Raw genomic sequence first — 64219 nt, 5'->3', positions numbered from 1 at the left:
TGTTTTCACTGTGACTATGAGTGGACTGAGCGCACAGAGCAGCGGCTGGTATTTGTGTGTCAGTGGAGACCTGCAGATGCCAGTACTTGTAACTGTTGATAAGCAACCAACCACCAGTAAGTACTAAGTATTTATAAATACTAAACATACATTTATGAATTATAAATATTTCTACAGTAAAATCATTTGTACATTTTTTAACAAGCTGTTCAACCATCTTATCACCGGCATTTGCAGACGTACCACCCACCACAGTTCAGCATAGAGAAAGGTCAGAGACCTTTGCATTTGTATGCAACTACTGTACATTGTTGGACTGTTTTAACTAGTCCATTTATCTGTGTGCGTTAAATGTATGTTGCAGTGTTTCAGTTGACCTAAAGCACTTCATCGTCCCTCTGGGTTTGCTGATCTTCATTGAAGGATTTAGTCTAATGATTTTAGACTATAATGTGGGGCTGTTTGTTTGTTTGTTTGTTTTTTAATTCATTTGCATTGTGTGCTTCAAATTTCAGTCCTCCTGATCACTTAAAAATTTTCAGTGTCCGTCTGGCTGTGTTGATCTTCGTTGTAATGGTGACCTCGTTCACCTTGTTTATGTTCAAAAGACACAGTAAGTATGGTGAACTGATGAAACCAATATGTGTAAAAACAAATATGGTTATTCTGAAGTATTTAATTTGAAATGAGGACCACAGTGCGTTATTGTTTTTAAGCACGGAGAAGTCAGTTAAAAATGTTTTTACTGTCTGTCTTTTAGAGCCGACCAACAAAGAATCATCAGCCACAACAACTGTAAAATATGAGGTAAAATATGACCGCATTAAACCATAAAAGTAATGAATGTAATCATTGTCATTTGTGTTACTACAGTTCTGTACTGTACCTTTATTGTTATTTTAAGCGGATACAGTAATTAGAGCTCAACCAAGCATGTCTTTGATCACAAAACTATAATGTTTTATTGTAAAGACAGTCATGTGGGTGTGGATCTAATTTAATCTAATTTAAAATGTTGCAGTGTTACTGTAAAGTACATTTGTTTTTCAACTTCAACACAGGCTGAAGAGGAAGCAACATACAGTAACACTGAGCACATGGCAAAAACATCAAGGGAGGTAAACATATAAAGCGCTGATACACTGTCTCTAAAGTGGTGGGGCGTTGGTTCCTTCTGAATAAACCACAAGTGACTTGCAAACGTGTGAAATTTATAAAAAACACTTTTTTAAAAGTAATTTCCAGCACAGAGTTTTTATTTTAAAGTGTCATTTCCTGCTGTAGAGTGACTCAGTGACTAAAGCAGGCTACTTTAGAGACAGCAAACTAGCTCGATGACACGGCCAAACCCAAGACCAGTTGGGAACCACTGTAACACATGATAGGCATGCCAAAACACAAAGACAACTTTTAATCAAAATTCATCAGAAACATATCATATGTGTCTCTTCTTCTTTACACAGAGGTCTCATGTGGAGAGTGAAGTGGAACAATAAAGTTCTGTCGTTAAAGCCTCAAACAAAGGGTAAATATTAAGATACCTGAACCAAGTCTGACACTTGTCACGTAATGTGGTTCAGTATTTTTTGCACCAGTTTTCCTTTACTCTTCCTTCCTCACTTGAATTTCCCCTTGTTCTCCAACAGGTTGATGAAAGATGTCTCAACAGCAAGTTGTTTTTCTTTGTGCCATGCATTTGTATCCAGCTGCAAGACATTACAAGGATTGTTTGACAAGGGCATAGATGGACAAATCTTTAAGCTTATCTGCAGTACATTTGTATTGGGTTTACTGCTCTACATAATAGGCATAAATTCACAATAATATATCCTGATTTCTATTTTCAGAATGTTTATAAAGCCATGCTGTAGCCTATTGTATTTTATCTCTGTTTTTTAATGTATATACTCTTAATTCCTTTGAAAGTCACTGAACATTTATATTGCATGTTAACAGAATATGAAGTGGTCTTAAATGTCACTGAATAAAGACAAATTTGCATCATAGAGCACAAAATTATTTTATTCCACCAGCTTTGTGAAGCTGCAGACATTATCAATGCATTGTCATGAGAGGGAGGAAGATGTTGATAAAACCTTATTTTTGTTATGATTGGTGAGAGACAGACCACATTTTGTACATTAGACTACATAACTTCTCTTATTGTGGCTACTGCTACATGTCAGTATTGGATAGCTGCTCTTGTCTTTTGAAACTTTGGGTCCATTCTAGTGGTGGTGTAGTGGTGCAGGAATGAGTCCTAAAACCCGGAAACGAGTCAACATTTTAGCACTGCCCGTTCCCTTGTTTTGAAGTCAATTGATTGTTTTAATGGGTTTTTGGTTAGATGTCTGACATGAGGTCTGTGGTTAATGCAAGCTTAAAATGCTTGAAGCCCTTACTACTTAGCTGTTTCCAGGACTGTACTCTTCTGGTCAGATGTTGCACCTGGAATCTGCTGGAGCCACTCTCCTAGTTTGTGGGTCACAGCCCCGAGTGCTCCGATTACCACTGGCACCACTCTTGTCTTTGCTCCCCACATCTTTTCTAGCTCCTCTTCCAGTCCTTGGTATTTTCAAGCTTCTCATGTTCCTTCTTCCCGATGTTAGTGTCGCTCGGGATTGCTACATCTATCACCACTGCCTTCTTCTGTTGATTGTCAATCAACACGATGTGCGGTTGGTTAGCCATCACCAGTTTGTCAGTCTGGATCTGGAAGTCCCACAGGATCTTAGCTCGGCCATTCTCAACCACCTTAGAAGGTGTCATTCGTTCTGACCTTGGGACTTCTAGCCCAAACTCTGTGCAGATGTTCCTGTACACTATGCCAGGCACTTGGCTTAAGGCGTTCCATGTACGCTGGTCCTGCCTGCATCTTACACCCTGCTACTATGTGCTGAACTGTCTCAGGAGCATCTTTGCACAGCCTGCACTTGGGGTCCTGTCCGCTGTGGTAGACCCCTGCTTCTGTTGATCTTGTAAGTGCCTGTTTTTGTGCTGCCAATATTAGTGCTTCTGTGCTGTGTTACAGTTCAGCCTTTTCCATATATTGAGCCTTATGTGTGTAGGTATTTGTTGTTGTTATTTACTGGAAAGCAGCAAGCTGCTCAGAAAAAGCTGATTAAAGCTATTTCAAGAGAGATCTAAAGTCAGGTATGATAGGCTACGCAGTCATTATTTTGTGCTTTAAAGTATTACCCCACAAAACAAATAAATGCACAATATATGGCTCCTTACAGTGGCACAGCTATTTGGCTTTTTAGTGTAATAGTGGCAGAAACCGGCTTCCATACTTTCTTGCAATTGTGCACACTAAAGTCTTTTTGCACCCCCAATAATCCTTTATTGAGCTTAGCAAATACAAACAAACTTCAAGTCCGATAGCTCAGGTAACATCTGTCTGAGGTTAAGCCAGGAAGTTAATTACATATGAAATGAAGTAAATCTGACAAAAATACTACTACTATTACCACCACTAATAATAATAATAATAATAAAAATAATGATAAATAATTAAATAAAATGAAAAAATAAAACTATATATAAATAACAAAAGAAAAAAAACAGGGCTATCTCAAATTAATTTGAAAAAATATATAAATGAAAACAGTTTAAGAGCTTTCTTTTTCCTTCATTTCATAATGAAGGAAAAAAAAAGCTCAAACCAAACAAACTAATAATAATAATAATAATAATAATCAATACAATTAAAAAATAATATGTATATATATAAATAACCTAAAAGAAAAAAACGGAGATATCTCAAATTAATTTTAAAAAGCAAAACAGTTTAAGAGCTGTCTTGTATTTTACGTCATTATGAAATCAAAGAAATCCAACAAAATAATAATAATGATAATAAATAAATACAATTAAAAAATAAAAATCTATATAAATAACAAAAAGAAACAGGGCTATCTCAAGTTAATTAAAAAAACTATTAATGAAAATAATTTCAGAGCTTTCTTGTATTTTCCCTCATTATGAAATGCAGGAAATCTAACAAAATAATAATAGTAATAATAATAATAATAATAATGAATACGTTAATAAATAAATAAAATTAAAAAATAAAAATCTATATAAATAACACAAAAGAAAAAAACAGGGATATCTCAAATTAATTCTAAAAAATCTATTAATGAAAACAGTTTAAGAGCTTTTTTGTATTTTCCTTCATTATGAAATGAAGGAAATAGGGAAAAAAATAATAAAGATGTATAATAATAATAATAATAATAATAATAATAATGAATAATTAAATAAAATTGAAAAAATAAAAGATATATAAATGACACAAAAGAAAAAAAACAGGGCTATCTCAAATTAATTTGAAAAAAGTCTATTAATGAAAACAGTTTAAGAGCTTTCTTGTATTTATCAAGTTTCAGTAACCTACTACAGAGTTTGAACTCATTCTTCCAGTGGTTCAGACAGGGTTTAGTCTTAAAGTATTTTCATTCAATAATGAAAAACTTCCCCAGTAATAAAACAATATTAAGAACAAAGTCCACATCCTTGTTTTTAATGCCAACACTCCGCAGTCTAGGGTGACATATCAATTTTTTATTTTTTATTTTTTTAGAAACTTTATTTGCAAAAGTCAACATATAAATAACATTTAGAGCCAGGAGTAAATAACAAAAAAACAAGGCATACATATGAAACAATAATTAAAAAACAAAAATCATCCTAACCTGTGACGCAACACGCCTTGACGGGGCGCCATTTTTACTCAGGCACGTACGCGGCCGCCTGGGGTCCTGAGCCGGGATGTGATAGCCCTAAATTTCCTTGCAGTGCAGTCTCCTTCAGCTCGCCCTTCTACCGGTGACGCCAGCTCGGGCCGTACGGTGTGAGGAACATCTCTGATAAAGTCACTTTAGTTTACCGCTAACCCCATCTTCTACTGGTAAGGCAGCCATTTAATACGCCAGACACTGTTATACAGCTCCGTAACCAAGGAAAAGTTGTGTTAAAGCTTGCTATACGCACACCGGTACTCTGCATGCTAGCAAAGTTAGCTTAGCTAGCTGCACTCGGCATGCTGCGTCTGACACATGTCAGGTTAAAGCGGGGGAGTTTGGCTTTGTATCACACGTCTCATGCTGCTGAGAAAGCGGCGGCAGGTCTGCAAAGCTACTCTAAGAAAACACTCACAGCCTGCTACTTTGAAGCTAGAGATAATTTTGTTAGCGTCCACACGGCCTAGTTAGTTGGCAGCAGTGAGGTAGCTGGCTGACAATGCGAGTGAACTGGTTAATTAACCCATCCCCGGTAATTGGCCCGGGCATGTGCCTTGCCACGCCTAGCCGTGCTTGCCAATTCACGTGAAGGAGTCGTTTAATGAGAGCCAGGCCTGAACCAGGCACACTAGTGCGGCAAAATGGCTCCTCTCTGAGTCAGTAACCTTGCCTGTCGGCTGTCACACACTTGTAACGTTATGGCTGTGACTACCTGCAACCCAGGAATGTTGTCGCTGTGCCAGGCACGTTGAATTAAAAGTGAAACCAACTATGTGAAAGTGTACATATCAGCACGTACGCCCTCAACTTGGTAACATAAAACTCATCCCATGTTAGTGTTGCACAATGTGTTATATAGACTGAGCTGATGCATACAGTGAATACAGGTCAGTCTGTACAGCAAGGAAGACCCATGTATCTGATCATCAACAGGATAGTTGTGAGACATTGGTTAAATGCACACTATGCAAAGCATGACAGAAAGAACAGATAGTGTAGCATAGCACAGCTTGTCTACTTGTGCTTTAAGATGTGCCTGAAAACATGCTCAAATTGTTTGCGCTCAAATAATTCTGACAATGTGGCAATTGGCATTTGTATACTGACCTTACAATCCAATACTAGGATATGGACATGCACACTACCTTTATTATGAGACAGCAATTCCTACTCTTAAGTCCAAAATTGTTTTCCCTACCCATTTACCTGATAACTCACCACTAACAATTTCACACACAGACCTTGAATTTGCAGCTATGAAATCAGCGTGTGTAACGCTCCTTGTTGCAAAGTGGAGATGAGTTGCTAATGATGATCATGGAATTCTGGAGACGTTATGATTTCAAATCAAGTTTATTTACTGTAGCACATCTAAAACACATAGCTGACCAAAGTGCTGTACAAATTAAAATGACACACAAATATATAGCAGTATAAAATGTACACAAATATTAAACAGAATAAAACCAGTACAGTTAAAAAACATTGTTCGGACGATCTAAGAGGTCGGGAGGTGAAGTAGGAGCAGAGAAGTTCAGCAATATACTATACAGTTTAGTCTACATAACTACATTTAAGCTGGTGGGAATATATTTCAAGTCAAAAGAATAATTTAAAGATTTTGTTTTGCTTTGTTCCACAGATACAATGGCCGTGCCTCCCTGCTACGCTGACCTGGGCAAGTCTGCCAAGGACATCTTCAACAAAGGCTATGGTACGGTTTCTTACACTTTGACTAAGTGTTGAGATGTTTAAATGTATGTACTGTCAAGTGTAGTTGATATCGTAGACAAGCTTTGAAATCATTTGAATGCATTGTTTTCCTCAGGATTTGGCTTGGTGAAGCTCGATGTCAAGACGAAGTCAGCCAGTGGAGTGGTAAGGTCATTTCTATATGGATTAAGAGTGTAATAACTGTATAGTAACTAAAATGATGAAACAGCATATTAAAGTCACATAGGATAATGTAGATTTTCCATATGAAAGTTAAGTCACAGCAATTTATGTCTGTGGCACTTCCTGGCTCTGCTTTAAAAATACTTTTTCAGCATTTCCAAAGCGGTGTAAAAACGCAACTTTTCCAGGCAGGAAGGACAGAACTCGCATTTCGATTGTTATACTTTGAGTCTGAGTGTTTTGTCCTGTTTGACTTTGAAATTTGGGATGTGCTACCTTCTTACACTTTATTTTGAACTTGATCATTGGTTCTCACACCGCATTGAAAAAGAAGAATCCCATTGTTGAAGTGCAGCCTCCTTTTCGTCAGCCATAAAGGTAGCAAGCCACCAGAAAGAAGAAGTCCAGCCACAGTAAATGTGCCACTCTTCGTTTTTAACAATATCACATCTGTGTAAATTACAAGGTCTTCAAGTAATTTTTGAGAGATCACAGAGAGATCAAAGAATGACTGACTGCCAAATGTGATGAGAGCCCTGAATGAGTTTCTTTTCATTCATAGTTGTTTTTAACACTTGTAACTTGTCTTTAAACATTTCTCGTAATTGTCATTTCTCTAAAATTGTCCCTTGCAGGAATTCAAAACAGCTGGTTCCTCTAACACCGACACCAGCAAAGTTGCAGGCAGCCTGGAAACTAAATACAAGAGGGCAGAGTACGGCCTGACCTTCACTGAGAAGTGGAACACCGACAACACCTTGGGAACAGAAATCACTGTTGAAGATCAGGTGAGGAAAATATTCAAAGATTTTCTCCACTTGTTGCATATCAACAGGTGTCTAAAATAAATGCCAATCCAGTGGGCATTGCGGGGTATTCATTTCCTTTAATATCAAATGGTTTCTGTTATTGTTTGTCACAGATTGCCAAGGGACTGAAGCTGACTTTTGACACAACCTTCTCACCAAACACTGGGTAAGATACTGGTCATATAATCAATAATGAATTAAAGCTCAAGGTTGTTTCCTGTGAATTTTACTTTAAGTCACTGGTCAACAGACTTCTGCTCTGCCTGCTACTCCTCTGCATGAGTCACTTTTGCAACCTGATCTGTGCCGTACATGCTTCTGACAGTGTAGTTGCCTGCCATGTGACTCCAGTCCCAATATGGAACAAGTGTGTAGTAACACATCACAGCGGTTGGCTGTCGGGTTTTGCCCATTTGTGTGCTTCAATATGTTTTGCAGTTTGTTGTCCTCTGGAAGCAATGAACAAAAAACAAGTTATACTAGGGAGCCTAGCTGCTCTGGCGATCCCTGATGTGTTTACTTTCTATGAGGTGTAAATCACATGAGCGTGGCACACACCCAGAGGAAGCACGTCCTCTTGTGTTCAAGGCTACAGTGTCATGATCAGACTGGGAAGTAAACACCAGCACACTTTGGCAAACTGGACTTTTGTGTCAGCAGTGACTCAAGGCTTCTGATTCAGAGCTGTTGAAATGGTGACATGGCTTATTTCTTTGAGTGTTCCAGCAGTGTGGCCTTTGGAGAAAATCATTTTCATATCTCGTTTGCTACCTGAGCTGGCAGCTGGCAGAGGGTATACGTTTAGAAGTATCTCTGGGGGATCATAAATATATGACAGTGGTTCCCAGAGTAGGTTTTGCAACACCCTGAGGTGCCTTGAGGACAAGGCAAGGGTGCCATAAGACTTGTTTATTTCTATTTTAATGTGCTTTTTGAAAATTAGTTTTTCACCACAGTAAGAAAGAAGCAACATTTACATAAACTTATTATGTTGTGTCTCTAAACACATCAAAACAGACGACATAAGCAGTGAATATTAAAAATTAGCCTTGACAAACATTTCCTATAAAGTGTGCCGTGGTTTGAAATAAGTTTGGAAAGCTGGGCGGACACTGTACGAATTTTAGCCCCAACTGTTTAAGACCTGTCTAAACAATCAACCTGGCTCTGGAATGAACTGATGGATATCTGGCATGTCAGAAGTTTGAGAATTCCCACATGTGCTGTCAAAATATCTGTTACAAACTGTATTTGGCTTGTTTTAATTGTACAGTAATTTACATGCTGTGTTTGGAGACTGCTGTGCAAAACAGACAGACCATATTGCCTGCATCTTCTAGCGATCTGCGGCTCCATATTCTTTTTTTAGAATTGCACAAAATATTGCTGCCTTTTCTCTCGTTTTGTCAACATTGTTGAGAATGCACCCACCCGGTTTAAATACAATGTGTTGGCATCGTCACCGACCCACTGTGCTTCTCATCCACAGCAAGAAGAGCGGCAAAGTTAAGACCGCCTACAAGCGCGAGTACGTCAACCTGGGCTGCGATGTCGACTTCGACTTCGCCGGCCCCACCATCCACGGAGCTGCTGTTGTCGGCTACGAGGGGTGGCTCGCCGGTTACCAGATGAGCTTCGACACTGCCAAATCCAAGATGACCCAGAACAACTTCGCCATTGGCTACAAGACAGGAGACTTCCAGTTGCACACCAATGTGTAAGTAGAATATCTTTTACAGGAAGGCTGGATTATTATCATCTGTCAGCATGTACAGTTGCAATCAAATTTATTCAACCCCCATTGCATATTAGGCCTATTGACAAAATATACAATTTCTCAGCTGTTTGCAATAAACAAATTACACAAGAACTGTTTAAGTAGTTCAATGAAACTAATATTACAAGGGTTTTGATCCAAATTCAACACAAAATGCTACTTTTAATGACTACTGCAGTCTCAAAATTATTCAACCCCTTCATGACAAGCATCTTCAGTACTTAGTAGAGCACCCTTTTGCTGTTATGACCTGCTGCAAACGTGATGCATAGCCAGACACCAGCTTCAGACAGCGTTCCTGAGGAATCTTAGCCCATTCCTCATGGGCAATGGCCTCCAGTTCAGTAATGTTCTTGGGTGTGCATTTTGCAACCGCCTTCTTCAAATCCCACCAGAGATTTTCTATAGGGTTCAAGTCAGGCGACTGTGATGGCCACTCTAGAATCTTCCATTTCTTCTTCTGAAACCAAGCCAAGCCTTGGTGGACTTTGAGGTATGCTTGGGATCATTATCCTGTTGGAAGGTCCAATGACGCCCAATCTTCAGCTTCCTCACAGACGACATGACGTTTTTACCTAAGATTTCCTGATACTTGACCGAATCCATCGTGCCCTCCACACGCTGCAGGTTTCCAGTGCCAGAGGCAGCAAAGCAGCCCCAGAGCATCACTGAGCCACCGCCATGCTTCACTGTAGGCAGGGTGTTCTTTCCACATATGCTTCATTCTTCTTCCTCCAGACATGCAGCTGTTCCATAGGCCCGAAAAGTTCCAGTTTTGTTTCATCACTCCACAGAACAGAATTCCAAAACTTCTGTGGCTTATTTATATGGTTTTGAGCATATTGGAGCCGACTTTTCTTGTGCTTTTGGGTCAGTAGTGGTGTACGTCTTGGAGTCCCGGCGTGGAGCCCTTCGGTGTTTAGTATGCGCCTTATTGTACAAACTGAAACCTCAGTGCCTGCTGCCACCAAGTCTTGCTGCAGGTGTTTTGCAGTCGCTCAAGGGTTTTTGACCACTTGCCTCCTCAGGAATCTGCTGGCAGCCGCTGATAGTTTCCTCTTTCTGCCACGTCCAGGTAGTGTAGCCACTGTTCCTTTAACTTTGAACTTGCGAACTATGCTACAAACTGTATCTCTAGGAACATTCAGAGCTTTTGCTATTGTTTTGTATCCTTTTCCTTGTTTGTGCAAGGCAATGATTTCTTCTCTGAACTTTTTGGACAATTCTTTTGACTTAGCCATATTTCTAACATGCAATCAAACATCACTCTCAACAAAACCCTAGCCAGTCCAGGTATTTATGTGTTCTGTCTCAAGCACACCTGAACTAATGAAGCCCTTGATTAGTTGCACCAGGTGTGCTTGACAGGGGGTTGAATAATTTTGAGACTGCAGTAGTGATTAAAAGTAGCATTTTGTGTTGAATTTGGATAAAAACCATGGTAATATTAGTTTTATTAAACTATTTAAACTGTTCTTGTCTACTTTGTTTATTGCAAACAGCTGAAAAATTGTACATTTTGCCAATAAGCCTAATATGCAATGGGGGTTGAATGATTTTGATTGCAACTGTAGTACTCTGCAGTAGGATGAAACCTTCAGTTTATTTGATCTAGTGTCTGTTGTGTCAATATGATTATGGGCTCTTTTATTACTATACAAAATGCAGAGCTTTAACAACCTGAAGAGAGAAATAAAATGCAACAAAGCAGCTTCTTCCTGTCCAACATGAAGTTTGTTTACTTGTGCCAAACACCAGCAGAGTAATACAACTGAGAAAAGGCACACATTTAGTCTGTGTGCTCAGAGTGGCTTAAATTTGAATAATGACAGTCTGTCGTTCATTATGTGTAATTAAGCTGCATGGAAACATGGTCATATTAATTAAACTATGGCAACAAGATGTTTAACGTTCATTTCAAGCCAGAGCTGCAGCTCTAACAGTAAAATGTGCTGTGCTACAGAGAGTTGTGTAATTCATCCAGTACAGTCATCTTGTATCACTGCCAATTTACAACTGGGGTGGAAAAACTCATCTGTTGTTTCACTCCACAAAATGCCAACAATGGAAGCATTTTTTCCCACACTAAAGCTTGCTGATCAGTCCCAGTTGGTTTTGGAGCTGCTGATTCCTGGTTTAAAATGCAATACATCAAACCAACAACACTACAGAGGCCGTCGTTTCTCCTAGGTCTGCTTGGCTAATTTGTCTATCAATCAAATCTTTCCAAGGAAAGCAGTTTTTCCTATTGGGAGGTGTTCCCTCACAGAGTCATAACAACACACTACTAACCAGGGGTGGGTGATATGGCCTTTTAAATAATATCACGACATTTCAGAGATTTTTCCGATAACAATATTCTTGACAATATGACAAATTAGTTAATATAGATAAGTGATATAGTTTTACAGTTTGCCTTCAAATATTCAGTAAAAACTAAACAAAAATGATCTCATTTCTTTAGTATGTGAACAACAACAGTAACTCACTGAGATTCAGATTCTGTATACAATATTAATAGTTCAACAAAATAAAATCTGCCACAAATTACACTTTTAAACAGCTCCCAAATACAAAAAACGTATCCTGGGATCTATATATATGAATCAACAGGTGATTTCCTTCAGTTTTAGCAAAATCCCAAATGACTGAGTTGGATTTTTTCCCCCTACTTGATCCTTTTATGCTCTGCCATTTCTCATTAAATCATCACGCTGTAACCTGTGACAAGCTGTTATACCACAACTATCGCACATTCACGTATGTAGTTTTGTAGTTTTTTTTTTTTTGTAGAGCCACGAGCGTCACGTAGGTTTACATTACCAAAGGTTTATGACAAAATCACTTCACGACACTGACCCCCGTGTGCATAAGGTGAGAGAGGAGAAGGAGAGACACTGTGCTGCTGCCAGAGGAGCCACCGAATGAGTTCCCTCTGAGCGGTAACTCGCTAAAAGAGTCTGGGGGTGTTCATAAAACGTTCAGGATGACAGAGTTTACTCCACACTACTGAAGCTGCTCCTCTTTCTGGAATCACCACAGAGCCATGTTTACCGTTGCCATGGGTAACCGTATGATGTCAATATGTCAACAAGCCAAAATATCGCGATTATCACAATTTGAATTTTTCATGATATTAAAAATTATACTGGTATTATCATGGATGAGATGATATGACACACCCCTACTGCTAACAAAATACAGGAAAGTGAAAGTTGATGAGTTCCTACAAGCTCCAACACTTAAGTTAGAAATTCCAACTTTGTCTGCTGTAGCATGAAATCTGTTATGCTTATGCTCTTTAAAGCAATGATGGTGCTGAGTTCGGAGGCTCCATCTACCAGAAGGTGAGCGACAAGCTGGAGACGGCAGTCAACCTGGCCTGGACCGCCGGCAGCAACAGCACGCGCTTCGGTATTGCAGCCAAATACCAGCTGGACAAGGATGCCTCCGTCAGTGTAAGTAGAGCAGCAGAGGCTTTCAGAACGGGCGGATGATGCAAAAGAAAATGTGACAATTAAACTGTCACTAACTGACTTTTATGTTTGTTTTTCTCCGCAGGCTAAAGTGAACAACAATAGCCTTGTTGGTGTCGGGTACACCCAGACTCTTAGACCAGGTAAGGTGGTTTCCAACAGGTTCATGGACAGCTGAGGGATGTTTCCAAAGTGTTTTATTGATCGAGTTCCTTAAATAAACGCCTCTATTTTTAGTACGCTTAAGGCCACACTGGAGTCCTTGCACACTGCACTTCATTTTTGAGCAAATGCACTCTCAGTGACCTAGAATACATTCATTTATAGCAACACTTAACAGCCTGTGTTCTCCTTTCAAGCCTCATTCTCAGATGTTTCACAACTAGGGTTGTAATGGTACACAAAAATCTCAGTTCGGTACGTACCTCGGTACACAAGTCACGGTTCGTTTTTTTTTCAGTACAGTAATGAAAAAAATAGACAACTATTAAATATCTTTTACTTATTGGTAACCTTATTAAAACATACCACCACAGCAGTTAACTCTTTTTACACAATGTGTGAATGAAACAAATATATATAAAATCCTGCTTTTTCACATTGTTTGAACGAAAATAGAAATATAAAAGTGAAAAATAAAATCCTGCTGTTTTTTTAACACATTTTTTGAATGAAAAATATAAATATACATTTCTGCTTTAACAGTTTTACTCAATTAAAATAAAAAGTATAGTGCAGCTGGTCAGCTTTAAAGCCTGCTCAGATTCAGTTTTACTAGGAACTTACTTAGCTTTCCCACTTTGTTAAAGTGCAGTAAACAAAACATGCTTATATCTAAAGTGCAGCTTAAACAATTTTACTCAACTCCAATGGCGTTGGTTATTTCTTTAGCGCGATGGTCAGGGAAACGCTCTTTCTTTTTAAACGACGACGATATCGTAGTTTGCACCAGATTGCTTTTTCTAGTCGTGCCGGTTAACGTTCAAACTCGGGTGGTGTCGCTTTAGATGCGTTAGCATGTTAGACGTGTTTCCAAGTACATACCCGACCGCTGTTCTGCAGTGTCGGCACACTGCTTTTGTCTTGTCAACTTGTTTATTTCCATCTTCGTATTTTACCCTGAAACCAAAGTGTTCCCAAACGGAGGACTTAAGGTTTGCGGGTGGGTCTTCAGGTTCGTCAGGCTCACTTGCCATGTTGTCAAAATGCTAGAATGTGCTGCACAAAGTGAAGGCGGAGATTTACGGTCGGACTTGGTCCGTCACTCAATTATGTCCGTCGGGGAACTAGATATTTTAAATGGTTCGGCTTGCAAAAACGGAATTAAAATAAAACAAACAAAAATAAAATATCCTGCGCCAAATAATTTGGTACAGGGTCGTGCCGAACCGAAAGTCGCGTACCGAATGGTTCGACACAAATACATGTACCGTTACGGCCCTATTCACAACCCATGTTTTAGGAAAGTAATTTTGCGTTTGCACCTGTAATAGCTAACGTTGGTTCCTCTCGCCTATGCAGGTGTGAAACTCACCCTGTCTGGCCTTGTCGATGGCAAGAACATCAACGCAGGAGGCCACAAGCTGGGTCTGGGCTTGGAACTGGAAGCCTAAGCTCTCAACATACTGCAAGGGACTCGGGAATATCAGAAGAATCTGGCCTTAAGTGTATGTCCAACTCAAACCAGCAAGGGGATATCTTTGGAGAGATCGGTTCAAAGGCTACGACAACAAACTCTAACTTGTTGAGTACCACTTCAAGTTGGTGCTTCTGTCATTGGTATACTTTACCTTTTGTCGCTTTATACTTTGTAGTCGCATCTATTCAAGAGACAGTTGGTGGCATTTTATTTATAAATCATGTCATTGTTTCTGTCCAGCACTGCCATAATAATGAAATCCAATACAATCCCTTTGCCTGTCATCAAGTCTGTGGCTTTATTGTGGTAATCCCCAAACGGTCAACATCAGTTGACGACTTTGTGTGGTGAGCGCCGTCATACCTTCTCTCTGATTTTACAATCACGACTATCTGATATTCCTTTGTCATCTACACAGTTTTAATTTCCAAACCTTGTTAAGTACACTAGTCTTCTTCTGCTATTATTTAAATACTGCTGCACCCTTCCTGTTTATGCACTTGAGGACAAACTGAAGCTCTGATGTTTTGTTTCGCGTCGGCCATCTGGGTTTGTGATGTTCTGTTGAAGCTGCACGTGTGACCTTCCCTTAAACTGGGCAGTTTTTGGGTTGCTTTAAGTCCGGTCTGTAAGTTTGAAAGAAACCCGTACACATGGCCGACCAAGCAGAATTAGTTTTTGTTCATCCTGTACTAACAGACAACTTTGGGGGCACGTTATTAATGTTCACAGTAATGCCAAACTATCATCGTCTGGAAGAGGTGTAACTCAAAGTTGCACTTGTGCTTCCCTGTGCTGGGCACTGACAAAGCCCACAGGAAGTCTTGGAGGTCCTTGTGTGTGTGTGTGTATACATTTTCAATAAAGTCTCTGAACTCCACAAATGCATTTTTTCTATGTTATATAAGAATGCCACTAACAGCAACTCATTAACAAGCTTATTTAGGTAATTTTAACCCTTTAGAGACCTGTGTCAGAGTGAGATGTGATGGGTCATAGTTAATGTGAATTTATGAATTATGCTGCTTTTATATGCAATCAGGCAGATGGAAAACTGTGGGCGGCACAAATGACAAAATGGTAGAAAGGTGAAATGAAACCTGCATGACGGTATGTTTTGATGGTGATGCTAAATTTGTTTAAAAGTGCAAAAAAAATTAAGGGAACATTTAATCGTCAGTCTAACACCAAGTTAGTTAAACTTCAGGGATATCTATGTGTCCATTTAGGAAGCACAAGTGATTGTGAATCAGTTTCATCTGCTTTGGTGCAAATGAAAGTGACAACAGGTGCAATGGAGAGGTAAAAGCAAGACAACCCCTAAAAAGGGAATGGTTTTACATGTGGTGGCCACAGACAGTTGCTCTCTCCTTATCCTTCCTGACTGATTCTTCTCTAGTTTTGTGTTCTGCTAGTGTCACTACTGGTAGCATGAGGCGGTACCTGCAGTCCACTCAGGTTGCACAGGTAGTCCAGCTCCTCCAGGATGGCACATCCATATGTGTGCTTGCAAGAAGGTTTGCTGTGTCTCCCAGCACAGTCTCAAGAGCATAGAGGAGATACCAGGAGAGCTGGGCAGGGCCGTAGAAGGGCATCAACCTGGCAGCAGGACAAGTATCTGCTCCTTGTGTGAGGAGGAACAAGAGGAGCACTGCCAGAGCCCCACAAAATGACCTCCAGCAGGCTACTGGCGTGCATGTTTCTGACAGTCTGGTCAGAAACATGCACGCCAGTAGCCTGCTGGAAGTCTCCATGAGGGTGGCATGAGGGCCTGATGTCCTCTAGTGGGACCTGTGCTCACAGCCCAGCATTGTGCAGCTCCACTGGCATTCGCAAGAGAACACCAGAATTGGCAGTTCTGCAATTGGCACCCCGTTCTCTTCACAAATGAGAGCAGGTTCAGGCTATGCACATGTGACAGGTGTGAAAGAGACTGGAGACAGTGTGGTGAACGTTATGCTGCCTGTAACATCACCCAGCATGACCGGTTTGGTGGTGGGTCAGTGATGGTCTGGAGAGGCATATCCTTGGAGGGTAGCACAGACCTCCATGTCATAGCCAACGGTACCCTGACTGCTGTTAGGTACTGTGATGAAATCCTCAGAGCGACTGTTAGACGTTATGCTGGTGCAGTGGGCCCTGGGTTCCTCCTGGTGCAGGACAATGTCTGGCCTCATGTGGCCAGAGAGTGTAGTGCAGTTCCTGGATGATGCAGGCGTTGATACCATGGACTGGCCCTCTTGTTCCCCTGACCTAAATCCAGTTGAGCACCTATGGGATGTAATGTATCAGTGCATCTGACGCCACCAAGTACCACCACAGACTGATCCAGGTCTGGAAGGAGATTCCCCAGGACAACATCCGCTAACTCATCAGGAGCATGCCCAGATGTTGACAGGAGTGCATACAGGCAGGCAGGGGCCATACACACTACTCATTATGAGTTGTCATGATGTCAAGTTGGATCAGCCTGTGATTTCAATTTTTCGCTTTGTTGGTGTGATTTTGAATCTACACTCAGTGGGTTGATGATTTTGGTTTCCACTGACTGTCAATTTTTCAAGTAATATCTGGTAGTTGTCGAGATCGCCCATGTTTTCTCGTCGTGTGAGGGAGCTACGTAACATCCAGTTGTAAATTCCATTGCGGAGCATGGCAAAAATTTAAGATATCTCAACTTTGTCAGCAGTTTTGTCTACCGTTACCTGTCGGCCTTTCCCAATTTTACCATCCTGCTCTTGTCCATTAAAGTTATATCCAGTTTACCATTTACCACATCCCTAATTCAATTTGAATGCAGCTTTACATTTATCAGCTTATCTGACATGTTTACAGTAACTAGCTTGCAGCCTCATAAAATGTGTCTGCAATTTTAACATTTTGTGTTGTACAGTTGATTTCAAAGTTATTTGACATTTATGCACGCCAAAAGAAAATCTTGCAAGCTTTTTAAACACGCTAGTGATACTGTATGTTCAGACTATCCAGTTTGTCTAAATAATAGAAGCACACGACAGCCAGTTTTTGAGTCCATGCCTGAATTTAAGCAGTCGTCTGCCATTCCTCCTCACAGATCAGCTCAAGCTCTGTCAAATTTAATGGGGAGCGTCAAAACTGCCATTTTCAAGTCTTTCAAATGTGTTTGAGGTCCGGGCCATTCGAGTATTTTCAGGAACGTGCCTTGAAGCCGAGGTCCTGCCTGTGTGTTGTGAGTGATGGGAGTGTTTGAAGTGATATTTTGGATGCATAATTTCACTGCAAACTCCCCTTTGTTTTTAGTTTTTTATATATATGTATATGTGGGTAGGCAGGTGTGTCTCGGGTAGGGTTTAAACCTTGCAAGAGGACATGACTACAAGGAAATGGAAGCTATAAAGGAAACCACAGCTGAGATGTTTTCTTGCAAAGCTGCAAAACTGAAGTTAGACACAAAGTGGTCAAGAGACATGTACAATAAACAAGCTTACAATTAATATGAGCCGTCATGAGCGGATTCATTGGGAGTTAGGAGACCAAAAGAACATCACCTCCCTTTTCCATATGTATACATTTGAATGATAAAAGTCATGGTTAAGATGGACTCGCTATTTTTTTATATGCCCAACTATGAGTCACTTGTCTTGCCCTCTAATGGCACTAACATGATTGTGTGCAGTAACAAACTGAACATTACAAGGTTACAGGAAACGGAGGAAGTCAGCTGTCCGTCTTATGAATGGTGCCCCTGACTCTCGTTGCAGTGGCCAACTCGTAGCTGCCCAGAGTGCAGGCAGGATGTTGTGTACCAAAGATTGGTTTATTGTCACTCTTTTGTGGAATAGCCCCTCTTGTGTGAAATGATGATTATTGCTATTAATTCAGTGTTCTGATACTGATAGACAGCAACCGTTAGCACTTGCTCTCAACATCCGATCGATGAAGGCTCCAGTGGCAAAGCAGCAAACCTGCAGTAAGTGATTTTTTCCCCCTCTGGGAGCATAAAGTCAGATAAAATCCAGTATAAAAAAATAATGTGCCCCCACTTAAGAAAAAAACAGAAAAGAAAAGGAAACGTTGATTTAAACATTCTACAGCAGATGTTAAGAACCAACAGTACTACAACCCTACAACAGCTGTTCAAGCAGATATGTCATAAAGGTTGCCATAAACTGCTAAAACTCACCTTGTGCCTGGCACATATTGATGAGTGTATTCAGCATCTTTAGATTTTACGTTCATATCAACCTGCCACGCCTCTCTCAATGCGTCAAAAGATGTTGTCCGTAAAGATAAAAGTTTCAAATACATAACAGATATTGTGCAGAGAGATCAAGCTGTTGGGAAAAGAATATCTCGAGGCTGCTGCTCAGAGATTGCTGGAAATGAACCTGTATGTTTACAAGCCCAAATATCTAAGAAAATGTGTCCTCTGTATATCAAATTTAGCTCTCAGCTGATCGAATGAGGGCAGCTGCAGTACATACTAAAAGTAAAAAGAAAAGGTGTGCGAATCAGAACGCACCCACAGTCAGAAACAGCATGTCCGTGTAAGCAGACATGTTGACTTGTCCATTGCAGAAATGTGAGACTTCTGTCCACAGTAGCATTTGCTGAAGGGACCAGTAAAACACTCAGAGGATGTTTTATTTTGGCATTGCATTTATTTGTCAGTACATACCAAAGCAGACACAATTTCAAATGTAACTTGAATCTTTTACATTCATAATGACATAAGTTGAGTGGTGAGACAAAATATTTGAATGCATCACATGAAAAGTTCAAAGGCGAAGCTGTCAAACATAAAAGAATCATGCTCTCTCATTTTAAAACAGCCATTCTGAAGAGGAGTCACAGCGTCCCTCTTTTTGCTTGGCTCAGCTTGTGCCTTTTGCATTTGCATTTTAAGCCATTTTAGCTTCACTGTCCCTGATATTCGCCTATCAGCTGCTGCCTCGTTAGATTTAAGGTGGAAATGTGTTTAATCCTCACTTCCTCTACCTCAGCAGTTATTCCCTCTGACTTTTGGTGCATTTATTTATCCAGCTTTCCGCTCTCCACTTTCTCAGTTTTACCTTGAGGTTCTTTTATTTTGTCTGAAACTTCAGACAGCTTTGATTTCTCAGCCTGGCTTCCTTCCGGTGCCCCCTGATGCAACTCTTTGATTTCTGCATTGACAGCTGTCTTCTCCCTTGGCAACGCAGTTTGGACAGTTTGGGTTTCATCCCCACTGTTTGGCTTCTGATCCTGCACGTCAGGAAGACTCGTCACGTCAGATTTAAGAGAAGACTCTTTATCTTGACCTTTATTGCTGACATCTTCAACGCATTCTGCTACTTTATCCTCACCTTTCGCAGCTTCAGATTTACTGATTTCCTTTGACTCTGTATGACTGTTTTCCTTTGCCTCGCTCTTGGGGTTTGTACTTGAAGACACTTGAGCCCCTTCTGAAAGCTGCTCCGTCTCTGCGGACAGATTGCTTTTTTGCTCTCCTGTAAAATCTGCGGTTGTCTCAGCTGTTTCTGAAATGGTAACCTTATCTTGCACTTGAACGCTGCTTAGCTCTCGAGGCTTGTCTGATTCTTTGGACACCTGGGCTGAGGGCTCGTCAACGGGCTCCTTCGCTTGAGCTGGGGTAAAACTATCTTTCTCGGCATCTCCTTTTTTACCATCATCAGATTTTTTCAGAGGTTCATCCTCTGCAGGGACCTCTGGCTTTGAAGATAGATCATTCTGAACTGTTACCACTGTCTCTGCAGCTTCTTTCTCTTCTTTTTCAGCTACTCTCTGATGTTCCTTTCCTTCCTCATCAAGGCTCTCGCTTAACAAAGCTTCACTTTGGGTATTTTTATCTATGCCACTGTCCCCTTCATCGTCAACTGCCTCAATCTCCTCTTTACTTTCTTGACCTTTCCCACCATCGTCACCTCCATTCACTACATTTTCTGCTGATGCTACTTGATTCGGCTCACTATCAGACACCTGCTCACCTTCCTCCTCTCGACTGTCTTTATTATCACTCTCTTCCTCACTGCCCCCTTTATCTCTTTTGGTACACTCCTGCTCGTCTTTTTCCACCTCTGTCTCCTCCGATCCTGTCTCCTCAAACTCTGACATCTCAATTTCTCTGGTGGTCTCGGTTATGATCTCCTCGACAAACTTGTACTGCGGCTCAGCTCGTCTGTGCGGGCCTCCCGGGCGGCTGAGGCAAGGCAGGGTGTAAACGGGGGACTGGTGGTAGATGTAGGGCAGGGAGATTTGGGTTTCTGACATGGTGGAGAGCCGAGCCTCCTCACCACAGAGGAGTTTCCTGCAAAAAAGGGGAGACATTGTAACATGGATGAATTTAGATACTTTTTATGTCTTTAAATAGATTTGTTTTTTGCCGTTTTAGTATATTATTATTATACTTATTAGGAAATTATTGATGTTTTTGTTTTTACAGTAGTATGCCATTGTAATTGCTGTGATTGCAGTAGACACTTCACTTTGTTTAACTGCAATATTCGTAAATGCAGTGTTCTTAATAGATGATGAAGAATGAAGATTATCGAGGAATATTATGGATGAGGTTTTTCAATGAGCTTGTCACTTTAAAATGCCTTGGTAATAATAATGATGACTATGACTAGTGCACCAGTGGGAATTGGGGGAACCAGCCCAGTTTAAGGACAATGAATCGCCTAGTCTCGCTCACCAGACCTTTCTCAAGAAAAGAAAGGTCTGGCTGGGCCGACTCTCACTTTAAAATGCCCCGGCTGCTTGTATTTCTTTCAACCAATCACAATCGTTCTGGGTGGTGCCACAGCAACGCTGCGCTTGCAAAAATATTGCCAGGGGGGAAACAGGTTTTGGTGTAACACACCCACAAAAATATCGCCTACAGGACGCGAACCATGGCAGAAAAATGGCTACATCCCCACAAGATCAAACACCGCAAAAGTTAGTAAAGGACGTGTTGAAAATGGTTGAAAACTGCTACAGAACCGGAGGTGGTAGGGCGGGACTTCAGCGGGTGGCTCGTTCCGCCCAATGAGAGGCTGATCTATGCAGCGAACTTCCGCCCACTCAGACTATGAATCGCCTAAAGCCAGGTTCACGCTACACGACATTTTTGTCTGTTCTGGCAGTCACTGTGAAATTACGCGATTGTGGAGTCATAAAATCATACTGTGACTTGACAGACTTCACGATGGTCCACGACCAATCATCCCCAGTCGTCTCTCACAACGTTCGGGATGTAATTGGGTTATTCTTGTCTTATTTGTTTTTATTTTTTTTGTATATAATTTAAGTTTTTATTGGTTTGAAAGGGTTGGTAAATGGCATACATATATTATTTTGGCACATATTTTCTTATAATATGGAGGTGGACTCCAGTACATAAAGAAAAATTAGCAAATAATCTGGAAGGAAAGAGAAGGAAACAAACTAACAAACAATAACATGTCACACATACGTATGTCCTCGTACATCACTCAACAGGGTCACATAGTCACAGAGGAAGATCATAATTATGTAGGTTTACGTATATTCTGTTTTGATATGAGTCCATAACCATTCCTAAAGGGATACTCCTTTCTCCTGATCACCATTTATTCCACTAAGCATACATTCATAAGATGCTATTTCCACCATTGCATTAACACATTCTTTCAATTCCAAGGCCTCTGTTATTTTTCAGTGTCTTAGAACAACTCCACAGACAGTTATTAGACCCACAATAATAACAGAAAATGCACGTTTGGATACGTTTGGTATTTGCAACCGATCCCCAGTAAACACAACTTTGGACTTTAAATTGATTTCTGAACCAAGCCAACAACTTAAAAGTTCTAATACTCTAATCCAGAGTGGTCGGACCACATCACAGTCCTATATACAGTGCAGGAAAGTTCCTGTTTTAGTTTTACATTTCCAGCAGCAACAACTTCATTCTGTAGAGTCATAACGGTGAATGATAATATCTATACAGTACCTGATATTGTTTGTTGTGTCCTATTTTTATCATTATTACTATTATTTCAGTCACTGTGTCTGTTCATGTGCCAGCCGAAATGTTATTGTAGTAACGTAAAAAGTGCCGTCAGATGGCAACAGCTACATTTGAAGCACTGCATGCAAACTATGCAAGTCACTGAATCCTCCACAACAAGTTCCTGCAGATGCTTCACAATAAAAGCCTGTTTATACAATGAAGGGATTCTCTCAACTGAAATTATAAAGGGCTTTTAATTTCAACATATACAGGAGGTGTTGTGCATGATGCATTAAATTTACCAGGGCAAACAGAAAAGTAAACACAGAAAGACACAGACGGAATAATAAATAAAGGTCCATTGATAAGGTAGTCTGTTTCAAATGGAGCTGGTAGCCTCTGCTATTTTTTAAATTTTATTCCTTTATACCCTCCATTATGAAGAAAAGCACATGTTGCCACACAGTTGTCCACGGCAGCAGAGCGCTCTGTGTTCCTATTGGTCAAAGTGATGGCTGTGACGGGGAGAAGTCACGAACAAACATGTTCCAGACGTGTCGTCGGTTGTTGTCTACTATGACACACTACACAAGATGAAACGATGCATTATCGCGTTTGACATTCGTTGTCGTTCACGATTCAAGCCAAAATAAAACGCCAAAGTATATCAGTACACAATTCCTTAGCTCTAAATATTGACATCGTTTTCAACTAACCTATACAGACGACTAAAACAGCCTACTTGATTCCTGAAATTCAGTTACAACTTTTGGTTTGCTTGGCCACCCCATCTGGCCACCCCTGAACAATTTCTGGGAGCACCACTGGCTGTCACTTGAACTATTTTACCTTAAGGATTTAAGGTAAATGCATTCAGTACGCCTTACCTGTAAGACATTATCTCCACGTCCAAGGCCATCTTCACATTTAACAGGTCCTGGTATTCCCGCAGGTATGCAGACATGTCAAATTTGCAATTTATGAGCTCATTCTCAAGTTCTTTGATGGTGTTCTGGAGCAAGAGAGGAGAAAATACATGTTACTGCATATCACGTGGAAAGTGGTCAATAAATAAATAAACAGATAAACAAACTGTCTCACCTGGTAATGAATCATTTCCTCCTTGTGGCGATCCTCCACGTCATGGAGTTGCTTCTCCAGCGCTTCCCTGGTGCCTTTAGCGCAGTCCAGCTCGATGTTCTTGGCCTGCAGACGCCTCCTGTACTCCTGGATCTCCTGCTGGGTCGCTTTTAACGCCTCTCTCTTGATCTCAGCTGCCTCCGTTAATCTTGCAAACTGAGATCGGAAAGTTTCTCCCATCTGCTGGACGTCAGAGACGGTATGACCTTCCAGTTGTGCCCTTATGTCCCGAAGTGCCGCAGTGACGCCTGGGTTGCCAAATTCATGCGCCCTGACAGTCACCTGCGCATCCTGGATGTGGTCACACATCTCTGACACCTCTGCTTCATGGTTCCTCTTTAGGAAGTGGATTTCATCCACGAGGGTTTGGGCTTTCTTGTCCAGCTGCAGTTTCGCCTGATACGCGTCACTGATGTCCTTCTTGAGGACCACAATCCTGCTCTCTGCGTCCGATCTGCTCCGCGCCTCCTGATCATACTGTCCCCTCAGGTTGGACAGCTCTTCCTCTAGATTCTGATGCTCGATTTCAATCTGGTGCTTCTGATGAGTGATGTCTTGAACCAGCTCTCTCAGCTTCCTCAGCTCCGGTCCATACTCCTCCTCCAAACAGGATGCGGGCTTCGCTTTGCCCCTGATCTGCCCTATCTCCTTCTCCAGCAGCTGGTTCTGGTACTCCAGATGGTGCACCTTCTCTATGAATCCTGCAAGACGATCATTCAAGCCATGCATCAGTTCTTTCTCATTAAACTTTCCAGATAGCGGCTTGGTCAGATTCATGCCCGTGGACGCGACGCTGGTGTCTAATGCGGAGCGTTTGGGCTTGTATTGTAGATACTCATCTGGAGTGTTTCTGTGCGGGAAGACGAATCTGGTGTCCATGCTGTGACTCAGGCTGTGGTGGTGGTGAATGTCCGGTGCAGAGATGCTCCATGCGGGCTTTTTATAGCCGTCGCCATCTGCTCGGTCTGCAGAACGGAGCTGTCCGCGGTGCTGAAAAGGTGTAGCATCAGCTGATGGTTCAATGAAAGCTTACACTACGGTTTGTCGCAGACAGCAGTGACGTAGGTGAGCTGACTGTAGATGCAGGTCCCAATGCAGTTAACCCTCTGTGTATTATTATTATTATTATTATTATTATTATGTGTCAGAGTGGTTAAGTTGTTACTTCAATAACACCAGTCCACGGTGTTTCACGATTTGCTTTTAGCAGATGACGTCATTTAAACGCCAGATGCCCATTCTGTACAGCCGGAGTGTCAAACATAGGGCTCGGGGGCTAGAACCGGGCCGCCAAAGGGTCCACTCGGGCCCACTTTATGACTTTGCACACCTGATATCGAGGCTAAATGGGGATTTATACTTGTGCGGCAGAGCCTTTGTGAGCATTTCTACTTGTGCAGTGGTGTGTCTGTGTCACTCTGCAGTTACACCTCCAAAACACTAGTCAGCAGTGGAGGTTTCTGTGAAGTGCACACATTAAACACACATTAAACATGGCTTAATAGCAACAATTTCAAACACAAGTACACAAATCAGCTTCACTATAACTCGCAGCATTCACAGACAAAGCACTTGTCTTTTGCTGGACATGTTTTCCCCACAAATACAACATGCTAACATTTTTAGCACAAGCCTATGGTATTTTACATTGTATAAATTAGCCTAGTGGCTAGCAGACTTTTTCTCTACTCATATGAAGCTAGGTACAACAGCAACAATTAGCAAAGGTAACATTACAAAATTCGGCTTCATTACAACTCACAAGGTTTACAGACAAAACAACTGTTTTATACTCAACAAGTTTGCCAAACAAATATAACATGCTAACGTTATTAGCACAAGCCTATGGCATTTTACATTGTTTAGCCTAGCGACGAGCTGAGATTTCCTCTACTCGTATAAAAGACAGGATAAATCCTGAAATATAAATCCCCAAAGGATAAATTACACACACAACTTAAAATGCTATTTTGTGGAGGCTTTATTATCTTCGCAATTGATTGTTTCTTATCTGTGAAATTAAATCAGCTTACAAAAATAGACAGGAGGTCTGTATCACAACGATGCATAGTTACATTTCTGGGGAGGTGCACGTCAGGCTACGTCGTAGGGTACAGCGTAGGCTCTACGTCGATGCAAAGCTTACGGCATAGGTATGGCGTCAATTTGACGCAGTAGTATAAATTCTGCCTAAGAGGTGCCAGGTTTCAGGAGCAGGCTAAACAGTGTGTAGATACTTCATGTAAAATGCTGCTTCAGAGGCTTTTCCTCCCTGACCAGAATAAAGTTCTCTGAAATAACAATGAATACCTACTGTGATCAGATATGGGAAATTGTGGAAAACATTGTCAACCAGCAGCTTCAGTACAAAAGATTCTGTGTCAGACTTATGTCTTAGAACAATGTGGGTGGAAACCTGTTCAGTGCCCGATGTTGTGTTCACACTGGGTGTAAATAAAACAACTTGATTTAATTTTAGGCTTCAGATAATATATCAATTATGAATAATTTATTTGATCTAGCTCCAACAGACAGTGCATGGACACAGAATATTAAGTAGCCAACAACCTGGTTTTATACATCTGAAGAACTTCTACAACTACAAAAAAATGAACTGCTTGGCAACCAGAGCAGGCATCTAATTGAGACAGGCGTGTATTTGTCAAAATGTGTAGCCACACTGGGCTAGTAACTGGGCGTTTAATTGGGACGAGGCTTGCTGCCCCCACAACCCGGCTGCAGATAAGCGGATGAAAATGGATGGATGGAGTCCTGCTTGCCTTCAGCTAGTTCTAGAGCAAGAATATATCACACTGGAGTCCCAGTGTAGTTCAAGGAGAATGTTTTACTGCTTCAAACTCTGTCATGTATACAAAAACAATTTAAGAACACAAATGAACACCACGTCTTCATCTCACTGTAAGGATCTTTAGAAGACGTAGTTTCCACTTGCGTCATTTTGTTATTTTGATGTGTGAGCTGTTGTGGTCACAGTGTAATGTAGCTACAAACAGAGCCGATCACATCAGCCTGAAAACAAAATGACATGTTTCATGTTCTGTAACAAAGAAAACCACTATTTTTGTTTTAAATGTTTGTCTGATCCTGAGCTGCAGCTCCGTGGTACTGATTGATTTTGATATTGAAACTGTATATTTGTTTTATTTACAGCTCTTTTATGATCACTGTCCTCGTGAAGACAGTAAACACAGAAAGTAAACAGGAAGTTGCAATGTTTAATCTGCTGAACTGTGTAGGTGACAAAAAAAGCACAGGAGGCACTTTACTCAGCATTTATATTTATTATCCAAACTAAAGCACCATTAAGACAAAGTGTAGCTTTTTAACTGGCGTTTTTAGCGTTTAATGACAATGGACAGCCCGTCACCTATAGTGAGCATGCTCAGATCGATCCTCTCGTCCTTGTGTAGCTTTTTATTGAGGTGATCCAGAGTCTGGGAGTTGAGATCACCGGGAGGAGGGTTCACAACCTTTCCGCTCCACAGCACCTTCAAGTACACAAACAACAGTGCTGTTTTATTCTGTTCACACTCAAAACAAGCTGAACAACTCTTAATATAAAGCATGACAGATCCTGCCTGTGTAAAGTGTGCTTACATTGTCAATCGCAATGATGCCCCCAGGTCGTATGAGCTGCAGGGACGTCTCATAGTATCTGTCATAGTTGAATTTATCAGCATCGATGAACACAAAGTCATATGTTCCAGTTTCCCCGGCTGCTATCAACTCACCTGATGAAACAGAGATGAAGTTTAAAATGTACAAATGACTGAGTTTTATCAGAAATCATGACTGGTATTTATAAAAGCACTTACTCAGTGTCTTCATGGCTATTTGATGACGCACATCTATCTTGTTTTCAACTCCTGCCTAGAGAAGAGGTTACACTGTGTGAGAACTGTGCAGGGGGTTTAAGTGGTTCTTCCTCTTTAATTGTTTTCAAAGAGAATGTTAGAGAAGGCTAAAACAGGAATTGATTTCACTGCTTGGCTTTGCATCTTTATGTGACACAGTTTCCTGAGCAGACACCTTTTTTTACACTCCAGCCTGCAACATTTTGTGAAGACACACTGACAGAAGGTAGATGTGCAGTGTGCTGTCAGCTGCACAATTTTGCTCTGACAGAGGCAACGATCAATCTTAATTAACTTGCAAAAATGCCAAATTGAAGTGTTACATAAGTGCCAGGCTGTGTAATGCAACCTGTACTGAGTTAAGATTAAAGGTTTAATGAATAAATCCTGATTTTTACAATATCCACTTTAATTTTGTGGAGACAACATGAGTCAAGACATTTTCTCACCTCTTTAAAAAACGGTTTGGCGATGTCGATGTAAGTCTCTTCTATTTCACACGCTACCACATGTCCATTCTCTGGCATGGCCAAAGCCATGCTCAGTGCATTGTACCCCGTGTACATCCCTGCAGAATAAATATAATATTAAAACTGAGTCACTTCAGAATTTGAGATTTAGTCCTTTACAGATGATTAAACAAGAAGAGAGTCTTCTATGGAAGCAAAGAAAAGCCGTATGTGGATTTGAATCCCAACGACTGATGACTTAACACCCATTCTCCATTCTTCACCCATCTAACCCTAATGACACACAAGATGGCAACTCACATGTGACCCCAACGACTCTGTAAGGGTTCACACCCACACAGAGTTTAAAGCCTGCGACTCCGCACCAGTCCTTCAGAACCGAAGACACCTCTTGGATGAGAGGCGAAATGTCTTCAAGAAACTCAAGCAAGTCCAGTTGCCTACGATATGGCACTTAAGATTACCATGACCTGGATGACTGAGAATCTTCACCGACATGTTGGCATTGTACGTTTCTGCAAAACATGGATATATTATATTTGTGCGTTATTATGTACCGAATACGTTAAAAGTTTGCATTTCAGCAACGCTGTTGTTAAGCACAGTCGCTTGAGCGTGATACACTTCTTCAAAAAAACACCAGGCAGAAGTCTTACATATTGTTAAATGTAATTGGGCCAATCACGACAACCCCATGGCTAGACCTTTCAGTGAATTTCATAATGCTAATGATTTCCTTTTACGCATAGAGGGCATTGAGCTCATTAAACCTTTGGTCAAGGAGGGTGACAGAATACAGAAACTCAATCAAGGGAAGCTTAAACTGGATCCTTTAAAGTATCCTGGTCTCAATGAGGATATAGACTTCACGTGTTGTTTGCGATTTGTCATAATTTTCTACAAGCCACAAACCTTTTTTCTGGGTATCTTACCTCTGGGTTTTTTTCATTACTGTCTATTTGTTTCACCTGTCATGCCATTATACAGGTTGTGTGATGGCCTATGATTGGTTCCTGCCACTATATAGGCAAGGCCATACCTGTGTTGTTTGGTTTGAAGGCTTGAAAGCCCTGACGAAGACCTGCAGTGGTCATAACATGTTGGCGCTTTTATGATTTAGCAAGCCAGTTGCCTTTTTCTTTTTCTAATGCTGTAGTTGGGTATGGTGAGGAAAAACTTGGAAATTGTTTTGGCTTAAAATACCCACACAATCCTGGCTGGAAACGCAGCTCGATAGGCCTATTTGTGGCCCAGTGGAAACTGTGATAGGCCGCTGCACAAAAAGCTGATGGAAATGTAGCAATGTTTCACTAAAAAACAATCAGTTTTGTTGTTTGTTGGTCTCAAACAGTGGTCTGCAGCTCGTCAGGTGTCTCGCCTGGGTGACATGTCAACCACCATCCCCTCCACCTCCCAATGACAGTCGGCTTATATACATGTAACCAGAAGTATGTCACTGTAGGAATGTGATATGACACGTATGAAATGTATAAATATAATGTGTCCTTGCTTTGCAGGAACGTACAACAGCATCATTTTCGTCTGGTGTCTGCGCTGCATTTCCAGACCTAAAAATTCAGCAGCTTAAATTGGATCGCTCAAATTCAGATACCAAAATTCAAGATTAAAAAAGTCAAACTTTAACATTGATTGAGCCTGACTTGAACCGACCCGACCAGATTAGCAGAATTTGATTTTCAACATTAACTATTCAGCAGTGATTTAATTTCACAGGTCTTTCAGTTGCTTTTAAAATTATTACGGCTCCTTTTTGCTTCCATAGTCTTCTACTTGATCTCACATGATCTCACCAATTTCAATGGCTTTAGTTGCATTTATCAGTTTGATGAGATTTGCCATAAACTGGGCCTGTTCACTGGGAACCATCATGACGCTCCAGGGGTCTTCAAGGGTCCTCTGAAATGAAAACATAAAAACATTTATATCATTATATTGTCCGACTCAATGGATAAACAGCTCCTCATAAGCTGTGTAGTGTTTTTCTGGCACTGTGCTGCCCTCTAGTGGTCATAGAGAGATTGTATACAGTTGTAATTAGGTATTCTTTGTAAGTTTATTGTAGTTGTATTGAAAGTAAACATGATAGAATTTAAACGTGACACAAAACACAAACTGAATAGTGCTACTGATGTATCTTAAGCTACTTTTTTTCAGTATGTAGGATCTGCAAGCACAGATCTACTGAGTTCTCTCTGTTAGAGCTACAAACTGAGAAACTGTGATGTACCCATCACACATGAACACTTGATCTAACATTATGAAATCTCATTACATCTAAATGTTGTAGTTGTATTGTTGGTGTTGTTGTTGGGATGATTTGATGTTGTGTTGTCTTGCTACTGTCACTGCTGAAGCCGTTGTGTCATGAATATGTCCTATTTTGCAACTGTCTTTTTTTATATAACAGTGTCTTTCAGCAGAGAAATTATTCTCTGTTTCCTGCCCAGAGACTACAGATGAAAATTAAGTTGTTGCTAACTCTGGTGCAGCTAAGTAGCTGTGCACTGTCCCTGTTTAATAAATGATATAAATAAATAAAGTTCCAAAGTTTGACCCAAAGTTTAGAGGCAACAACTTCAAAGCTACAGTCATCTTTAGTTTTTAGCCTGGAGCTTGGGATGACCAACCGGCGTTCCTCTGACCTGAATAACCTGCTGGTGGCTTCAGCATGTTGATACATGTTCGCAGGCGCCTGCCCATGCTAAGCTAAGGGATGATCGAATAAAACTGAATTTCAGAGAATAAATTCAAGACATCTGATTGGTTGTAACATGGGGTCTTTAGACTGCCAAATGCAAGTATGATGCTGAATGTATTAAACTATGTGGACCTTGAACTGAGGACCCCGTGGCTGGACCAGTTGGGAACAACTGGCTGAAGTTATCACAAGTGTGTGAGGACTTACCAGTCTGAGTTTGGTGAGGACTGGGTGCTCCCTCACCGAGTTGTTGACAACATACTGCAGCACAGGATCGTCCTTCCCTTTGCCGTGGCTCTTACCCATTAAGGCAGACTTTCCCACGCCTGAAACAGAACAGCAGCTACTGTTAACACCAATCCAACAAATCTCTGCCAGATCATACACAAAAACACCATCCCATACCTGATAGTACAACAGCAAGTCCAATGCAACAAATCATTTGGATACCTGAAGCCATTTTGTCCTAGGCTCTGGGCTTTGTCAAAGAAAGTCTCAACAGTTGTGGTTAAATCCATCGACTCTCTCTGTGTCAGTCCTATTTGTACTGCCTGTGTTTGTTCTGCTTAACCATTGACAGGGCAGTGCAGCGTATTGATTTTTCAGGTATGTTGCAAAAGTAGGGAACTTTTTGTAAGATATAAAGTATGCACCATGTGTCTATCAAACAGGGACGTTGGTCTTACTTTTAAAGGAGATTAAATTACTGAAAATCACAGTAGAGCAGAACAAAGGTCTCTTAATATAAAAAGGCACAGTCGCTCTCCCAATAGATTTTAGTCGAGTTTGTTCAGTTAATATGCAACCCAAACAAGCACACTTTGGACTGTTTTATCTGTGTGTTTTGCTCTCACTGTCTCTATTACTCAGTGCTGTGCATCACTGCAACTAAATTGTATCTCATAAGACAACACTTTCCTCACTGTGTAAATTCCTGTGTGAGCAGATGATAAAAAACATGAAAGACACTCTCTAAATTAAATTTAAGTTCATAAAGCTTTATAAAGTATCCAAAAAGAGACCCACGTTTCTGGTGACTGCTTTTACACTAACACACAGCTGAGTACACAGATCATTATGAAACATTTGAAATGTGTTTGGGGCCCAGGCAGAAATATGGATATTTTATTTTTCAGCACTTTACAGTCCATGGCTGACACAGAAGCCCTACCGAGAGAATCTGACTGCACAATACTGCCACCCACTGGTGGAAGGGTTGACTTTATTTATTTTCTGGTACAGTCCTCTGGGATGTTCAATGATAAGAGTGAATTAACAGTGTTGTTGTCCAGCATTTTTTTCGTTACACCATTTGTTATTAAATGTGCTTGCGTGAAGACTTAGTTTGTAAAGTTTTATAGCAAAGCAATAAAGAAATATGCCATCAAGAGCTCATAATCCTTGTGCTCCTGAGCTTTTACAGTTATTGATTATGACTGCACAAAAAGCAAAGAGAAACCCTTGGAAATTTTGACCTTTCTTAGTAAATCCAAGGTTGTAACTCAAACTAGTATGCAGTCTGAGTGTGTGTGTTCAAATGCAAAAGGAAGCCTTAAAGAGAAGTGGCATAATGTGGCTACACACGGCTGTGTGGTAAACTGCAGTAAACTGCAGCATATTCTGAATTCTCTGTAATCATGTTTGTCCTTTCTGGGCTACTGTAGAAACATGCAGGTGCAACATTGTGGACTAATTGAATGAGGACGCTCCATATGTAGATATCAAAGACTTATTCTAAGGTAATGAAAACATTCTTATTGTCACGTAATTTTTAGCTAAAGAAAACTCACCTATATTTTTTGTGTTCAAATCTAACAAGTGAGCTCGTAGTTACACCTCCAAACCACCAGTCGGCGTTTTTGTAAAGTGCTGTGAAGTTTAGTTGATTCAAAACACACATTAAACACACATTAAACATGGCTTAATAGTGACAATTTCAAACACAAGTACACAAATCGTCTTGTTATAATTTGCAGGATTCACAGACAAAGCATTTGCCTTTTGCTCGACACAGTTTTCCCACTAATACAACATGCTAACGTTATTAGCACAAGCCTAAGGCATTTTACATTGTAAAAATAAGCCTAGCGAATAGCCGTCTTTTCGGGAGCGTATGTATGTTTCCCGGGTTCTAAGTTCCCCACTTAACCCTGCAAAAGAGGTTCTATGTTCCCCGTTTACACAAAAAATGTTCTATGTTTCCCCGGTTCTATGTTCCCCGCTCAACCAAGTGGGAAACATAGAACCCTTTTTGTGTACCCTAAAGTAAAGTGAGGTCAAAATGAGTAGGTAATGAGTACTGAATCATTACCTACTCATTAGTTACCCTTTTTTGTGTAAGATACACAAAAATTACAGTAGTTACTGAGGAACTAATGAGGAACTAACTATTAGTTAATGGTCAGTTCTAATGGTGTGGGGTATCACTATTGAGGGAAGTCTTGCATAAGGATGTTTAATAACTCTAAATTCAGCGTAATGTGGATTTATGTTGAAAAAATACTCATCCATGATGATAGTATCCCATAGAATGTCCATTATCCAGCTCAAATTCCATATTTTGAAAGCAGTTAGACAGAAAACCTGTGTAGTACTTCATTCATGTTTTCTATGACACAACATTTAACACAGTTGACAAATTCATGAATCAACAGTTTATTTTCATTAAAGTAATTTGAGGTTAAGCATGCCAATTAATGAATTTAGCACATTCAGGGAGGTATATTATGGAAACAACAACATTGTTTATCAAAAAAGTATAGTCATTTCTTCACCTTTTGGTTGATGTGAAATGTACCCCTAATTATAGAAGGACGCATAAGTTGTCATAAGAACTTATGAAATATCTCTTGACGTGAAATTGAAACCTCATCTAGCAACATTAGATACTTGTGATACCAATCGTGGTTATAATGTCAAAGAAGTCACCATTATGATCCATTTTCTGGCACAGACATCTTTGTCTTATAGTGTTGATGTTGCAAATAGTCTACAAAAGCATGACATTACCTGACGTTATGTCCACCAAAGATTTTAGAAATCCAAGAGTAACTTAAGAAAATAAAATATCAGTGGTTGACATGCTGTGTTAACTCAGATTTTATTGAAGTAGAATAGAAAGGTTACATTTGCTACGTTCTCGTTACAAATTTGTCTGCTTCCATCCTCTACCGTCTGAAGGTTAGCGTTAGCAACGTAGCAAGTGGCTTGCGTCACGTTCTGTAAGCCCCTGTTCCACAGCTGATTGAACTTTGACCCCTTTCTTTCTGTCAGTCAACCACATCCAACATAAAGATGCAAACAAAGTATTAACAATGCATTGGTTAGCAATATGTTTGCATTGTGTTGATTTAATAGGCTTCTTTCAACATTATTATGTTCCATAATTCAACCTAGTCCATTGTGCACAATTACAGATTGAATGAGGGCAGAATGTTTTCCACCTATCCATTGAAGCTGATATTTGGTATTAGATATTATATCAAATTATATTATATTATAATCCTATGGGGGGTGCTCCGGGAGTATGGGGTTGTAAGCCCCTTGCTAGGGGCCATCCAGTCCCTGTACCGAAGGAGCGCGAGTCTGGTTCGCGTGGCCGGCAGTAAGTCAGACCTATTCCCAGTAAGAGTTGGACTCTGCCAGGGCTGCCCTTTGTCACCGGTTCTGTTCATAACTTTCATTGACAGAATTTCTAGGCGCAGCTGAGTGGTGGAGGGTGTCAGCTTCGGTGACAGGAGGATCTTGTCCCTGCTTTTTGCGGATGACGGGGTCCTCCTAGCCCCATCGATCAGTGACCTCCAGCTCTTGCTGGGACGGTTCGCAGCCGAGTGTGAAGTGGCTGGGATGAGAATCAGCACCTCCAAGTCTGAGGCCATGGTCCTCAGCCGGAAAAGGGTGGATTGCCCACTCCAGGTCTGGGGGGAGGTCCTGCCTCAGGTGGAGGAGTTTAAGTATCTCGGGATCTTGTTCACGAGTGAGGGTAGGATGGAGCAGGAGATTGACAGGCAGATTGGGGCGGCGTCAGCAGTGATGCAGGCGCTTATCCGGTCCGTTATGGTGAAGAGGGAGCTTAGCCAGAAAGCGAACCTCTCGATTTACCGGTCATCTACGTTGCAACCCTCACCTATGGTCACGAGCTCTGGGTAGTGACCGAAAGAACGATATCGCGAGTACAAGTGGCTGAAATGAGTTTCCTCCGCAGGGTGGCTGGGCTCAGCCTTAGAGATAGGGTGAGGAGCTCAGACATCCGGGAGGGACTCGGAGTAGAGCCGCTGCTCCTCCACATCGAGAGGAGCCAGTTGAGGTGGTTCGGTCATCTGGTAAGGATGCCTTTCGGACGCCTCCCTTGGGAGGTGTCTCGGGCATGTCCAACCGGGAGGAGACCTCGGGCTGCCCCAGGACACGCTGGAGGGATTACATCGCCTGGCTGGCCTGGGAACGCCTCGGGGTCCCCTCGGAAGAGCTGACAGAAGTGGCTGGGGAGAGGACTGTCTGGGCTTCTTTGCTGAGGCTGCTGCCCCCGCGACCTGGACCCGGATAAGTGGAGGAAGACGAGTACGAGTACGAGTATATTATATTATTTTATATTACAGTAGGCTATATTATAAACAATGCACTGCATTTACTTTGACCCAAAGATGAGTTAGGGAAGAGGAGGAAGATGATTCACAGCAAGGGGCAGCAGGTTGAGTATACAGTAACTTGAATCTATTGTAGGTCAGTCTTTTTTCAAAATTTTCTCCCGGGGGACCCCCCCTAGTTAGACCACGCTTAAGCCCCGGATGTCTACAATGTCTGGCACTGCCTCTGACTGCCAGTCAGCTCTCTGTTGTGAGTTTACCTGTTCCGCTGCCTGTGATTTCTTGCACTGTGGATTACCTTACAGCATGGCTGCACATTCTGCCTTTGTGTGTCCGCCACAGAATCCACTCATCATCATCACTGGTTCCTCAATGGTTACGACCTACCTACAGTTGGCTCCTCACAAATGTGTTGGCTTCCCTTGTGTGTTCCCCTTGTATCAAACCCTCTGCTCATCTGATGCCACTTCCTGTCTGCTTCCTAACTGTACCGCTGCACACCTCTGAACTGTTTGCTGTTTGTGTGCATTCAGCGGACGCCAGTGACTCACCAGCCCTCTGTTCCAGCGTGCAGAGTATTGGACTGAACCTGTGCCCCTTAAATGCAGAGAATTCTCTGAATCTTTTGATGATATTATAGATTGTTGATGGTGAAATCCCTAAATTCTTTGCAATTGTGCACTGAGAATAGTTGTTCTCAAACTGTTTACCCACACAGTGACCATCCTTGCTTGTGAACACCTGAGCCTTTTTAAGATGCCCCCTGTACCTGTTGGTAAATGATACTATCATTTACCAATTAGCCTTATTACCTGTGGAATGTTCCAACAGGTGTTTTTTGAGCATTCAACAACTTCCCCGGTCTTTTTTTGCCCCTGTCCCAACTTTTTTGGAACGTGTTGCAGCCATCAAAATCAGAGTAAGAATGTATTTTACAAAAACCAATATGTTTATCATTTTGAACATTACATATCTTGTCTTTGGACTTTATTCATTTTGAATATAAGTCAAAAAGGATTTGATTGTTATTATTTACATTTTAAACAATGTTCCAACTTTTTTGGAATTGGCGCTGTATTATGGAGCTATAAAAACTCCCACTGAAAAATACATTAAAATACAACCAACAAAATCTTAAAGTCCAATAGTATTTATTTTCTTTGATTTTCTTTTTGTAGTTCTCCCCAGAGAGCAAGCCATACTCTGGCACAATGCAGGACCATCTCTACAACTGTGGTGTCGATGCTGATGAGATGAGTTGGGTCTGTCCTGCTGTCCAGCGACTGTGAGGCGACAGTGGCAAGGAAAAACTCCCTGCTAGAGGAAGAAACCTTGGGAGGAACCCGGCTCTCTGGGGGGACCCATCCTCCTAAGGGCAAGGGAACCATCAGCTGCTCCTGACCACGGGACATCTCCTTCGTTCATCCTCCAGTCGTCTTTCCTGGTCATATGTTGTCCACCGTCACGTTGAACAACTGCACCAAGAAAACAGACAAGTTTAGAAACTCACTTACCTTCCTTGTCCTGTGGCAGGTCTCCTGGCTCCATGATGGTCATCCTGTCTCTGTGTGGTGTATCCAGGTCCCTTAGTCGTCTCCTGGCTCCATGATGGTCATCCTGTCTCTGTGTGGTGTATCCAGGTCCCTTAGTCCGACATCACGTCTTGACTGTGTCCAGGTCTCTTAGTCCGACATCACGTCGTCAGTTGGGTTACACTACTGAGAATGAAGACAACACACTTGATATAAACACTATGTTGGCACTTTTAAAAATCGCTCTCTTCTTCAGGACTTGAGTTAAGGATGTGACGGTGTTGTTCTCTTACTTCTCTTGTAGAACAGGATGTAAGCACCCCTCTCCTGCTGCTCACAGACTAAATTGCCGGATGTCTCAAAGACCACTGAATCATTGTAGGTGAGCCAAAGATCATCTGGTCTGTCCGGATTGTAGTCTGGGTGGATGCCTTCGCTGATGTAGTGTCCTATGAAGAGAGAGATCTTGATTAATATCTTAAAACATAGTGGAGGTTATGAAGGTTAACTGATAACAGACAAAGGGGTATTTTTTAGAATCACGACAGCTCGGCGTATAACTCACCTATAAAGCATTATTATTTATTTCTTAACCATTCATAAAACCATTAGTTATAACTTAGAGAGTGGTATCAAAAAGATTCTGAACATGACATGATGTTTAAAACTTTTATGGTTTTCTACATAAAATATAAGAAGGTAGCAGAAAAGAGTTCCAAATAAAGCAGAGAGTGCTAATAACTAAATTTATCAATCAAAATAGTAAAAAATAACCATCAATTTCACACAGAAAATGATAAAGTTCCACTAAAAACTACTCAGAATAAATAAAGTGAATAATTATAATTGGTTAATTCCATCAGGACCTGAAACGTTTCTATCTACAACATGACAGAGGACGACAGACGATCACATTCAGCCTTCAGTGTGTGCTTCTCTTACCCATTTCTGTGGAAATGGCGCTGATCAAGCTGTAGCAGCCTCCATCCTGTGAAGGAACACATAACACATTCATAAGAGTTAGCTTCACACGTACACACACAAAACAGCAGCACACACTGTCCACATGTTTACTTTCACATGAGCCTGATTTTTGTGTTTCTGTTTTTCTTTACCTGTGTGGAGGAGACCGGCAGGTCCCTTATCAGCCTGACAGGCGAAACCTCTTCAGCTGCAGGATGAGCACTCTGAGGGAGAAGGTATGAAAATATGAAAGGATTAATGTTGAGCCTAAAGACAAAGTGGAGCGACACATTCTCATCCTAACTCGTCAGATACTGACGCTTTGTCAGTGGACCTACACCTCAAAATATGACACCCTAGGTACCCCCCTGCGTCAGCTTTGAATATTCAGGGACGACCTGATAATCTACGCTCCTTACATGTGTCTTTTCAAATACACTTCTGTTTTCACAGGAAATGTGCAGTTTCTGCTCGTTACGTGCATACGTTCTCTCTCAAAATAAACTTGAAACGTAGGAAAAAGACTTAATTTTTATGTTTACTTCCTTTCTATGTCAGGTTTAGGCAACTAAAGTTAGATGTAGACAAAAACCAACATGGTTTTGCTTAAAATAGGTTCAGTCATTACCAGTGTCATTATGTTCCATACGTCACTTGACACGCTAGCACACTATGTTATTATTAAAATAACTCCACTGATTTTGGTTTCACACTGGAAGTGAACAGTTGGCTCCCAGCTGAAAGTCCAGAGTCTGTTTGACCCATTCGCCTCCTCTCCTGCCTGCCCTACACAGACTTTCTTTCCCTTTATACTACAGTTGTTGCAGGCAGCGTCACAAACTGCTGCTGCCTGGTGCGTGTCATACTGCCACACTGAGATCAACTGACTCTCAAGGGTCCCTCAGGGTCAGTCGACCCCAGTTTGGGAACCACCCAGGTCAGGTGATCATTTATGTCAGATGTGATGTCACTTACTGTGGCAGAGTGAGGAGGGATGATCTGCAGCTCGATGTGTTCCCTCCGCAGTCACACCTGAACTCCACCTCCGTCTCCTGCAGAGCAGCACAGAGAAACAGGCTGTGTGTTATGAACACAACTACAACACGTCCACATGCTCAGACAGAGGCAGTGTATGTGTGTGTGTGTGTGTCTGTAGTGTTTGTTACATGATGTTTTAGATCAGTCAGTGATCATGTGACTGAAGGAGGATTTGTGGATCTTACCTTAAGGTACTCCTGGAGCATCTCCTCCACAGAGCCTCCAGGGATGAGGTCTAGAGACAGGTTTGTAAATTCCTCCTGTCTCACTGACTGTGCTCCACAGCTGCACATTAAAGAGACAATACACATTAATATTGGCTGCAGTGGTCACAACAAATTTTGTTTCATAACAGGACAAGAGCAGGGCTTATTCAAGACCAGATCATTAAGGTGGCACCATTAAAAATTGACTGTGTGTGACCCTGAACTGTGCAGTCTCACCTTTTGCATGTCCTGGTGTTCTCCATTGTGATCACCAGGTGATCGTCTACAGGGCAGGTATAATGTGTGCCCATGAAAGCTGCTGCCTCCTGCAGCATAGGGGCGAAAAAAAGAGACATTTTTGCATGTGTTTCATTTTGGTACTCAGGTTTGTGGAAAAACTTGAGAATGACGTAAGTGTGAATGTGTGTGTGTAGCTGCTGTACCTCATCAGTTGAGCCTCAGGTACTGAGCTCCAGACCTGCTCCATGCAACTGATGCCCCCAATGAAGTCCTCTAATGTTAGGAGACTCTGCAGGCTTGCGTTCATATAGCAGGTCTGCCCAATGTTTGGAAATCTGACACAGAAACACAGCGAGTCAAAACACACGTCAGTATTAATTCTTCACTGACCAATCACAAACAGGTATTTCAGTTTGATTTGATGGATTCATCTCTCGTTACAACTTTGATTCATGTGCAGATGTACTCACCCGAAGCAGTCGATGGGGCTATCCAGAGAACTATCAGTGTCCCAGATGTCATTTGTTTCGTTGCTATGGAGATAAAACAAAAAAAACACAAACACATGGTTAATAAACAAGCAAGAGGCTGACAGAGCAGAGTGCGTGTTTATAAGTTGCTGCCTCTGTGACAAAGTTGGTTGAGGAAGTTAATGTAACCCCTGGTGTAACCCCAGACAGTATAGGCATAGCCGTAGCTTTTGCTATTTCAGTCTGTTTTCAGCTCATGACGGTTAACTGGAACATTTTGGTGTAGTGATACACAAAATGTAGTGACAGCTTTTCACTTACTCGTTGAGTCGGGCCATGAACAACTTCTCCTCGAGGTCAGTGATGTCGACTGAATTTGCCTGCGTGACGTCATCCAGTGAGCAAAACGACGTCACGTCGTCATGCTCGTCCTGCTCATCTGTGTTGTTGTTCGTTGTTGCAGGGCTGCTGCTGTAAGAATAAATTGTCATCGTCAAGAGGCAGAACATACACAAAAAGACTCCCAGGTAAAAGTAATAAATAAAATATTTTAAGAATACTTGAGCTACAGAATATCACTGCAAGATTTAAACTAAAACAACCACCGAAAAACTGGAAGAACATGATTTCATTAAGGTTACTTATAGTTAAAAATATGATATGTTAGGAAAAGTTTATCTATGTGAGAATATTAGTCAGTGAATATAAGAGGAATTAAGAAAACTTACCAACTTTTTATGTTCCTGACAGACACTGAAAGCAGCATGGAATGAATGTCACTACCTCGTCTCAGGGTTTGGTGAGTCCGTCTTTTCAGCGTTGGTGATGTTGACTGGTGTGATGCGATGTTTTCTCTGTTGGAAGAAAAACAAACTTGAATTGTTCAATAATGCAAACATAACAATTAACTATATCAGTACTCTCACTGAGTCCTGGCTGGTGAATATCTGGTGACATTGGTGTCAGTAGGTCTAAAGAGAAACATGGTTGGTTATTTTACAGAGATAAATCATACAGACACTCTGTGTCCTTGTGGTCATCTCTGGGGTATTGTGGGGAAAATTAAAGAGTTATTAAACAACATGTCTGTAGAAACAAAAACACACTCTGAATGAGTGTCTTACCTTTCCTGTGGGGCTGAAGGCCTCCTACCAGGAACACTTTCCTTCTGTAGAGTGAAAACCAAAGCAATATTATGAGAAAACTGTTTTAAACTTCTTTTTTGCAGCCATTTCCAACTAAAATGTTTAAATATAAATGCTACAGTCTACTAAAATGAGATTAATGTGAAGCTCTGACACTCTGACGTCAAACATACGTCAGGGTAACCGAAGAGGCGATTCCCCCATTTCTTCTTCTTTGCCTGTTGGTCCTCCCAAGCCTCAGCTGTCTTTGCTGAGACTGGAGCAGCAGGTACATCCTGGACACCGCCACTGGTGGTTAAGAGAGACACAGTTAGTTTTTCTACTTTCGAGGCCAGATAAATGAATCATAAATCATTTGCAAGAATTGTTTCCAGAAAAAAAATCACTCTCACAGTTAACACAATCACAAACAATTTGCGTCAAACTTAAATACTTGACACTAAAAACACTAATCTCAGACAGTTTGTACATGTTGCCTGTATATTTATTATTTTATTTTTTTAGCGCTCCAAGATTTTGCCAGTTAAAAAACAATGAAAATTTTGCTTTCAAATCTCAGGTCTGCAGCTCTGGCACTAACTCTTAAAGGTTTGGATTACTACCAAGAAACTACATACTAAAAAATGTAAATACTTGTATTAATACTACTTTATTTCTGGTAAAATCCCTCTAAACCCTTAATAAAGGCAGCAAATGAAACAGACCACTGAAGTGTATTTTGTATTGAAGTGTATGTCCTTACCTTGTCTGATGGCTGGAGTGCTGTTTCTTCTCATTAGCCACAGTCTTCTTATGAGATCGTTGTTTCTTCTGTTAAGAATAAAGAAAAATAAGATGAACATTGCCTGCAAATTAAAATGCCTTTATAGAGTAGTCCAGGAATGAGTCCTAAAACCCGAAAATGAGTTTGCATTTTTGCAGACTTGGTTTCCTTATCTTGAAATCAGTGAGTTTTTGGAATCTGGTTTTGGTTAGGTGCCTGAAATACGGTCTGTGCTTAACACCAAGGACTTCCACACTTGTGAAATTTTAAGCCTTTAGATGTCTTACAAAGGTGGTTGCTAACAAGTGATCAAATGAGACTACGGAGCGTCATCACGTTGACAGCTTCACAGCCTTGCTGGGGTAGTGAATGAAGTAATTTAGATAACATTAGCTTTTTACTTCCGCTGATTACATTTACACTTCAAAAATCATAATAGTGGTGTAAATATTTGAAGTGTATTTGCTGTACAAAACACACAAGTATCAAACTGTTGTTTTCCTGCAATAATTGAATATAACGGGAAAATCCCCTTGGCTTTTGTCGAGGGAATCAGGATAACACTGGCATCTGTGTCGGCCTACAAAAAAACCTCTAGATAGATTAGATAGACTATAATTTGACTGCAAGTATCGAAAAACACACTGAAGTCATGGAAACTTTTTCATTTCACAAGGTCACATTAAAAGCCATGGATCTACAGAAAGATAGATAGAGACAAACCTTTCGGCCAAAAATACGTTGTCCGAGCATCTTCGTGGTGTTGTGGATCTCTTTAGAAATTCGAGTCAAGTTGTGATGTCTGTCTGCACTGTTTGACTGCTGGATTCAAACTGTCTGTTGCAACATTCTTTGACTGCTGGATTCAAACTGTCTGTTGCAACATTCCCTTTGTACTTAAGAACTTTTGTCTCCATCTAAGAGGCTCTACAGAACTACATTCTGTTCCGAATGCAAGTGATAGAATACATTCTGCATCTTTTAATTTTCATAATGTCAGCATCTCTGTAATATATTCAAAAACAATGTACAAAAAATGTCAGGTATAAACCAGAACACAACAATACATGAGATACATGTCAAATATGTTGATACCATTCGAAATCAATGCAAATGGAGCCTCTGGGATTTTTCCTTCACCAAAACATAACTGCTCTGTAATAAGATGGATTAAACCAGATGGAACTGCACTGATTGCAGAATTGTATTCATATAATGTGACCAGCCAGGACCTTTCACGGTGTTATGATAAGCCGCCGGTCAGCCACATGACACCTGTCACAACAGTATGATATGTGGACAGGTGGCGTCAGACGGAAGTGTACTTTGAAAAGACACAATACATTTAACAGGCGTAAAATGACCCATCCCAGACAACACATTGTCGCTCTGACCTCGTCACATATCCACATTTGGTCATGGACTTTCCACATCCACATACAACGTGAAAGGTACCCTGGGTGCGTTGGTTGTTGACGTTCTGGGACACCGTGTCAAGTTCTGCCTGTTACATGCATTATCTTCTTTCAAAATAAAGGCACTACATCAGTACAACACTGCAAATTGATGTTTTTTTTCCTTCAATGACAAACACAGGCAGTTAGGTTTAGGAAAAAAGAACAGGGTTTGGCTTTATAATCTCACAGGACACGAACACTGCTCTCCTGGGGTGAAAATTGGTTTTTGTTGGGTGTTGGTGTTTATTGTTGTGCCATTAAACTGTAATGGTAACCAGCTGCTTATCATGCCAGTAACTACTCTAATTTTGTGTAGCTTAGTTCCTCAGTATCTACTCTAATTTTGTGTACCTTAATTCCTCAGTATCTACTCATTAGTTCGTCATTAGTTCCTCAGTAACTACTCTAATTTTGTGTAGCTTAGTTCCTCAGTAACTACTCTAATTTTGTGTACCTTAGTTCCTCAGTAACTACTCATTAGTTTCTCATTAGTTCCTCAGTAACTACTCTAATTTTGTGTACCTTAGTTCCTCAGTAACTACTCATTAGTTCCTCAGTAACTACTCTAATTTTGTGTACCTTATTGTAAAGTGTTACCCTGTTACCCAACTGTTTTATACTGAAAACATTTTCCAAACAAGTATAACATGCTAACGTTATTAGCACAACCCTATGGGAATTTACATTGAATAAATTAGCCTAGCAAATAGCGGAGATTTCCCCTGCCTGAGTGCACCGCTGCTAGGCAACGGCAACATGGCCACCAAGGCTAACAATTTAGCAAGCTAGAGAGCTGGGAGCTAGTCACGTCATGCAGGTAATTCAAAGGTAAGGGGGAAATGAGGCCGTTGGGAATATCGTTTTTCTCATACATATTATAAAAAAATGAAAAACAACTCTTTAGCACTACAATTTCAACATACTAACTTACCATCTGCCGATGAATTAGATTCCATGGCCTCCTCTTTTTCTGAAAACATGTCTCAACTCGTGGACTTGGAGCTTCCACTAAATTTCGACCTAAGAGGTTGTAAATACTACATGACGGGGGCGTTCAAATTCACTCCTTGATCACATTAAATACGACCCCATTTGAACACAGCACTATGTTCCATTTCTGCCAATATATCCCCCTAACTCTTACACACTGGGCTATCAAGCTACTCTGGCAGCATGTGGTGGCCCAACACCTATGTTGGTGATTTTTCATATGTCACCCATATGTGTATGTTGCTGTGTGACTGCCACAGGGTGTCTACAGGTCAATAAAAAGTCTTAAATTGTCTTAAATAAAGTTTTCTTAATATAAGGCCTTAAAAGTAAGAAATTGTCTTAAATTCAGATTTGATTGGTCTTAAATATTTTCTGTCACATTTCTCCAGCCTGACAGACCCAATGACTACAATCATCGGACAGAACGAAGAATTGCAGTAATAAATAGCATTTATGACAGCCATGAGATTTTGTTTTCTTTTTACATTAAACACATTGAACTTTAAGTTTAACTTTGGTCTTAAATTTCATATAAGGTGAATTGAAAATGTCTTACTGTAAGTAGTCTTAAATTTAACTTGGTTATATCTGTGGACACCCTGCACCGTCAGTGAGTTAGCTGACTCGATGAGTCTTCTCTGCTTGTGCTTACTGTCAGACATATTCATTGTACCATTTATGGTAACAGCTCTGCTCTCATAGACACCGCTTACGTTTGATATAGAAACTGGACACACAGCTACAGAGGGAGAGGTCAACATGGGCACTTTATCCTGTCAAAGTGCCAGCAATGGTGACAAAGAGGAACAGGAGCAATAAGTGCAGTGATACTGACATAAAAGCGGAGCCTAGCAACTTGTATATGTGAGTATATGAGTGTATTTCACAAAGCCAGACCTGTGCTTTATGAATTGAAATCATGTTTTCAGATGCTTTACAGGAAGTATATCAACTTCCTTCTTTCAAAAGTAATTCTTTTTTAACATTTAACATTTTCTTTGAGTTTATCTGTAAAGCAGGCAAAGTTTAATGAGCACAGTGTTTTGCAGAGGAAGACTAGTGGAGTGTTTTCATGAGCCACACGTTAGATCGTCTCGTCTTGCAACTTCAAAAACAGGACCGGGAAAGACGACGGTAGCCAGGAATGTTCAAAAAGGGATTTTAGGGATGTGAGTGGGATGTGAGGTCTCTCCAAGGACACAGAGCTTCCTCTGTCTATTCCCTAATTAAGAATGCACAGATACAAACAAAAACACGCCGCCGACAAGAGCGCATCAACTAAATGAGCCGTGACATGAACTGTCTCTAAAAAAAGGGTTTGAGTTGTGACGAGGAAAGGAAGGGGATCTCTCTGAGTGCACACACAGTTCTGCTGAGGTCCTCTCGGTGAAAATGAGATGCCGTGTTTTTCCACCATCCCTCTCGCTCTCTCTCCAGCTGCTTCAGGCCTCTGCTTATGTGACGCTAATTGTTTCTGCTACTTGTGCCAAGTACCTACTCTTCCCCAGCACATTCTACAGACAGGCCCTGGTCCCTCAGCTGCTTTTTGTGTCTGTTTAAGGAATGAAAAAATGTGTGCTGCCATCTGCAGCGAGCACACCACTGTTCCTCCTCGCGGCCGTGACTGTCAGAGTGCCACAATGATACACATTCACACACTCTCTCAGAGGTAGAGAAAAAAAAAGCGATGTGGTGGAGAAACAAGAAAACAAAACTGACACATACAACTGCTAATATGAAACAAAATAATTCAAGAGGTTCCTGTTTTGATGCATTTAGCGCGTGGGAGGAAAGACACTGTACATCTTAAAAAAGGCTTTTAAATTTTGCAAACCATGCAGACAAGAAATACCAGTAGGTATATAGTATATTTAAAACCAGGCCTGTCTTAAAACGTATGTGCTGGTCTGTATTTGATTTGCCAAACTCCTGAGATAAGTCTAAAAAATATATATGAAAGTTTTTAGACCTTTCAGCACTGGTGCGTTCACACAAGCTACACTTCTCTTTATTTTGTTTAGTACCTATATGTGAACAGCAAGTGGCAGTGTTGTTTAGCTAATCCACAGTCTTCTCCATGCACACAGGCTCGTGGCACAAAGAGAGCCAGGCCCTGTCTGGGAAGTAATATCACTTTCCTCTTGTTGAATTGACCTGTGACACCGTCGCAGAGTACACAGAGCGGCACATATTGACATGCTTGTAATGCCACATGGCTGTTACATCCTCCGTGTGTTTATCACGGGGAGGCTGCTTGTGATGCGCTCTAATAACAGCAGTCAGCTTGGCACCGTCTCAGCAGGCAGATAAGCACGCATGAATATTAAGTGATGCTAATCACAATGGAGAGACCGACGTCAAAACGACTGACAGACATTTTCTCGGCATTCAATTGACATCTTCAGATTTGTCCTCCGTTTGACAGCAGCGTCTCCCAACATGACAAGTCTGTTTAAAGCTTCTGGAAGAGGCTCACACACGTGCGCACGCACCAGCAACACACCATTAGAGATGCATTGACACTGATTTTACTCAAACTGGGCCACTGTGCTGCCGTGCAAGACCCGAACAAGCGTTTTCTCCACACACACACACACACACACACGTGCACACAAAGAGCCTCAGTTTATGTAGGCCACTTGGAGAGTTGCAGAATGTAGATGAGGATATAGCAAAATATTCTCCCAAATAATGCTTTTCAATCATGGAAATCTGGATTTATCACTGCTGTATTAAACTACAGTGTATTTCGGAGCGCGAATGTTGAGGATAAGCCATTCAATTCATTATCATCCTCTCTTTGTGTATTCAAGCCGTTCAGAACAAAACAGAAATGAATGGCAGGTGTGGTTGTTTGACTTTCAAATCACCTAGGCATCTATTCTATTAACCTAGTGTGTAAATAAATACATAATTCAATTTCCATGGAGTCACACAATAAGTTGACAGTCCTCAAAAAGATCAAACAGGCTGCTCCAGGGCACGTGAGCCACGGTGAAAAAAACCTTGGCTATATGAAAGGTGTTGACACCTTGAGCAAGCCACAAAAAGAGACAAATGTCATATCCTCAGAAACAATTACTGGGTGAACCACTGGTTTTTAAAGCCAGCAGGTGTCCCGGCTATGCTCTGCCTTCGTAGCAGTGCTGAATTATATTTGAGCTGCCCTGTTCCTCTTCAACAGCGTGCTTCCTCTGGTGTTATGTGCGCAGAAAGTCACATTTTTATTTGTTCATCTTCACAAAGACAAACTCAATCTTTGCCCCGGCTCCTGTCCACAGTCACTTCATCCTCCCTCCCTATTAGTCTCACTGTCATCTGACTGCCGTGTCCCATTGTGACCGCACTTGAGGCGCTAATGATAATGTTATAACCCAGACCAATTTGCCATGGCAATCAGACTCGCTTAATTGAGTTGATTATAAGCCCTCTGTCTGAGATGACCCCTCCGGACTTGGGAAAAGGGAACAGAGAGAGACGGAGGGTGTGGATGCAGGGATGGACGCTTTCTCCAGGCATTCCATCACTGCGCAGGAGACACATGGGATATGACTGTTTGGAGGCAGACGCATATGTGTGTGCGTGCGTCCGTGACAATTCTTCATGTGTGGGGTGTTGGGAGATGGCGTGTTGGGAGAACAGGCCTTCAGGGAGGTGTAAAGGAGGAGAGGGGTGGGACAGTGGGGCTGAGTGGGGGGGGGGGTTGGGCTTGGGGTTCGACATCACAACACAGCCTCTGTAATAGACCCGGACACAGACCACATCTGAAGTTAATCCAATCAGGGGGAAGCATGGCGCTCCCATCCGCTCAAGACACACAAACATAAGGTCAAGAGCAGCTTGTATTAGCGCGATGATGTCAGGGAGAAGTGGTGTAGTTAATTGACTTTCAGTATGTTTTAAAGGCGAAGAGCGATAGAGACATGAAGGAAAGCAGAGGGTCTGCAGCAGGTCCAAGCCAAGCAGATGGAAACTGAAGGCCAAATGAGTCAGGATTTTTATTAGCTGGTTGAAATCAGAATTTTGAGCGTTTTAGTGTTTGGCTGCGGCAGGTTATTTACAGCACCTGTTTACGCTTTGTGCTTGCAAACTTCATGACAAGGGCAACACATTCTCACCCCGACCTCGTCAAATATCGACATTTGGTCATGGATGCGTTGGTTGGTGACCTTGTGAGACGCCGTGTCAAGTCCTGCCTGTTACATGCACTGTCTTCTTTCAAAATACACTTCCGTTTTCACAGGAAATTTACCGTCTACATACAGTCTCTTTCAAAATAAATGCACTACGTCAGTACAACAACACAAAGTGACATTTTTTTTCCTCCAACAACTCTAACATGGTTAGGTTTAGGCAACAAAAATACGTGGTTAGGTTTAGGAAAAAAGAACAGGGTTTGGCTTTATAATCTTACGGCACGTGAACACCACTTTCCTGGGTGAAAGTCGGTGTTTGTTTGGACCCATCCACCACCCCACCCACACACCCCACTTGGACTTTCGCTGCCTTTCAGTTTTGTCCCGCTGCGTTTCCCCCTGAACCTGCCGAGCGTCGCTAACAGGGGACATGTCCTCATCATTATTTAGAACATGTGCATTCGTCTTCAGTGTTTGAAGAATGATTTTGTCTGTAGCACTGAGTATTGAAAAAATATTTGGTAAGATTTGTTTTCATGTTTACTTATTCTTTAATTGTAGTCTAGATTTTGATCAAAGTTTTAAATTCATTTATTTAGGTGACGTTCTTGTATAGCTGCTTGTGTTTAGACATTTGACATTAGAGAAATCTGGCTCTTTTTCCTAAATGAAATATAGCTTTGTATTACATAAAGTATGTTGTAATGCCTATGACTAATGAACCATTTAACCCAAGAGTGATTTGTTCTCTTTGCAAGGGCGCAGGTTTTGTTTCAACATTTTGAGGGACACGTCTGAAAACATGAGACAATTTTTAGCATCAGACACTTCACTTTGTGCATTATGGTGAATTTGTTTGCATCAGTTAACTGTATAAATGTCTTTAATTTTGTCTAAATGAAAGTCCTCTACTACTTTAATGTTTCTGTTGTGTGAGACAAATGCACATGTTATAAATATTGAGGGATGACGTGTCTCCTGTGTCCCTGCTGAAATCTACACCTCTGCCTTCTGGGAATATTTCTGTAGAGGTGTAAAGAAGTAAACTATGCAGATGCAACTGTATGATATCTCGAAATAAATAATCAAATATTAGAAAAAATAGAAAGAAAAATTATTTTTTTTCTTGCAGCTCCTTAGGTCAGCTTGCGTTGTGTGTGTGTGTGCATGTGGCAGTTGGGAACCAGTGATTTAGAGAAATTACAGTACAGATAGACAGGAAACAGTTTTGTATGCTTTGTCGCCTGCCATGTGACATTTTTGTTAACTGAGTAAAAATCAATATAATCATTCAGCATATATCTGAGAGCTACAATTATCCATCCAATGTTATTTTGCAGAGGGAGCTGTGGTTCGTTCAGTTCTGCGTAATCCTCACACATGCCACATGACATACTGCTTCAGCGCTATAACCAAACTAGATGAACAGAGTTACCCATCTAAACGTGGAAATGAGTTTAACAATGGGGGACACCGTGGCAGAGCTTCACTGAGAATTGTACTGTTTCATTTACAGTAAAACAGGACACACTAATAAGGACACAGTGCCGTAATATCTGGGGATGGAAAGCAAATGTGCTTTTGAGAGCCAAGTATACTGGTCCCTTTCATAGGCGACTTGGTTCCACCCATGATCGAATGCAACATTCTAAAAGGACTATTTACTCTTTTCATTTCCTCTTGTGTATTACAGACGAAGGAGCGTGTGGCTTGCTGTATGAAAACAGGGCCTGGCCTAATGTTGCATGAAGACCATGGTGAATTCATATTGATGGGAAAGCAGCCTCTGAAGCCCAGCAGCCATGATTTTTTCATAAGCCACCGGGAACAAGAAGTCAGTCAGCTGACAGGTGCTAACGCCGCCAATTGTGCCGTGGATAAGAGATGGGACATGGAGAAAAGAGGGGGAGAGAGAGGGAGAAAGAGAAAGCAAAGGCAACAACTGGCTCCTCTTTTTCTAAGCACTTCTGTGTGTGTACGTGCTGCGTTGTGTGTGCTCCCTGCACCCTGTTCCCTTCTATAGCTGGAGAGGATTTTACGGAGGAGACTGTGTAAACACCAGAATGCATGTCAAATATGATGAGTCTTGATAGCTGTAAAACATACCCAAGGACTGCTCCTCACTTATTATCTACAACCAGAGCCCTGGAGCTATGTCTGCATCCTTCTGCCTTCCCTCCACGCATGTCGCGCCACAAGTCCCTCTCTGGAAAGCATTGATTATTTTGGCATGAGCCAGGGAGAAAGAGAGGTGTGATTTCTTTTGTGTTTCCTCAAGAAAAAAAAATCAGCAAAAATAAATATTTTTGTGAGCATGGTGCAGCCACAAGAAAAATATGAGCACATTGGGGAAGAAATAAAGATGATGGATTTGCTAGCTGACGTGTGCGTATGCTTGTGTGCCTTGTGTAAGAGCGTATGTGCGTGTGTGTGTGTGTGTGTGTGTGTGTGTGTGTGTGTGTGTGTGTGTTTGGGCTCTGCAGAGTTTTTGGCTGCTACAATTGGTGCATTGTTGTTCATGTGCATGTCGTTTTCTGAACTGTACATCTAGAATAGTATTATCTGTATGTAATTGTGTGCCTGTGTTTGCTGTGTATGTGAAAGAGGCAGAAAGAGCGCGTGCTGGAGAGAGCGACCGGAGCTGCAGGCGGTGTGAGGCTCCAGGGAACCACTTGAGATTGCAGGCAGAGGGACTGATAAGGCAGCTAGCCATTCATCAGGCCAAATGAAGGCAGTAAAGTTGACTGGAGGAGCCCAGGCATCGCCCCAGGATGGCAGTCGGCCTCTCAGTGGAGACCTGTGACTAACACATGTGAGCAGGCATGCATGCATGTACATACACACACAAATAGCAGAAGAATAGGGTAAAGAAGGCAGGATGAATGGACTGGGAGGAGGTGTAGTATTCAGGACTCAGGCTCAGGAGAGGAGGGGGATAGAAGTATAACGGACCTCCAGGAGCAAGAGGCCCCATCTCCTCAGAGCTACACCCAGCGACTGAGGCTCCTGTCTGGGGTACACGTGGCCCACTCTACTCAGAAAACATCCATCAGACAGATATTACAGTAATCCAGAGGTGATACATTAGCTTGGGTGCCAGGGGGACAGTGTGTGCTAGTGATGGATACCTCTAGAGCTCCCTGCCGTTGTCACAGGGGCCTCTCAGAGAGAGAACTGCTTCAGCTCAGCTCAGCGCGGCTAACACTTTCCTGCTTTATGTCACTGCTTGAATTTATTCCATAGTAATGCTCTTTGTATTTTATTCTTAATCACACCACCCAGAGGATGGAGACATATTTCCACCAAAGAAAGTGCTACGAAGTTGCACACTTATGAAAGCAATACATTACTTAAGCACTTAGGCCAGCCAAAGAGGAGAGATGAAGCTACTTTAGAGTGTTGCTGGTGTGTTTATAAGACTATATTAGTGTCTCACTGGTGCTTTGATAGAGCTTGTACCATCAATTTGCACAAAGACTCTATCTTTGCTTACATAAATCCCACCTCGGGGTTATTATGAATCAGATTTATTTGCTCCGCTTATGTTTATTATTGTGTTTTATGGTTTATATTCTGTGTTAAACGCCATCAATAGGACTGCAGAGCATGTGTGTCTCATCCTGCAAGGGATGAAAATGGTTTATGGAGCTGTGAGTGCCAATAAAGAGGCAGCCACAGCCTTTCGGATGTACATCTTTAATGTTTTATGCATGATGAACTCAATAGTTTAGCACAGGTTCAAGGCCAAATGGTAAGCGCTGACAGGACTTCTCGAAGGCGGCTACATGCTACAGGCACAGGGCGGAGATTGAGCTGTGTGCTTGAGTGGGGATCCTGCCATACTTTGTCGATCTGTCCGCATGTGCACCTGCCAAATGGACAGAGTGAAGCAAACCCACATGGGAGGCCGACAGCTCCTCCTCCGCTGTCTGCGTCCAGTTGGTCATCTGGACACAGTCATTCCTGATGTTGTCTTGGACCAATAAAGAGGTGTGGTGTGGGAACTGTAGGCCATGTAAGCGATCTGTCTCGAACAAGATGAAAAGCAGACGGTCCACCAAGGACAGCAGGACAGATTGATGTTATCACCAAGGCAGCATACAGCGACACAGTCTCTTCAAAATGTTCTGTAGCGGGCAATCATAAGAAAATAAAGGCAACCAGCGTGGGGCCTCCTTTTAATAGATCACTGCCCGATCGATCATGGTATCGACCTTTGGAAATACACTGCTTTCTATTGAAATGTTTCCTCTGTTGAAGTGCTGGACACAAGGCTAACCGGTCAAATGTGTACCACAGGATGATGCTAAAATTGACCTAAGGGAAGCAAACAAAGCAGATCAGTAGAACCATTGTTTGTACTACAGTCATGTTTGAGGCCATGGATATTTTATGTGTTTACCCCACTAATTTCACAATAACCTCTGTCCACAAGGTTCTGATAACAACTTATTTTGACCTCTCTTTGGAAAAAAATACTATTACTGTATACCTATACAACAATTATTAACTTTAAAGGAGCAGTGTGTAGGATTTAGTGGCATCTAGTGGGGAGGACTGCAGATTGCAACCAGGTGAAACTTCTTTTTAGGATTCTTCAGTGTTCATTGTTCAGGAAGTTCTCCTCCAAAACAATCGGACTAGTTGGTGAAAACCAATAAAAGCACTGACTTAAGCAGCTCATGTTACAAATGAGCGTTTCTGCAGCATTGTTCAGCTTGTTGCAGAAAGGTTGCTAGCCTAGCACCTTTTGTCCTGATAACTTACGATCCAGACGTTCAGGAGGTTTTTAGCGGGAGCCGAATTATCCGCAGAGGTCTCCTCCTCTCTTAAACAAACACATATAATGATATAAACCCGTAAAAAAACTGAGTAGAGCTGTTTCGTGTGAGAAATCCATGTTTATCCAGTGCTGTTCAGCTTGTCCCGAAGGGGCTGCTAACTATGGTGGCCCATGCGAAAAAGGAAATGGCCCTATCTAGAGCCAGTGTTTGGTTTGTCCATTCTTGGCTACTGTAGAAACATGGCGATGCAATATGGCAGACACCATAGATGAGGAATTGCTCCCGATGTTGATATAAATAGCTAATTTCGAAGTTACCAAAATCACAGTTCTTATTTTTAGGTGTTTAAACACTAAAGAAACATAGTTATTATAATATATTCCATTTCTGACAATATATCCCCCTAAATCTTATACTTTAATTCATTTGTTCATTTTCCGTAACCGCTTATCCTGGTAGGGGTCGCGATTGTGCTGGAGCCCTTTCCAGCTGACACTGGGCGAGAGGCAGGGTACACCCTGGACAGGTCACCAGACTATCACAGGGCTGACACATAGAGACAGACAACCATTCACACTCACATTCACACCTACGCCCAATTTAGAGTCACCAGTTAACCTGCATGTCTTTGGACTGTGGGAGGAAGCCGGAGTACCTGGAGTGCATGTCTTTGGACTGTGGGAGGAAGCCGGAGTACCTGGAGAAAAACCCACGCTGACACGGGGAGAACATGCAAACTCCACACAGAAGGGCTCTCCCACCCTGTGTTCAAACCAGAACCCTCTTGCTGTGAGGCGACAATGCTAACCACTGCAGCACCGTGCCGCTAAATCCTACACATTGGACATTCACACATTTTAGCACTAATTTCAATTTCATTTACGTTTCTTGGACAATTTGATTAAACTATTATGAACAAATTGTTGTAGTAGAAGCCCACTATACCAATACCTTACTCACATTTATAACTGCAGACGTGATGGCTGATTATGAAGTGATCGTAAAGAACCCCATATCTCTTACATAATGTGTTCCTTTTTAAGAGAGGTAAACTAAAGACCTAAAAAGAAGAAGAGAATAAGCATGAACCAAAAGGATTTTGCAACCTGGCAACATAAATGTTGTTCTGTAGTTTAAAGCAGTAATAAAATAATTTTTAGCCATTAATAACACCATTAGTTGTAACCATTTTATTAGGAATGCATTATTAGAATGTGGTACCATGTAAATAAAAGCAGTTAAATGAACCAAATAAAATGTAATACCAGAGAATCGTAGTCGAATTCCTTTTCCTTTTTTGCCAATAATCATATACAAAGCACTAACGGGACCGCCGCATCACTTCAAGATGTTTATTGCTTCAAGGCCAGGTGAGAACGATCGGCTCCATCATGATTCACAGACCCAGATTTCACAAAGTTTATATGCCAGGTGTAAATGAGAGAATGTGTGGATTTCCTCGTGTTTCCACCCTAGCGCCTGTCTCTGCTGTGAGTGAGTCTTTGATAGCTGTTACACTGTGAGACAGACAGGCCTGTGCCGAGACGATGGCATCAAAAAGCCGACGATTGACAGCTACTGACAGCCATCTTCCTCCTAAACACACTTCAGGTCCCCTGCGCTCCGTCTTCCCCCCCCTCCTCTCTCTGTCTTTTCTCTCTCTGTCGGGGGAAATTGAGGAGACTCAGAGATAAAGAGAGGGATGTCGTAAACTGGCACCTGTCATCATGTTTTGTTTTGGTCAGGGCACAGAGAACATTCGTAAAGTTTTAAAAGACATTTTGAAGGATTTAGTACTTTCACAGCTAGAATTTGAATCTCCAGGTGATGCACGCAGTCCCTCACACTGGTTTTTGGGCTAAGCATAAGGTGATGGTTAAACAGAAATGTACGTGTGTGAGACTTCTTTTGAGCTCACAGGCTGACAATTTCCCATGCGAGATCAATCTGTAATTAATTTTTGACATTAATTTGGCTAAATATGCTACAACAAAGTATTTACTGGAGATATTTAGCCTCTTAGTTTCCAAGACGTGCCACCTCAATGTGAAACGCTGTCACCGAGACTGAGGTGCCTGACATGAAACACAAAGAAAGTGAGATCTTTGGCAGGCAGATATGCACATGCATGCACACACCACTCATACACATAAAACAAGCGCTGCATTCGTGCATCAGATTCACACATATTTGCATGCCGTTTTCATGCAAACACACAGGCAAACATGCACGCACCTGGATTTCTCAGGTTGTTGCTGTGTTTCATCAGCTCCAGTCGGAGCCAGTGTTCCTTCGCCATACTCAACCTGTGGAGCCATTATCTCCTGACACACTTATCCTCCTCTAAATGATTTCTCTTCATCTTCTGCAAGTCACCTAATCAAAGTTGAAAGCTTAATGCCATTCAGAGATCCCACTGCTTTCAACCGCACTCACTGTCATTATGAAAATGAATGGCGGCAGCTGAGAACTCAGATGTTCTTTCACATCATGACGGAGTGTCTCTTAATGTGTCTTGTGATCTTTACCGTTGCCGTCTTTGAGTGAAGGCCTCGGTTGGGGACTCGACTAATCACGTTACACATCTTACACATTGCATTTGGTTTCTATATCTGCTCTGCATCTCCCTTTCTCGCCCTCACTCTGTCTCAACGGCGTACGTGTTGCTCATCGAGATCATTAGTGCATGTTGAAAAGAGCACAGACAGAAGGGAAATATAAAGTTTCACTCAACTTGAAGCTGCTGGGCTCTTCGTGTAATGACAGAACATTGGCTCCAAGGAGTCTAATAAGACGGGAATTGTCAGGGTCCTCATTGGACAGAAGAGGAGGAGGAGGAAGGCTTGAGGTAAATGTCTTTCTGCTCCGGAAAACTGGCATGGATGTTCACAAATGTTTCTGTATTGTTCCATGTCAGCTTTGCAAAAACAAAAACAATCCACACATGCTGAAAAAAAAAATTGAAAAGTGATTTCCTTGTTTCCAGAGTGTTCCATAAATAAGATGATATTATACTGAAGCAAGTAATCTCGGCATAAACTCAGCGTGACACATAATTAGTTTTCGAGGTCGGCGTGTTTTTGTTGAGCGGAGGTGCTGACGTTCCTCGGCACAGCTCTGTGAGTTTGTCTTTGGGTTGTCACTGCTGTAGCAACTTCTGCACAGTGGAAATTTATTTGGAGACTTTTTATTGAAAGAACCTATCACCAGCTGCATTTTCCAGAGTTATCTTCCAGATGTGCCATCGGGAGGACGGGATGACATCTCCATCTCACCCCTAATCCGCAGCCGTCTGCTGGGTGTATTTGCTCAGGTTTTATATGTGTTTACAGAGAATGTAATTACCTCTTTTAGACATGCAGCTGTTAGAAAAACTGATTTTATGGATCACGGCCATTGCCAAAAAATGTAAGCTCCCCGGGCTTAATTTGTCAATTATTAAATCATAATTACATTTCCTTTAAAGCCATTAGCTACAGGGGTTTAACAATCATTTTGCGTTAGGCCACTAACTTTTCCTGAGCTTTTCACAAAAGAAAAAATCATTTAAATCTCAATAATGTGTCTGGCTTCTTTCCCCCAATTTAGCTAACAAAGTGCAGAAATGATTCACGGCAGATACTTCATAATTAGATCACAACTTGATGGGCTAGAATTTATTAATTATGAAGACACATACACGGAGACTTTAATGCAATTTTTCTCCACACTTCCTCTCCGCGCTCCGACTTCATCGGCACATTGCTCACTCATCTGTAGTCAGCTGCTGGGTCGAGTTACCAAGTTGTGGCGACACATTGTTACAACAAATTATGCACAAGCACGGACTGGCCAGCCTCTAAGTGATGGCCACAATATGCATTTGCCTTTAAAACTTAAAGGGGGAGTTTAATTTATCGAGGGTGTCACATGGCAGGAGTGAGTAATTATTCCCAACACCCCTGTGGACCACAGTGGTTAATGTATTCCAGGGCCCTAGGGGGAGCTGTCAGGAGGAGGACACCCTTACTGCTGCTCTGCTCACTGACCATGTTGGATGGTGCAGGATCCAAGCTTCTCAATACACAACCACAAATCACTCTCTGAGGCTATGTAAGTGTGCATTTTTCCCTCGGTGTTTCCCCAAATGCTGAAGAAACAGTCCGAGAAGTTTCAGCAGGTTTGTTTTTTCTCCAGAAAGGGAAGTTATTATAGATTTGCTGTTGGTTTTGAAGTCTGAGCCATCAAACATTTGTGTTTATCACTTGAGGGGACCATTGTTTTGTTGACTTCCTGTCTGCTGTTCAGTGTGAGGTTCTGGCAAATAGTCATTTCTTGTCTGAGCAGCTGTTGACAATAACTTATCAAGCAGGAGAATACAGACTCTCCCTTTGATGTCGGCATTGTTTGGGGAGACGGCAGTACCTGGGTCACACTGTGTTTACTGTGTTTAGGTCTGCTTTCCTTGTAATCCAGCTTAGTGCTCAGTGTAAAGGTTCAGCAATGACTTTTACATGTTTTTATTAGCTTTACCACATTTGGTTTGCCATCTGTGCTTTATAATAACCACCTATTTTGTTATGTAACTATCTTTTCACTTGTTTGAAATTGCTATAATCAATATGTTTATATTAGCAAAGGATAAATGTGAATGTGAGAGGTGTCGGCTTTATCCTCTGATCTGAAGACACACCGTAATCTCCTTCTGCCTGTGTGTGTTTTTCAGACACTGTGTCACTAGAAACATCATCCTCCTGAAGTGTTGACTCCGTGGTCGACAAGGTGAAGCTCTCATCTCCCATGAACAAGGCGTCTGAAACAGTAGGTCATCAATATGTATTATTATTAATAGATAAATGTGAATATGAGAGGTGTCAGCTGTTCCACTCACACTGCACACAGAGAAATTTAGCAACTAGCTGGTGAGCATTGTGGCTGCTGGAGAGCCAGATATTTCCCTCTGAGGTTAGTAAATGGACCTGCACTCGGCACATTCGCCCATTCACACACACATTCATACACTTGTGGTCAAGGGTACTCACACCTTCATTCACTCACACACCGATGGAACAGCCATCAGGAGCAATTTGGGGTTCAGTATCTTGGTCTTCGACACTTCGACTTCGACACATACGTCAACATGCAGGCTGGAGGCTGGATTGAACCGCTGATCATCTGATTAGTGGACGATCTGCTCTACCTCCTGAGCCACAGCCGCCCCACAGCTGATTTACCTTGTGACCAGAAACACAATTGAAAATGAATGTTGATATTGCTCTGTAGCCGATGAATTACAGGCAGCTGTTTGCACGCCGTGTGGACATAAAACTGATGATACGTCAGCGTTGTGTCGACCACTAACACAGTCACCAGAGCAAATGTTGGCATTGTACGTTTCTGCAAACCATGGATATGTTTAACATGTTTCATATGTAGCAGATATGTTGGAACTTTATTTTTCAATTTTCAATTTTATGTTGCGACAACGCTATGATTAACATGTGGTTAGGTTTAGGCAGGAAAACCACTGGGTTAGGGTTAGGAAAACATGTTTTGGCTTAAAATACCCCATTTGGTCGCCACAAACACGGCTGGACATGTTATTAAAAAGTACCCACATTTGTTGGTCTTGAACAGTTGTCTGCTGCTGTCTGCTGCCTGGCAGCCACTGAGATGTGACACTATCCACCTACTCCTCCTACTTTTGATGAGAAACTCAGCGATACATGTAGGCTCAACTACGTGAAACGGGTGCCATTTGGGTCCGCAACATTTGATGGGATTCATAAGGCGTAAAACGTGTCAGTGTGTATTTCCAAGGTTAAAGCTATTAATTGAAGTATTCTTAATTACTTTATATCTGAGAAAATGCTTTTCTTACAAAATATTATTCCATTTTTAATCATTTTCAATTAGTACATGGTCATTTTGGCCCTGTCCTAATTGGCCAACGTGGAATTTGCATCTAACATATTAACAAAAAAAATCTTATTTTATAAATATATATTTTTTTATTTTCAGGATAATATGTATATTGCTGTTAACATAAAGTATATTCATTCAAATTAAAAACATTATTTTTTTGTTAAAAAAGTTATGATTTGTGTGTGTCCCGTAGTTTGACCTACCACCCCATCACACTTACTTTTTGTCAATGAAAAATGTACTGTTGCTTTAAATCTTCAGCACAATAGCACAACTAATGGAGGCTTACAGTGCCCCAGATTCAAACGTCCAAAAACACATAATTGAAACCACAAAATATCTCCATACTGCTCGTCCGTAGTGATCCAAGTGTCCTGAAGCCCCGACATAAAAAGTTGCTACCCCCTCTCCCCTGGGATCTCCGCAAGTGTTGTGAGGACTCTAAAACTTCACCTGAGCCTCCATCGGCATATGGGTGAGTAGATAATGGCTGAATTTTCATTTTTGGGTGCACTATCCCTTTAATGTTAGAAGGGGTCCGTCAAGCTAAACCTAACTACTCTGTCACGCAAAATAGATAGGGAAATGTATTTATTCATTTTTAAAATTTCACTCTTAAAGCAAAGAAAACAATATTTCAAATTTAACACATGTACACTAGCTCAGGCAGAGCACATCTGTGGTTTGCAGAAACGTACAATACCAACGATTTATTCTGGCGACTGGCCTGTCACAACTTGTTCCCTGGCCTCCAAGCAGCCAAAATAAATAAATTAATGCAGGTTTATAGCAGATACTTTATTGCACATTGCATATCTGCTTCTAGATCTCTGCATGAACATAAAGTAAAGAGAACGATGGACGATCTTTAGTTACATGCGCCAGATTTCAGTACCGTACTTCATTATAAAAAGTTTAAAAATGCCCTATTTTACGACATCAGTGCATCTTTTTTTTTTTTTTTTTTTTTTTAATCCTCCAAAAACAAATCCCTTTCCAGTCATGGCCTCACCCAAATTTCTAATTAAGTTCCTTGAAGAGGCTTTGTGACACCCTGCTAACCGAAAAACTAAACCTCTGTGAATGTGTCATCTTACATTAGTAGAAAAAAGCAGAATCACTGAGAAACCACACATAAATCAAGATCCAGCTTCCTTTCCATTCACACAGTATAAAGGTTTTGTTCATTAAGTCACTGAACGTTCAGTCGTCATGAGTTGACACGCTTTGGAACATGGTGTTGGGGGGCATTTGTCTGGAAGCGCTGTGAAACTGCTTTCACAGGGTTCAAGCAAAGTGTAACTTTGATTTCCAGCCTTCACACTACCCATGAGTGTAGCTCGAAGACAAATAAGAGGCCTTGCTCTTTTAAACAGCGCTGATAATAACCGTGCCTTTTGCATCCATGAGAGATCTCCCATTATCTATTGACTCAGTCTCACCCTGTGTCTCGGTGACTTACGCCTCCCTCTAATTCCCATTACCGGGAACACTGTACCCTTATCAAGGGAAACAATAAGCCACTTGTCAGCGCAGCAAGAAAATATGAGGAAGCATCTGCCCGGTCCAGAGGAACTCATGACTCTGTGGTGAAAAAGCGCTCCGCCTCCCTCCTTCTGTCAGCCCTCCCTCTCCTCACCCCTCCCCCTGTGTCAGTCCTCCCTGTGACCTCTAGGAAGGCGTGGTGGCAGGGTGGCAGCGGCGGTGTGGAGGCGACTAAACAGCAGAGTAAATCTGATCATCAGGGGATAAGTCAGAAATTGAATTTTGCTTCCTCCACAGGGGGCAGGGTTTCCACGTGCTGCAGTTTGGGGATATGTTTGGGATGCACAGGTGGGAGGTAAAGGAGGGGCTGCAGGGTGGAGGAGGACACCCACTCTTTTCTCGTCTTCCACCCCCGAATAGAAGCCCTGCTCCTGAGCCGTAAACCTGTCACAGAGATATGTCTCTGTCGATGATGGCATCCGACTTTTTTTTTTTCCCCAACCGCCCCTGTGCTGGGCTGTTATCTCCTTCCTCCCTGCTATGTCTCCCTGCTCTTTAAGACAAAGGGTAATAAAGCTATAAATTGTGTGGTCTGCGGAAGGTATGGACATTCTGTCTGGGAGACGCTGTAAGAACTGCCATAAAGCACCCTCAAAGTCATAGCTGAAGATTTACAGTTATTTAACATCCTCCTCTTCCCCTAAATCACAGTGATAAGAGAATTAAGTGATGGCTATAGGTTCTTTGTCCTTAGTCTATTGATTTTCTTCGCCCCTCAGAAGGATCCTGAACATTATAATTATTGAGCCCTGCAGTTTGATGCAGGTTTACAGAGTGGGAGAGGAGCCCCCAGTTCGATTCTAACACAGTTAAAACAAAAGGCACCCGTTTTTCAATTTGGTAATGGGCTTCCAATTATGCTTCATTTACCTTGTTTGGCCAGAAAATGGTTTATCCGAGGCCTCTGTGCTATAAACAGCTTCTTTGTGCGGTGACAAAACCTCAGTAACAGCTCTATTTATCTCCAATGCAGGGCCCTGCTTCTTCAGCAATTATTCAGCCATGTGAATAGGAGGATTTTTTTTTTTGTAACACAGTTTTTTCATTAAGAGCATGTCTCCCGTTGTTAGTCATTTTCTCGATACAGTGATCTGTGACATCACAGGAGCATCTCCGCTAGATAAAAATCAAGATCTACTGATGTGTGTCACTGTTTATCCCCACATTATGAAAGCTTTATCCTCTTTATAAACTGCTGGTCTGAAGACACAACATAATCTTCTCCTTCTGTCTGTGTGTGTTTTTCAGACTCTTTGTCACTAAAAATCCTCCTGAAGTGTTGACTCTGTGGTCAACAAGGTGAAGCTCTCATCTCCCATGAACAAGGCGTCTGAAACAGTAGGTCATTAATATGTTATCATCCACAGCAGATTTATAGATTAATCCAGAAGAGGATAATTCAACTGCTGAATTATTTCTCCTGTAGTGCTGAACAAACAAAACACTTGTACATGTGTGAGTCTGCTCAGAGGTGTCATTTGTACGCTTTGTGAGCTGGTACTGTAGGTGCATTTGTTTGTTTGAATATGCGTGACATTTGAATGGCATTTATGTCATTGTGGGACCTATCTGCCCTCTATAAACTGATATTTTACTTTTAACATTTACTGTATTTTATTAAATATGACATTAAACTAGCCTGAAATGACCTTATGTACAGTGTGACAAAGGCTCCCCACTTAACAAGTCATTGCCGTGTCTGAAATTGCACACTATGCACTGCATACGCAATATGTGTAATACCTTTTAACAAACTTTTATGTGAATAAACTGTAGTAGGTATCTTTTTAGACACATCTTGGGAGCCTCCATGCCAGTTGGAGAAATGTAACCATGGTAACTTGTGCCAAGCCCCGACATAAAAAGTTGTTTGGAAAAACATCATTTGAACTCTGTTTTTAGCCTCATTGTAGCCTGCAGCTCTAACTGCCTCTCTGTGGGCCGCACTCACGTGTGCGCACTTGCACTCGAGACCAGTGAAAGCACGTGAACACACATGAAGGTGGTGCCCATGTCTCACGGTCTTGCGCATTAGGTGTGCAGTTGTGCTGCTACCCACTCCCCCCTCGGATCTCCGCAAGTGTTGTGAGGACTCACTCCCCCCTCGGATCTCCGCAAGTGTTGTGAGGACTCTAAAACTTCACCAGAGCCTCCCTCAGTATGAGGGTGAGTAGATAATGGCTGAATTTTCATTTTTGGGTGCACTGTCCCTTTAAGGAGCAAACAACTATTTGCCGCAGAGGAGTAATGACACCCTGAGCAGAAAATAAAGTCACGCTCCCTCTGTGCGTGTTGTAATCTGAGCTTCTCTATTGCTTGTTGTAGTAGCCGTGCCGATTGCACGTGCATGTAAGTCCCTGTGTGTGTCCCACTGGCTAGCTAATCACTGCACTTACATGGTGTCCTTGCTGAAGCCTAACACCCACTCTCTGGTTCCCCCACCAGGTTAACAATGTTAGCTCTGGCAGCATTGTTGCTGTTCTAGCACTGTTAGCGCTGTTAGCAGTGTTAGTGCTAGCTGCCGACGTTTTGGCTCAGCCACCTCCATGTTTGCTTGCCTGCACTGCTCTCATCAGAGTCTGAGCCATGTGCAGGCAATCCCGCCTCAGACTCTGAGTTTTGCATATTGCTCCTTTAAGGTCTGGTTAAGTTTAGGCAACTAAAATGCTCGGTAATGGTTAGAAAAGACTGTGGTCGTGGTTACAAGAAACCAATGTTGACTGTTGGTAAGATGTTCGACCTGTGGTGTTATAGGCAGTCCCTTGGTACACCCAAACTCCACCCAAGAGGTTTCACGCTATGACAGTGTCATGCTGCCTCTGCCTTTTCATTATGACAGAGAACTGTCTGTATGACTACCAGAGGTCACTTGTCAGACATTATAAAAACATATCGTTGCAAGTGTTTGAAGAAGTGACATATTCTTTAGTTTTTCTCTTGATGACAGTCTCAAACCATTAAATACACCACCACAAGTCTGTTCTATAAAGTACACATAGATACACTCTCTCCCGCTCTTTTTTCAAAATCTTTTTTCATGTATAAAGACACACACCCAGAAACACAAACATACAAACACACACTCACCCACACACACACATTCACACATACCCCTCAGGCGCCACAGAGGGCCACAGCCCCACTTACCACTGCCTGACAGTTGGCTTCTTAACAAAGACGCAGGGAATATAATTAAATCATTTACCTTTGATACCCAGCCAGCTTTGTAATTAATTAATTCACACAGGGTGTGCAGGAATTACATTCACCAAGAGACGAGGGAGGAAGAAAAAAAAACAAAAAGTTGGTCTGCATACTTTGGGGACAAACCCCGACGCTTTTCCCTCCCCCCTCTCTTTCTCCCCGTCGCCCACCTTGCTGCAGCAGTGTCCTCAGAGACGGGGAGTAAAGAAGTTAAGTGCTTCTCTAGTTGAAATAATGACCCTGTGCTGATGTTTAGGCCTCATCAGCCTGAGTGCCTGAGGCCAGATCAGGCTGAGGCAGGAGGACAGGCTTTGCTTACACATCCCTCTCATTTGGTCTGACCTTTGCGGTGGCTGTGATGTGGGAAGGCGATTGCTGTCAACATCATCACTGTCACACGGTCCCAGAAATAGCCTCTGTGGAGATCTGCAGTACCTTTGGAGGAGCAGGGCATAATGAACACTTACACAGGTTATGATGTAAAATCAAAATATCATGTCAGATGTGGGAAAGTTCTCCCTGAGAGCGAGCCTTAGGTTACAGATTTGACACAAACATTAGTGACACTATCTCTGCATGGCACTGCAATCAGTAATATAGCTATATATATATAACAATATCATTAAAGGGCCACTGTGTAAAATGGGTTGAAAACCGTTGAAAACAGTGACATCAGTGGTCAAATTCTAGATTGCAGGGCTCACTCGCTCACCCCTCCCGTCGGGTAAATGACGGTGGCCTCGTAGGGACAGAAAG

General features: G+C 41.7%; 5 protein-coding genes across 6 annotated transcripts in view; 2 read left to right on the top strand and 3 right to left on the bottom strand.

The window, feature by feature from the left end:
* Nucleotides 1-1977, top strand: part of LOC126407154 (uncharacterized) — a 17050-nt gene extending 15073 nt beyond the window's left edge. Inside the window, exons 14-19 of the mRNA XM_050071838.1 lie at nucleotides 238-271; nucleotides 516-613; nucleotides 761-807; nucleotides 1062-1118; nucleotides 1464-1525; nucleotides 1647-1977. Coding sequence (XP_049927795.1) covers nucleotides 238-271; nucleotides 516-613; nucleotides 761-807; nucleotides 1062-1118; nucleotides 1464-1496 — 269 coding nt within the window. The 3' untranslated portion in view covers nucleotides 1497-1525; nucleotides 1647-1977. The remainder of the gene's footprint in view (nucleotides 1-237; nucleotides 272-515; nucleotides 614-760; nucleotides 808-1061; nucleotides 1119-1463; nucleotides 1526-1646) is intronic.
* Nucleotides 1978-4753: 2776 nt separating this feature from the next.
* vdac2 (voltage-dependent anion channel 2) lies at nucleotides 4754-15226 on the top strand. Its single transcript, XM_050071103.1, has 9 exons — nucleotides 4754-4912; nucleotides 6388-6459; nucleotides 6574-6623; nucleotides 7277-7429; nucleotides 7564-7616; nucleotides 8940-9167; nucleotides 12535-12685; nucleotides 12789-12846; nucleotides 14225-15226. Exons 2-9 carry the CDS (start codon nucleotides 6393-6395, stop codon nucleotides 14314-14316), a joined length of 852 nt encoding a protein of 283 aa, XP_049927060.1. The 5' UTR covers nucleotides 4754-4912; nucleotides 6388-6392; the 3' UTR covers nucleotides 14317-15226.
* A 3752-nt stretch (nucleotides 15227-18978) lies between these two features.
* Nucleotides 18979-24571, bottom strand: LOC126406776 (neurofilament light polypeptide). The gene is made up of 3 exons (XM_050071264.1): nucleotides 23398-24571; nucleotides 23184-23308; nucleotides 18979-20628 (listed from the first exon to the last, which is right to left on the bottom strand). Exons 1-3 carry the CDS (start codon nucleotides 24313-24315, stop codon nucleotides 19353-19355), a joined length of 2319 nt encoding a protein of 772 aa, XP_049927221.1. The 5' UTR covers nucleotides 24316-24571; the 3' UTR covers nucleotides 18979-19352.
* A 2147-nt stretch (nucleotides 24572-26718) lies between these two features.
* On the bottom strand, nucleotides 26719-31082 carry comtd1 (catechol-O-methyltransferase domain containing 1). Of its 2 annotated transcripts, none has more exons than XM_050071868.1 (7): nucleotides 30951-31082; nucleotides 30708-30826; nucleotides 29593-29698; nucleotides 27761-27879; nucleotides 27273-27327; nucleotides 27055-27188; nucleotides 26719-26945 (listed from the first exon to the last, which is right to left on the bottom strand). In XM_050071868.1, exons 1-7 carry the CDS (start codon nucleotides 30958-30960, stop codon nucleotides 26793-26795), a joined length of 696 nt encoding a protein of 231 aa, XP_049927825.1. In that variant the 5' UTR covers nucleotides 30961-31082; the 3' UTR covers nucleotides 26719-26792. The 2 variants fall into 2 exon arrangements, with proteins under 2 accessions (XP_049927825.1, XP_049927824.1); XM_050071867.1 differs by having other exon boundaries at nucleotides 30906-31065.
* Nucleotides 31083-37759: 6677 nt separating this feature from the next.
* LOC126407153 (ubiquitin carboxyl-terminal hydrolase 37-like) lies at nucleotides 37760-39591 on the bottom strand. Its single transcript, XM_050071836.1, has 6 exons — nucleotides 39533-39591; nucleotides 39266-39397; nucleotides 39060-39148; nucleotides 38802-38901; nucleotides 38554-38630; nucleotides 37760-37802 (listed from the first exon to the last, which is right to left on the bottom strand). The coding sequence occupies exons 3-6, from the start codon at nucleotides 39131-39133 to the stop codon at nucleotides 37760-37762; spliced, it is 294 nt and encodes a 97-aa protein (XP_049927793.1). The 5' UTR covers nucleotides 39134-39148; nucleotides 39266-39397; nucleotides 39533-39591.
* Between the last annotated feature and the right edge of the window lie 24628 nt (nucleotides 39592-64219).

The sequence above is a fragment of the Epinephelus moara genome, chromosome 19, assembly GCF_006386435.1.
Source record: "Epinephelus moara isolate mb chromosome 19, YSFRI_EMoa_1.0, whole genome shotgun sequence".
In the NCBI taxonomy this organism is placed as follows: Eukaryota; Metazoa; Chordata; class Actinopteri; order Perciformes; family Serranidae; genus Epinephelus; species Epinephelus moara.
The sequence above is the reverse complement of the archived record's forward strand: the minus strand, read 5'-3'. Positions and strand labels throughout refer to the sequence as shown.

What these genes read in the sequence shown, in the direction of transcription:
- vdac2 (XM_050071103.1), top strand. Translation starts at nt 6,393, where the DNA reads ATGGCCGTGCCTCCCTGCTACGCTGACCTGGGCAAGTCTGCCAAGGAC. An exon ending in AAATCACTGTTGAAGATCAG is followed by an intron (nt 7,430 to 7,563) that starts GTGAGGAAAATA and finishes TGTTTGTCACAG; the next exon opens with ATTGCCAAGGGACTGAAGCT. An exon ending in CACCCAGACTCTTAGACCAG is followed by an intron (nt 12,847 to 14,224) that starts GTAAGGTGGTTT and finishes TCGCCTATGCAG; the next exon opens with GTGTGAAACTCACCCTGTCT.
- LOC126406776 (XM_050071264.1), bottom strand. Translation starts at nt 24,315, where the DNA reads ATGGACACCAGATTCGTCTTCCCGCACAGAAACACTCCAGATGAGTAT. An exon ending in AGGAAATGATTCATTACCAG is followed by an intron (nt 23,309 to 23,397) that starts GTGAGACAGTTT and finishes CTCTTGCTCCAG; the next exon opens with AACACCATCAAAGAACTTGA. An exon ending in GTGGAGATAATGTCTTACAG is followed by an intron (nt 20,629 to 23,183) that starts GTAAGGCGTACT and finishes CCTTTTTTGCAG; the next exon opens with GAAACTCCTCTGTGGTGAGG.
- comtd1 (XM_050071867.1), bottom strand. Translation starts at nt 30,960, where the DNA reads ATGGCTTCAGGTATCCAAATGATTTGTTGCATTGGACTTGCTGTTGTA. An exon ending in TCCTCACCAAACTCAGACTG is followed by an intron (nt 29,699 to 30,707) that starts GTAAGTCCTCAC and finishes TTTTCATTTCAG; the next exon opens with AGGACCCTTGAAGACCCCTG. An exon ending in AATAGCCATGAAGACACTGA is followed by an intron (nt 27,189 to 27,272) that starts GTAAGTGCTTTT and finishes CTGTTTCATCAG; the next exon opens with GTGAGTTGATAGCAGCCGGG.
- LOC126407153 (XM_050071836.1), bottom strand. Translation starts at nt 39,133, where the DNA reads ATGGGCACACATTATACCTGCCCTGTAGACGATCACCTGGTGATCACA. An exon ending in AACACCAGGACATGCAAAAG is followed by an intron (nt 38,902 to 39,059) that starts GTGAGACTGCAC and finishes TTTAATGTGCAG; the next exon opens with CTGTGGAGCACAGTCAGTGA. An exon ending in TGCTCCAGGAGTACCTTAAG is followed by an intron (nt 38,631 to 38,801) that starts GTAAGATCCACA and finishes GCTGCTCTGCAG; the next exon opens with GAGACGGAGGTGGAGTTCAG.